At 38.4% G+C, this 72,089-nt stretch overlaps 1 protein-coding gene and 2 long non-coding RNA genes across 4 annotated transcripts in view; all 3 read left to right on the forward strand.

Moving 5' to 3' along the window:
- Positions 1-13,024: 13,024 nt before the first annotated feature.
- LOC129451028 (uncharacterized) lies at positions 13,025-19,094 on the forward strand. Its single transcript, XR_012357985.1, has 4 exons — positions 13,025-13,313; positions 17,258-17,319; positions 17,452-17,598; positions 18,775-19,094. It is a non-coding gene; the product is annotated as an uncharacterized lncRNA (long non-coding RNA).
- Positions 13,629-15,873, forward strand: LOC129446687 (uncharacterized). Its single transcript, XR_012357984.1, has 3 exons — positions 13,629-14,498; positions 14,894-14,942; positions 15,797-15,873. It is a non-coding gene; the product is annotated as an uncharacterized lncRNA (long non-coding RNA).
- Positions 19,095-70,035: 50,941 nt separating the features above from the next.
- pcdh18b (protocadherin 18b) overlaps positions 70,036-72,089 on the forward strand; it is a 5,855-nt gene continuing 3,801 nt past the window's right edge. For both annotated transcript variants that reach the window (XM_055178659.2, XM_055178660.2), the window contains exon 1: positions 70,036-72,089. This exon is cut by the window's right edge and continues 753 nt beyond it. In XM_055178659.2, coding sequence (XP_055034634.1) covers positions 70,356-72,089 — 1,734 coding nt within the window. In that variant the 5' untranslated portion in view covers positions 70,036-70,355.

Consider the following 72,089-nt stretch of genomic DNA (forward strand, 5'->3'; position numbering starts at 1 on the left):
TAGCACATTTATTTTTAAGAGTATATACAGTAGAAGCTCTAAATAATTTCTATTAAAACATTATTGAATTAGAAACAAATAAGAAGCAAAACCTTTTACATTTTCATTTGCAGCTTAATCTGAACTTTAAAAGTTCTCATAGAAAGAAGAAACTATTATAAATGTCATGCTGAGAATAAACTTGAAATGAAGTTAAGACCTCCTGTAGGTCATTTAAAAATCTTCATTAAAGTTCCCAGTCGGTGATTGCAATGTTCCACCCCTTTGCTATGCCAAGTCTCCCTTCAATGCAGAGTTTATAATTAGACTACCATTCTCAACTCGTGGTTATTTCAGAGCCAGCCGCTGGTCTCCGGACATAGTGCCTGCTTGGAGAATGTCAGTGTGGATAAAGATATGTGCGCATCAAAACACTTGTGTTGTAGCCTATGGATAATAGAGCGGGATTATCACTGACTGCTCCGCTGCCTCTGGACTTCCAAACAGACACACTTTTCTCCAGCTAATTCTGCCTTGGCACCAAGTGCCACCGCTAAAACATCTCCTGAGGAAGGATTGCAGTTTTCAACACAGTTGTGTCATTTCTCTCACTCACACATACACATTCTGGTAGAGTGTTTAGTTAGCAGTCCAAAAACCCATGGGTTTAAGCCCTGGGAACATTCACACAGTACTGAAAAATGTATGCATTGTAATGCACCATACGTCGCCAAATAAAATAAATAGTGCAAAGACCAGGAATATGCATTAAAAAGTATGAAGATATTTATCCAAGCACATACTGTATATACAAAGTTCCAGAGAAGCACCAGTCCATCCCATTGTGGTGGAAAGACCACAGATGTCTTTTTCTGGTCCATACTGAAGAGACAGCGCTCATCTCGGTCCCTGCTGGCACAGCTATGTGATTATAGCTGCTAATTATTCTCTGGAGAGAGCCGTTGTCGTATAGAGATGTGAGCAGATATCCCCAGGCTCCCTGCTAGATCTCCCCAGGAATGGATTTAAATAAAGATCACACTAAAAATTTAAATACATCACACACATTAGATCACATCAAGTATCACGGAACCCCTAGCACGGCTAACACATGTAGCATTACATCAAAACCAGACACATGAATGGAGTCCAAACCGATTGGCTTGGGGCTCGAAAGCCTTCGCTCATATCTATAGTATCTAAATTGACTCCATACTTGAAAGGAAACAGCAAAAAGTTCAAAAGCTAATGTGGCAGATGAATATTATCTAGTCATAACACATGCCTAAAAGTGTCGGTGGAGGTAAATCTGCTTAGATGCGTGACTATATTGACAACTAGTTGATGATCTTTCATCTTGAAGGTACTGTAGGCTTGATGCTGATTACACGAGAGCGACATGCTCATCTTCGTAGGTCTGATTCTCTTCAAATCAATAAGACCTGCTCAGGGCAAGGACACACTCACCCTGTCCTCAGATCAGCTTAATCAGCGCTGACCAACTACAAACGGCGCCATCACCGGGTCTGCCGGGAGTGAATTGTGTGTGCGCTCGAGAAAAGTGATAGAGAAGATTTCACACCTAACGCGTCACTGATGGGGGCTGAAGTGTCAGTTCTTTCATCTTTCTGAAGGACACAATGAAAATAGAACAGGCAATAATGATAACATTAATGACAGATCTTTCCCGAACATGCCATTATAATTGGAAAGACAGGGGGACTGAGACAAAGGAGAAAAAGGCAATGTAAAGTAGGTCTTCAGAGTGCGTTTTAGATGTTTAGAAGGCCTTGAAGATTCATACCATACATATCACCTAATGAGATTGTTAGCGCTAGTTTTGTAGCCAAAACATCAGGGAGTTTTGCTCCTCAACAAAGGAGAAAGTAAAGTGGTGTTCGAATGCCATCGCAGATGGATCCCAAAAGAACAGAAGCTTTTTTGAAGTGCAAGGAGAGAATATGATCAATTGCAAGGCCAGCTTATGAAGCAGACCATTTGAAGCAAAACAGAAATATGCATGTCTGAGTTTTATCTCTATTGTTGTCTAAATAAGGGAACACATGTCTATATATACAGTACATATAGATATTATATGTATATGAACCACAAAAGTGGCTTAAGGCCGGCAGTTAAAGAAGCTATAACTGAACCGAACGATAGCCATTTAAAATAATGAGGTAAAAGAAGTGCCATTTATATCATAAAGAGTGGTGCGAACAAATGGGGCAAGTTGTTTGTGTCACAAACGTAATTATGCACCCCACGGTCTAATGGTTTATTTTTCTTCTCCTGCGTGCCTCTGGAGTTCTCGCTGTATTAGACTATGCCCCGCTTTCAAGCACCAGCACAGATGTTACAGTCTAATTAAACAGAAGCTCACTGTTGCTGTATCCACTGTGAGCAACTAGGCAGAGATAGAGAGAGAGAACGAGAGAAAGAGAGAGAGAGGTTTTTGGACCGGTTTTGACCCTAGGTGGTGGTTATGAAATATTCATCTGACCAGGGCCTTTTGAGATTCTTTAAAGAATGAACTTTTAAGTATCAATTTAAGAACTGCTACATCTACTTTCCCCATTCTTTCAATAAATATCTGTCAAGATAGAGAGAAAGCATAAGATAAAGTAAGACGAGGTACACCACAAACAGAACCAGACATCTAAAGCGAGAGATCTGAGCAATGCAACAGAGAACAACTGAACACAAAACTACACGTAAACTTCTAAATGTAGGTTTGGGAGGAGCCTGATCATACGGTCCTGTCAATCATTTCACAGGCATATAAAAGCAGCCACCTACATTTCCATTCGGCATCTCTTCTCCACCCTGACTCCTCCAGTGATTAAATTTACTTCATAATGATTACATTTAGCAGCACCTCCTACGATAGCAAGCCAAATCAATGTAATATTATTGCTTTGTTAAGACTGTATGGGCAGGTTAACTCACTAAATAACATGCTTGAAATAACTTTCTCGATTCTAACTTTCCGGATGTTTCCAGACTGTAAATGAATTTAAACCCCTCTAAATCAGATCCTACAGTATGAAGGTTGTTTCTAGGTACTCAATCCCTGCATTCAAACTCAAAACTTTGTTATGTCTGAGAGGGACATGCTAAATACAACTTTTTAAGTGTGTGGGTTGGTATATGTTTAAGGGGACATGAATAGTGTATAATAACATGTTTATTATGCTATAAACATGGTTTACGGCAGTGGTTCTCAAACTTTTTCAGCGTGCGGCCCCCCTTGTGTACGGTGCATTCCTTGCCGGCCCCCCCAAAGACAATTATGACAATTTTGTTCTAAAACATAACATTTTAATTAGACAAAACATATTAAAGTATACAAAGTAGGGCTGTTGGTTAGTAGCCTTATTTTTTTAGGTTAAATTACACAGAATTTATGAAAAATGTATGTATTTTATAAAATGTCATAAAACTGGGGCCCCCCTGGCACCATCTCGCGTCCCTTGGGGGCCCCCAGTTTGAGAACCACTGGTTTACGGGACATAGGAAGTAGAGGTCTACACGGGTCCAAAAATTCCTACCCGAACCCGATCAGACCCGTAAATGTGCTACACTGAACCGACCCGGACCCGTCTGTTGTTTTGAAAGCAGGACCCGGAACCGACCCGGACCCGTCTATTATTTAAAAGCTGGACCCGGATCCGACGCAGACCCGTCTATTATTTAAAAGCTGGACCCGAACCCGTCCGGGAAGAAACAGACCCGACCGGCAAATATTCTTGATCTAAATGTTATTAATAAGTCAATAAACAAGTAGCGAAAATTAAACTTTTTGTCTTACCCATAACGTTAGAAGTTAGTCTTCTCCCTCCTTGTACCTGACTGTGTGTGATGCACAATCCTTATTTCCAAGAAAGTTCCATCCATGTTATTCCTCTCTTGACGATTGAAATGTTTAATGCTTATTCCAGCTTTAAAAAGTCCACTTTGTTGTGTATCGGGTCAACTTGCTTAATAATGTTTGCCCATTTGGATTATAATGACGATTGCTCGTTCGGTGTCATAGCTGCTTTCGTTAGCTTTACTTTGCTATCATCTCTGTGCTCTTTGAGCAGAGTCGCGAAAACTTTAGATATAACAGCAAGACGGTCAATTTATAATATTATTATAAAAATTATAGAAGTCACGTCAGTGCAAAATGCGCGGTACGGTGGAATAGGTCCCGCCTTCTAATTAAAATAGCCAATTGTCAAAGGTAAAGTCATTGCGTCTCACTGCAGAAGCTCCTGACTGGTAGCCAGAGAAACATTACAAGAGCGCATGCGCGTTAGCTGCCTGGTTGGAGCAACCAAATATAAACTTTTTAACGCAACTTTAGCGTCATAGAAAAAATGTATGCGACAGTTCATCTAAGTTTTTGTTGCTGGATAAATATTTTATTTAAATGTGAGTGTGTGTTCTCCGAGTCCGATCGACCTCGGGTATTACCCACAATGTTAAACAGACCCGGACCCGAAGTAATAGATTGAGACCCGACCCGGACCCGGCTGATCATTTAAAATATAGACCCGAACCCGTATGGGTCCCGGGTCGGGTCCCGGGTCTTCGGGTCTCGGGTCTTCCGTGTAGACCTCTAATAGGAAGTGTCCACATAAACTGAATGGCTTAAAAAAACTTAATAAATGGTACTTTTTCATAAATTAAAGATTATTTTGACCTTTTAACCTACCCCAGTCCCTATCCCCTCAACAGGTTTTGGTGATGGTTGGGGATAGGGACTGTGGTAGGTTAGGGGAATAAAATATACAGTTTGGACAGTATAAAATGCATGGCGTCTATGGAAATGTACCCGTAAACCACATATGCAAACAAGTGTGTGTGTGTGTGTGTAAGTGAGAGCGAGAGAGAGAGAAAGAGAGAGAGAGAGAGAGAGAGAGAGAGAGAGAGACCAGAGGTGGTGGAGGAGAATAAGCATGTTGAACTAAAAGATTTTGAAAGATGTAAAATGCATTAGAGATGTTACAAAACATCTCACATAAGCTTTAGTCATTGTGCAGTTTTAAAAATGGTTTCATTTATGTTTTACTGAAGCATTAAGTGCTGGATTTCGAAATTTTATGCATATTGCCCAAAGCTTTCGTAACTGCAGTGCCAACATGTTGTGTTTCTAATAAGGCTGGCACGCACAGCAGTTAATTGAACGACAGAAATTACAGACTGAAAAATTCTCCAAATATTTTCTGTTGTTTTTCCTCTCTAACAACATTTGCATGTGTATGTGCTTGCCTTTATAGTATATATATATATATATATAAATATATATATGTGTGTGTATGAAACTGTGGCCTTTGGGGTGGGCTATTTTTTCATTTTTCCTTTGAGAAGCATGACAGCAGACCTTTAAAAAGAGAGAGAGAGAGAGAGAGAGAGAGAGAGAGAGAGAGAGGGAGAGAGGAATATAAAGGACTTGAAATTGGAGAGGAGAGACATATAGAAGTTTACCTTCGTGGAAAAACAGAGGAGTGAAAGGGGGTGAGAGAGAATAAGTTGAGGATATGATAAAGGGAAAACTAAAGAAAAGGTGAGAGATAGAGAACGAAGGATGATAAAGGACATAGGGGAGGCGAGCGCTTTTGTTCACGCTTAGGCTCACCAGCTGCTGTGTACAGATCTGTAAGAAACCTGATCTTTCTCTCCCACTCTCGCCTCTCTCTCTCTCTCTCTCTCTTTCCCTCCTTTCCTACGTTCTCCTCTTGCTATTAAAATAAGAGATGAATTAACTCCACACTGACCCGGGAGAGAAGAGGAATGTGCGTGTGTGTGGATGGGGGTTGTAAAATTCGACAGTGTTTTTACAGGAAGCTGTATGGGAAGAGATACTGTATTTAACACAAGTCTGTTAAAATGCCATCTGTTTTAGGAATAGTTCATCCAAAAGTAAAAATTCATTTAATCACTCTCATATTATTTCACTTTTTAGATTATGTGAAGAATCCTGGTCCTTGTTTTTAAATAATGAAAGTGTGTGAAGACTTGGGCTACCATAGTCTAAAATTTATTTAGCACTTTTCACAATTGGTAATTGTTTCACATTGACATTAATAGAAGCAGGGGAAACACAGAAAAATCGACAGCCAATGTCGGCTGACTCCCCGGGGTTGAAAAACCCCCTAGGAGAAAAAACTCCCGACATGTTTAGCCTGGGAGGAACAAACAGTCCTAGGAGGTGAAAAACCCCTTGGGATATATATATATATATATATATATATATATATATATGTATATATATGTATATATATATATATATATATATATATATATATATATGGGATGTAAACAGTATGTAAACGGATAGGGAGATTAAACGGTTTCCGTCATTGGTCAGGCATCGGCTGGGGATCACGTTCAAGGACAGCCAGTAGGTCAGTGGTGTGTTGACCTCCATGGCAGCCCGAACTGGGTCTGTTTGTCTCAATGTCCTCAAGTTCAAGGACGAGACAGGGAGAGAGAAACAAAATCCTATTAGTGTAGGGGCCAATCGCATGTAATGCAATTGTCATACAGTGTTGTGTTTTAATATATGCTCGGTTCCAGACAGGCTAGCTATTGCAGCATTAGTATATTACCCAGACAAGTTATGTGAATGCTTTGTTAAAGAAAAAAGTCTTAAGTTTAGATTTAAAGTGATCGACTGAAAGACTGTTGATTTATACACTGTAAAAAAACTTTTTGCACTTACATTTTTAAGTTTAATCAACTAAGATGACGAAATGCTGTAACTTTTTGAATTTGCTTTAGTTATGCCAACTTAATTTTAAAAGTTACAGCAACTCAGTTAAAATGGCTTGTAAATCAAAGTTAATTAAACTTAAAAATTTAAGTGCATTTTTTCAGTGTATGTAAATCATGGTTACCAAAAAATAACAATGGTTGTGCTACAAAACCCATGGTTAAATCATTGTTGCTGTATTTGTAAACTATGCGCTTGCCAATAGTAATCAATAGTAATCAATAAGCCCCCCCACCCCAAAAAACATGGCTATTACAAAAAACCCTGATTATTTTGTAAGAGTTACATGCACATTTATAAATGGTCTGTTCCAAACACAAATGTATTGCATTAATTGAACTATAGTGCATAAATCAGTATAATCTCCATTTTTTTTAAATACATTTTTCTTTTGGGTTTCACATGAGAACCAAAAGTCATATGTATTTTAAACAACATAAATAATAACAGTACAATTTTAATTTCTCATTTAACTACAGTGTTGAGAGAACCTCAACAAGAAGACTGGAGGAGATAAATAGGAAATCAACTGCTATTTAGTGCACGTAGTACTATGGACTGCTATGTAGTACAAAAACTAGGCCAGGTCGAGCATGTGTAATAGAGTGGACCAAAAGTGTGTGTGTGAGAGAGATGAAGAGAGAAAGAGAATGTGAGGTTTTGTAGATATGAGTTTGGTTTTGTGGTCAGGGTGGGTGGTGAGCGGCCATATGGTAGTGTGCTCAGCCTGAGAAGAAAGCCCCAAAGGTGGGGGAGAGAAGTGGTCCATCACAGTGGTCATCTGGAGCTTATTCCTGAGAGAACACAAGACCTAAAATGGTCTTTCCTCTGTTGGCCTCCCTCCTGCTGCCGTAAGATCTTCCATTCTTTCTTCTGCTCCTTCCCTTTGGATCATCCTGAGCCCTTTAGCTTTCCTTCACTGTAGACACATATAACTACTGGAGTGTGAACATTAAAAAAAGAGAGAAAGTGAAGACATTAGTTCTTCTTATCTCTTTCGATGCGCTTTCAGAGGTGAAGAGGTTACTGGGAGGGAGGTTAAGCGTGCTGCAGGGATTGCGAGTGTGGTGGGGGTCTACTATGGCACGCATGATGGGTCATTTTTTTTAGTCTGGAAAATAAACACTTGAGACGAGAATATGAAGTCTCTGGTCGGGGAATGGAGGGGGGACAACAGCTGTGACCCAAATATTATCCTTTCTGTTGCTACAGTCATCCATTTACACCCTCACTCTGTCATCGCAATTACTTTACTCTTCTCTAATCTGCATGTTTTATCCCCGTTTCTTGTTTTGTATTGCATTATTATTATTGCTTATACTTAATCTTCTTATTATTCTTCTGCTAAAGAAATAACTTTTCATTTAGATTCTGCTACATGAATGTGGTCTACTTTTTGAAAGGTTTTCAGGAAAGCACCACAATATAATGCAACACCACATTATAATAGAGAGAAGGGGTCCTAGTCCATCTAGTTGGATGCTTAAGTTGTTTCTTCCTCGTAGTTTGTTCATCTTAGAAGTAGAAAAAGAAAAGCGATCTAGTTTAGTTAATTTTTAAAACCCAGTTCTAACTGAAAGCTCAGCTGTTATATATTATTTGCGAGTGCAGCAGTCACGTTTAGACTAAGCGCCCATTTCCTTTTATATTTTAAACATTCTGAAACCGCTTATTTACATTTTCCTCATTCTTCTGCGTCTAGTCACAAATACAGCTTTGGTTCTCTCCTTACATTCACTGAGTTCATCAACCAGTGGTCCAGCACAGTGTAACGGAATGAATAATAAATTATAAACTTTGCTTCACACAGTAATAACAGTCCCACAATCCACTTGAGTCACATCGAATCACAGAAGCCCAAGAGAAATCTACTCCAGAAATTTCTAGACACCTTCGTTCCAGCTACACAAATTATCCTCCTCGCACCGCCTTTATCTACAGATCTTTCCCTCGGTTATGAATTAATCTCTGTGCTCAATTTTTTCCTTGTTGAATTTTAGTCTTGCGAATTGTCGGATAAACTTGAAATCCTTCCTCTATTTTTCAATCTTTGCCTTCTTTTTCTCGGTTTCAAGTGTTCAGGGTCAGATCCACAGTTTGCAGTGACTTTCACACAAGCTGAAGTGAGGCTGGATCTCAGAGGGGCCGGGCTGAAAGGCTGTCTTTGTCTGGAAGAGAAGAACTGTTCACATCTGGCAGAGAGCTGGCCTGGCTTAGTTGATGGAGGGTGGCGGGGGGCTGCTTGGATTGCTGTCTGGCTTTGCTGAAACCATAACTGCAGCTTTAAATGAAGGAGATTCCCCCCCCCCAAATCCTGAAGGTTATGAGGATTTGGCAATACTTCTGAGCAGTGATGGGTTAATTGTTCACTCAGCTTTTTTATTTTCTTGATGTGCCCCTGGATTCCTGTGATCAGAGGGAGTGGAAATGTTTTTCATCGCTGTTCAATGTTTTTTGTGCCAGACGTATGCCAGATCAGAGGGTAAAAGCAAGTTCATCATTATTGAAGACCACGGCCTTGCCCAAGAATACACACGCACACATGCATACACACATAAAATGTGTTTTTTTTTTTTTTTTTTTGCCTCCAGGGCACTTTTCCCATAACAGCGTTAATGCATTGAATATTTTTTATTTTTCCTTTCTCCTCCCAAACACTTCTTACCCTCATGGGATGCAACAACACGATTGCCTGTCTCACATTTTCTCTGACCTTTAAAACGTCCTTGAGGCTCTGTAAATACTTTTTCCCTTTTTGTCCTTCCACCATAACACACAAAAAACTCCTTTTTGCTGCCTGGACTTGAATCTAAAAACTAGACCTAATTCTTACATTTGGCATGGAAAAGTTTACATTAGTGTGTCCCATTTCTCGTATGTACCCCCTCCTTGCACCACATACTGTATTATGGTTTGAGTACCCATTTTTTGCACACTAAACCAGAAATCTACATCTGTCCACCATATTTATTGACTAAATGTGTCTACGAATGGTATGCTTAAAGAAGTAGTGCACTTAAAAGTGAACAATTTTCGCATACTTTACTTACCCTCATGCCATGCCAAATATATGACTTCATTTCTTTAGTTGAACACATAAGAAATAATTGACGACGGGCCATTGAATTATAAGAAAATAATGCACACCCAAGGTACAATGCGGCACGACGCGGCACGGGTGTGCATTATTTTCAAATAATTCAAAGGACCTTAGTCAATTATTCCTCTTATACCACGGTTACCACAAACATTGCTCTGGTGCCTATTTTTAAGACATTTGACAAGTTAGGTGTGCGGTTATCAGAAATTAAGGCATACCCACGGAACATTTTTCAGCCAATAAGAATACAGCATTCAACAGACCCGTGGTATAAAAACAAATAATTATTTTTGTTTTAGGGTAAAGATGGCAAAGCACCAGAAAGCACATCCATCCATCATTAAAGAGCTACTATGGTCCGATTCACGATTTCACATTTCCTTTGGTGTGTAAGTGTGTATTATTACATGTTAACAATATGCAAAATGTACATACCCCAAAGTAAACGATGACGCAAGTTATCATCTCCAACGTAAATCTCTTTTCTTGGAATACAACAAACACACAGATTGTAGTCAATAGTTTACTTCCTAGGATTGGTGATGTAGACAAGACCGACATTATCATAATTCCTCCTGTTCGGACTTCCAGCCTGTAAGTTAACTCCTGTTAGCATTGGATTGTGATCGAATCTTTCAAACATAGTAGGGAGTGTCACATTTCAGGATGATGTCAGAGGATTCAGGCCAATCACAACATACAGATTAGCTGGCCAATCAGGGACATCAAATCTATGAGTTTTGTACAAAATCAATGAGTTTCAGGAAGACAGTATCTGGAGCTACAAAAATGTATAGAATGTGGTAAATAATGTGTTTTTTTAATCATAAACCACGTGAACACATTGTATTATACCAAATTCACAAAACAACGTTGTTTTTTAGAAATGAAATAGGTGCACTGTAAAGTAATCTAAATGTTTTCAGATTTGGATAAACAGTTTCTTTAAGTACATTATGGGTTTTGTGTACACCCATTTGTTTCACTGTACATTTGGTTACATTATAATAATAATTATACAACACATACGGTATCTAGGCTTAACATTTTCTTTTAATTAATAAAAGATTATTGTGAAACAAGATACTGTGATCCTAAAAAATTTCAGCAACAGAAATCCAGTCATACAGGGTTATGGCAGAGCGCAAAACTGAACAGCAGGAAAATCTTCCATCGGCAGCACTTTGTGGCTAGCATCACCCACGAACGTCTGTTCCTCAAATGCGCAATTATATCTTTCAGCAAAATCATTGAAGTATGCAAGATGAAGGAGGCCTTACATTAGAGGTTAATTGCCCATGCGAGAAGGCGAGGGTAGCTGAGCACGCGGGTATGTATTTTAATTGGAATTTAAAGTGACAGTTGCAGGGGAAATGCAAAGCCACCTCACCGAGTCCTGAAGTGGCTGAAGGTGCATCTTCCTATCTGCCTACTTAAAAGCAAAATGGAGAAAATAAAGAGTGACAGAGAGCCTAAAGCGAGAGAGCCTTTCATTAATTGGTGCATGAAATCAGTGCTTCACTCATGAAACGAAAAGAGTCGGATCATAACATAACACGACAGGTGGACAGGTCTGTCAGTGAATGACGCAAAGTTACTGTACTTCATTTTAATTTTGTTTTTATATTTATCTTTCTTACATTTTCATTTCTTTTTCATTTACATTCATTTATATCATTTTATTGATCAATTAACCCTTGTTATAAACCCAAAGATGCACAGCTGCAGAATCATGGTTCTTAAAGCAAAGCAGCTCTTAAAATCCTAGAAATTCAACCTAGAATTTATTCTCCATGTCTTTCTTTTCCCCTCACAATGGGGAATACTACATGTTTGTAATGCTAATTTGCTGAAAATAAATATGCAAGAAAAGTGTATAAAAGTCACAGATCTGCTGAAGCAGGGTGGAACGAATAAGCTTTGGAGATATTTGAAGAAAATCCCAACTTTAGTCACAGCATGAGTGCGGGATGGAAAATACACCAAGTGAACCACACAAAAAGCCGAGCCACCCATGCGGTCAAAAGCACAACAAGCAGAACGCAGCCTAGGTCAAAAATAAACCATTGACCAGACGGTTATTACACCGCCAAATCTAATGCCAGTGCTAAATCTGAAAGGCTGTGAATATATCGATTAGGCATATGATGAATCTTGCACGTTTGGCTGACGCATCCCTGTAGGGCTGGATGAGTGAACTGTAGAGAAATCCAATAAAAACTAAATAGTATTCCACTAACTTCAGTCGTCTTCCTCAGTTAATGGCTCTAAAGCGAAGCTACTCGTCTTTGACCCTCTGGAGGAACTCGAGAACAGATGACAAATGTGCTTCAACTCAAAAAGGCGGAAAAAAACAATGAGTCCGAAATCTAATAAGTAAGCCAGATCTGAGGAATGATGGAGTAGGTAGAGCCGTGGCGCTATCAGTCAGGAAAAGTGTGGGAAGAGAAAACGGAGCGGAGAAATGAGGAAGGAGGGGGGCAGGTTAAAGGATCTTCCAAAGAGTTGGCCCCATTAATGTTTAACAAAACGCAGTAATGAGGAGAGAGCAGACCTCAAAGGCACACGGAGACATGAAGATGAAATATTTACTGAAGCCAGTGCAGTGTTTTCACTGCGCTGAGAGTGATTGTCGGCCATGTTTTATTCATGTGCCATTGTTTATGTGGCTGTGACTGAAACTTCAGTCACCACTCACAAAAAAGACAGCTAATTATCCTCATCTCTCTCTCTCTCTCGTTCTCTTTCTCTGTCTGGTGCATGCTGGGATGTAGCGCTGTGTGCCCATGTATGTTGTGATTTGGAAATTTCTTTATTTTGACTTTTTTATCAACCTATTTGAATTAATTATATAATCTATCTATCTATCTATCTATCTATCTATCTATCTATCTATCTATCTATCTATCTATCTATCTATCTATCTATCTATCTATATATCTATCTATCTATCTATCTATCTATCTATCTATCTATCTATCTATCTATCTATCTCTATCCATCCATCCATTTATAGATACATCCATCCATTCATAGATCTATCCATCCATCCATAAATCCATCCCTCCTTAGATGCACAGATCCATCTATCTATCCATCCACCCAAAGATCCATCCATCCATCCATCCATCCATAGATCCATCCATCTATCATCCATTCATTCATAAATCCATCCACCCATATATACACTGTAACAAATTTCTGTAATTTCTACAGCAAAATTTTACAGTTACTTCTTGTTCTGTCATTTTACAAAGTTTAGCTGTACATTGCAATGCATTGTGGGTCAAAAAACTATTACAGAAGTTGACAGCTTTTCCCCCACAATAAATTACAGGTATATTTGCGCTTGCCTGTAAATGATGCAGTATTACAGTTATTCACTGTTGAATGTGTTGCACGAGGCAGCTTGACGCCATTTTATGTCGGATTGCAGAGGAGCAGGGACATTGCCACGCCACTCATGCACAAAATGTAAGTATACTATTATAAATAGCTATTATAATTGTTAATGTTGGTTGAAATATGTGTATCAGTCAAGCCCCACAATAAAGTTAATAAAGAAATTTTGAACAAGCAATCCCAGGTGAAGCAGTTTAGTGGTTAAAATAAAGTAAATGGTATAACTTTAATGTTAACCCTTTTCATATTTATATTGGACTTCAATGTATGTGCGTAAACGTCACTGCAAGCAGGGTGCGTGCATGCGCGTATGTGCACATCCACATTGATGCATAGGTCTTATACATGCATACCCTGGTGAAAAATAAATATACTTTATTGTATTTCAAGTATATTTAACTTTGCAATAGTACATTACAAATATACTTACAAAGGAATGTACTTTCTTTAAACATATTTAAAGTATGCTTACAACATATTTGCGCGTATTTTTTACAATTAAACTTTAAACATACTTCAAAATAATTATACTTTAGTATATTTTCTAAAAGTATACTTTAGAAAAATATACTTAAAGTTAAAGTTTTGTGCAATTTTTAAAGTATACTAAATTTAAACTTATTTTAAAATGTATTTTAGGTATACTTTATCGGTATGCTTAAAGTTATCATTATAATAATGCACTGACAGTATATTTCTAAAATACATTATTTAGTATTCTTTAGAAACAGTATATTTTAAGCACATTTTGAAAGTATATGGGGTGTACAAGTATATTATTTTATGGAAAAATAACGTGGGCTTAAAATTACGAGAGAGCAGTATGTTCTGTTACATTTTATATTGTAGATGTATACATTTGTAATATACTATTAACATAATAAGGTACACTTTAACTTCACTATAGTCAAGCATTGGATAAACCAATGAACTGTGTTTTACCACAAAATAACCATGGTTTTGCTAATAATAATCAATACACCAAAAAAAAAACATGGTTACTAAACTTTTAACACAAAAAAAAAAACATTCATTTTCGTAAGGGGAATATGAGTGTTTGTTTTTTTGTAGTTTTTGAGTCAATTGCATACCGCTTTTAGCTGTACACATTAATTAACTTAAACAGTTTTCGTAAATGCATTTCAGAGAAAAGTGAATTCTGAGATTTGAATAATGCATCTGACGTGTGGGATGACGTCACGACGCACGTATTTTGATTTTTAACAGTCGTTCAAGACAGACGGATTCAGTCCCAAGGTACGTTAAAATATCTTAAAATTAATATATTTGATTATCGTTTGACCATTCTGAAGTTTATCAGTAGACTATCATATTTTGAATGCGAAATGTTGTCAATAACGCGGTGTCTAACTCGCTATAGTGATAAGCTGCTGTGTAGCTTAGCTTATAGCTAATGTTAAAGGTTTGAAAGATAGCACTGTTAGCCTGTTATATCGAATTAGTACACCCGATTGTTTTGTTAAATATATGTATTGGTGTGTATGTATATGTTCATGAAAAAAGGTAGCGTCAGAAAATCTGTTTTTTTAATGTAGCGTGAAAGTTAACCCTTTATTGACTGTTTAGTGGTTGTAAGGCTTTTACCTAACTTAACTGTATTTAGTATTAATGATGCTGCATTCTTTCCTCAGAAGCTAAAGTTTTTCAAAGACATTTGTAGGGAGGACTTTGCAGCTAATGGTAAGTCATTTTAAACTCATAAGATATAATAATTCATTCGTAGTAGTAAATCAAGCTTCAGTTTAGATAATGTTATATACATATTGAGGAAGTTTCCCGGACAGGGATTACACTAGTCCTAGACTAAAATAAATGTAAGAGCTGTCCAAACTGAAAACAACTTGAAATGACATGTCTTGAAATACACCAGTGTCCTTTGTTTTGCCTCAGAATGCACACGAATGATGTTTTTATTAAGGCATGTTTTTTGAAACTAGTTATATTTCTTAATTAAACTAAGGCCTAGTCCTGTTTTAAGCTAATCCCTTTACCGGAAACCACCCAATTGTCTGCTTGTTGCATTTTCTTTCTGACAAGTTTTACATTTAAATTTAATACAATAAAATCTTTCTTTAGGAGCTGAAGTATTTTATGTATGGAGGATTTTGCAGCCCATATAGGCAAGTCATTATAATGAAAACTCTTTGGGGTGGTTTCCCAGACAGTGATTAGCTTTATCCAGGACTAGACCTTAGTTTAATTAGGATAGTTTTAACAAACATGCCTTACTAAAAACATTACTTATGTGCATTACGATGTAAAACAAAGGGCACTGATGTATTTTAAGATATGTCAGAAGTTGTTTTCAGTTTGGACAGCTCTTACATTTATTTTAGTCTAGGACTAGTCTAATTCCTGTCTGGGAAACCGCCCTTAATATATATGATGACATTTTAGTCAAGCTCTAGTTTAGGTAAAAATATATCTGCTATACAATCTCTGCCAGTAAACTATAGATTTAATACAGTAAGTCTTAAATGTAATGTTTTAATATTAAACACTGTTTAATTGAGCTTATTGTCTATCTTTTTCAGATTTCCTAAGCCTGAACCAAAACCTGCCAGACTAAAGTTGATTTGGGAGAGAAAGACGTTGTAAACTTAATCATTCAATGAGTAATTGTTCAATTTTTAGGCAAATACTGTACACTTTGAATGCTGTGAATAAAACTATATTTTAAATATATTTAAAATGACTTGTTTTTGACTGTATTAATCAGCTTTTATTTATTTGGAAAAAATTATTTTGGTTATGTTACCAGCAAGTAATCTATTCCCAAAATAGCACTCTTTAAGTTAACTAATTATTAACGCACTTGAAGTATACTCATTACTAATCTAGCTGCAGGTATGTAAAAGTATACAAAATGTAATGTACTTGGCATATTCATTTTTCACCAGGGCAGTTTTTAGAATTTTGGATTGGCCAAAAATATATAGAATGTATGCAAACAGTCTATTTAAGGTATACTGATTGTATGTTTGCAAGACACTCATAATACATTTGTAATGTACTCCTAACATAAATAAAACACACTCTAAATTCACTTATCAAGCATGAATTTAGCACAAAAACAGTCATGTACTTAAATTGTACTAAATACACTTAAAGTTGTTCCACTTTAGCACACAAAAGTACACTAAATACACTTAAAGTTGTACTTTGTTACAATTAATATACAACTAAAATATATTAAGTACAAAATTAGTTGTTCCAAAATAGCACTCTTTAAATAAACTAATTAATAGCACACTTTAAGTATACTGGTCATTAGTGTGACTGCAAGTATACTTAAGTATATCAAAATTAAATATATTTAGCATACTATTTTTTCACCAGGGTACATATATTTTGAAATATTAAAATATTGATAGGATCAGATCGAGAGTTTTTAACAAACGTGCGTGTTCATAGGCGCAAATTCTTTCTCCGCCGGTGGCAGCGTCAAGCAATGCTTAGCAACGAAAGAAGCTCTGAAGCGCCCACGCGATTTGAAGAGGAGAAAAGCGGCGCGGTAACGTTATCCGCGTGGTTTCAGACGCGACATGTAAAGTAAATGTAAAGCAACTGTGCGTATGTGTTGGCCATTTCGGTGGCTGCTCAAGCCGAGCCCCGGAGGACCCAGGGGATCAGGGCATATCTGCGTGTTTATTGTAGCACTTTCACTCATAAAACAACAAGTGAGAAACCTTTTTGGGGTTATAATGTTTCCACCTGCGCTGAAAACGCGTTCTGATGGTGTACTGGTAGTGCAGATTGATACTTTTTCGCAACTTTGAATGAGAGAGAACGGCCGTTTCTCAACCGAAGGCTTCAGTCTCCGGAGGTCGCATATGCAGGCTATATGTCATCAAGCCTGGTTTATTATTTTCATTGCAAGTCATAAGCATATTACAACAATGTATGATCAACAAAGAATAATAGTCAAGCTTTCAAAAATGATATTGCTATGAAAAATTACTGTACATTTGAATCTATTTTTCTTTGTCTTTTAGGTGTTGGCAACAGCAACAGACGTTGAAAAAAGACTACAGTTTCCTGACTCTAATTGTCTAAGGTAGTCTATTTTTTGTAATGAGTTGTAAGCATTGCAAAGACGGGCTATGAAGGACACAAATTAGTTTAACGTGGATATGTTCATGTGGAAAGCAACAGATTTTTTGCATGTAAACCATTTGTTTATGCTTAGGTGAATCAGCGTTTGGATGCTGAGCATCGGGTGGTTGTGCCTCCACATCCCAACTTCGTGGCTGGAATGGCAGCTTTGTTTTCTAGCTACTACAACTTCAATCTGGTGTACCAGGAGGAGCAAGTGCACACTGGAGTTCATTCAAAGGTAACTATGTGCTTGAAGTACAATGCGGTTTATCATTATTTTGTAAAGTGTGCTATTATGAGTAACAGAGATTTTATTTTGCTTTAAAGGTGCAGTGTGTAATTTTTAGAAGGATGTCTGGACAGAAATGCAATATAATATACAAAACTACATTATCATGGGTGTATAAAGACCTTTTCATAATAAATCGTTATGTTTTTATTACCTTAGAATAAGACGTTTTTATCTACATGCACGAGGGTCCCCTTATGTGGAGGTCGCCATTTTGTGCACCATGTTTCCACAGAAGCCCTTAACGGACAAAATTTTTTGTCTCCGACAATGACACGTTTTTCTGTTGGCGGCTACTGTAGCTTCTCTATGCGTTTCAAAAGCAAGGGATGAGCAGTGGGCTGAGCCGTTGGTTGCAATTCGCAATCTCTCCACTGGATGCTGCTAAATTTTACACACTGCACCTTTAAGTGTGCTTACAGGAAATCCCTTTAACATGATTTTTTAGTTGATAAATTGGGTTAAGTTAGCAGTTATTTACCCAAATGCTTTATATCATTGCAGAACCAATTAATTGTAACATTCAAACATTGACAATAAAGATTTATTTGATTATATATTTTGAAAAGTAGTTCTGCATTGGGGTAACTCAGCATTTAGGTAAATAAACTGCAAACTTGCTTATCTAGAATGTTTTTCAAGTCTGAAAGCACTATAAAGTTGCTTAATACACTTAATATGGTGTATTATGTTATGAATACTAAAATGTTATATTGTTGTGGTTTGTTTTATGTTTTGTTGTCCTTTGAAGCAGGGGATAGTCGGGAAATTTTCAACCAGAGGACCTGCTGCTTGAGGTTATGTTAATGCAAACTAACCTAACCATAACTCATGCAATTTTGTGACTAGAAATCCAAATCATCCCTTCAACTGTTATGACCCTATATTTCACTATTGTCATTGCATTGCAGAACCACTTCCTGGTTTAGCTTGCCTGGACAGCACAACTGAAATTAAATTAATAATAATTACCAGCTGAATTTTTCTGTTGCAGTTTTTCTGCACTTAAGCTGAAAAGGGCAAATCAGCTTGATTTGCACAGCCTGATGTATTTTTGCACTCTCATGTAGAGCAGTTAAGGCACTTTTTCATAAAGTTTATTTTCATGTGATTTTGTGATTTCAGATGCTTCATTGGACTGAACCCGTCCAGTGGGACCAAGACAGCAAAGGTGGTTAGCCAAAATAGAGGGAAGGTACAGGAGAAACTGCATTAACCCTCACGTCTCCTCTCTACTTAAGCGGCTGATAGATTTTGAATGGCTTCAATTGTAAGTCTCAAGCGACTTCATCACAATATGAATGGACAATGTTCTAAATGTTTTCTGAATTTCACTGAATGTTAAGAAAATGAATAGAATATGCTGTTAAGAAAAAGACATTCTGAAAATGTACAGTATTGTAACACTGTATTTTGTTTTAATAATAAAATTTCATGATTTTGCATCTTGGACTATGGTTTTATTTAACAGTTGAAGAGAACCTTATCCAATGATGTTTGGATTTAAAGCAAGCCTGGTCTTATTTAAAACACTTTACAATAGGCATCAGCAAAGATTAACTATTTATTTTTTACAACAACACAATGTATTGTAAAGTATTTACAGATTTTTGCTGGCACCTCGAGTTGGCAGCAGAAAGATGTAATTATTTCAAGACACATTATGTTGTTGTAAAAAAGATTCTACAATAACATATTGTATTGTGAGGAATTTACAGATATTACCTGGCAACTAGAGTTGCCAGGTAATATCTGTAATTTGAAAAGAAAACAAGATAATGTTGTAAACTAAATTACAATAAAGTAGTGTTTTAATATAAAAACCTAATACTTTGCTGTAATTTATGTACAACAATAACCTGTAAATGAAATCCAGTATTATACTGTAATTCATTTTTACAGTTATTAAAAGCAAATTCACAAAACTTTACAAGACTTTACTGGCAACTTTTTTGCCAGGTACTTACTGTAAAATCTACAGGCAAATTCGTTACAGTGTACATAGATCCATCTATTCATTCATAGATCCTTTCATCCATCCATCCATTCATAGATCCATCTATCCATCCATCCATAAATCCATCCCTGCTTCGATGCATAAATCAATCTATCTATCCATCCATCCATTCATTTTTAGATCCATCCATCCATTCATAGATCCATCCATCCATAAATCCATCCCTCCTTAGATGCATAGATCCATCAATCTATCCATCCATCCAAAGATCCATCCATCCATCCATCCAACCATCCATCCATAGATCCATCCATCATCTATTCATCCATAAATCCATCCACCCGTAGATCCATCCATCCATCCATCCATCCATTCATAGTTCCATCTATCCATCCATCCATCCATCCATAAATCCATCCCTCCTTAGATGCATTGATCCATCTATCTATCCATCTCTCCAAAGATCCATCTATCTATCCATCCATCCATCCATCCATCCATCCATCCATCCAAAGATCCATCCATCCATCCATAGATCCATCCATCATCCATAAATCCATCCACCCATAGATGCATAGATCCTTCCATCCATTCATAGATCCATCCATCCATCCATCTATCTATCACAAAACTCATCTTTACTTCTGTACATAACTTTAGTTAGAAAATGTAAGTAATGTTTGTGCTTTATCTATTGGCAACATCTGCTGTAATATTTTAAGCTACAGTGGGGAATCATTACTAGAAGATGCTTTAGCTGCTCAGCATTCAGGGGGCATGTAGTGAGACAGCGAGAATGAGGTGAGGAAATCAAAATGTTGCAAACTTTAATATGCGCCTCCTCAATCTTCGCTAACCACATGGACCTCAATGAAAATCGATCGCAATACCTCTAATAGGCTTTTAGAGACGCCTTATATATCCTTGTACATAAGCATTTACATGCTAAGACGCACTTGCGCTAGCGTACACACACATACACCTGACGGTACTCGTTCTTGCCTCTCGCTGCGCTGTCTAATGGGCCTTTAATTGATTGAATAAATCTGACTGGATAATAAATCACAGACATAAGGAGAGTGCTACATCCCTGTCATCCCTTAGTGCACTAAAATATTGCTTGAACATGGTTAGCATTGATTTGACCTGTTTTAAGTTGGCAGTAAAACTCATCACGACATTGCTTTAATACTCTCACGCTCGTATTCGCATCAGATGATTGCTCCTCTCGAAAAATGATTGTCTCTCAAATCAAATCAAGGAAGAGTTTTGTTCATAGCTTTACCGGAATGATTCGAGACACGGGAGTCTTCCACGCTTACACTCCGCTTTCATCAGCAATCACTTAAAGATGCCTGTGCATATGATTATGTGTTTGATGATGATGTTTCCCTGCTGAAAAAAATTTCCCTGCCGGTCCTGGATCTGCTGGTGAATAAGGTGTGTTTTGCAAGTCAAAAAAAGCAAATGAAAAGTAAAGTTGATGCCTGCGTCCCCACTTTTCCCCGAAATCCCGTCCAGCATGATTTGACCGAGCAGGTGACTTCAACAATCCTGATGGGTTTCTAATTTTGTGTTCCAAAGGTCTGTGACATCTGTAGCTGAGTACGGACCAGCATGCAATTCATGCTGGTCTTTATCAGCAGGGTTGATCCAGATAAAGCTTCTGCACTTTGCACTGTACCAATCCACGCAAAGCTCTCATAGTATCTGATCCACATTTTTAAGCATGTTTAATCAAAGGCCAGACAAGCTGCTTCCTTAATGCAGTGTAAAGACTAAAACACATACACATCCAGACGTAAGGTGCAAATATGGGGCGTGCAAGATAACGACAGCAGATTCCATAGACGTGTAACATTAGAGACAGCACATCAGAAATCTGCCGCTCAAAAGAAACATCAAAGGAGTGTAATTGAAAATGGCATAACACTCTCTTTTCCTCTCTCTTGCATTCTTCTAGGCCATTAAGGAAGATACTATACATGTATCTGTGTCTGTCAGGGCCCAGGGCCAGAAACTAAGCACGTCCACAGAGAGCTTTTAAAAGAGTGTGACTGAGTGTATGTGTGCACACCCTGCAGTGATGTGTGTGTGTGTGTGTGTGCGTGTTCCCAGCAGCGAGAGAGAGATGGATGGGCATTTCAATGCAGGTGTGTGTAATAACAGTTCCTTAGCTGCTACACCCTGTGTTTTTAAATGTGACCCTGGACCACAAAACAAGTGTTTTATATCAAGATTAATAAATCATAAATAAGCTTTCTATTGGTGTATGGTTTGTTAGGATAGGACAATATTTGGCAGAGATCCCAATTATTTGAAAATCGAATTATTGAGAAAATCACCTTTAAAGTATGTGATGTTTTCCACAGCCCCGGCATTACTGTAGAATGAAAAAACTTTCACCGGAACAGGTAGGCTAAATATGATTGTCTTTCTTCACAAAAACTTGTCAAACTAAATAAAGAAGATATTAATATGCCGACTGTGCAGTCTGTATGTAGCTTATGTTTTTCGTTCGCTCTGGACTCTAGCTTGGTGTTTCGAGTTTGTTTACATGGCGATAGTGTACTTTGTGTCCTTGGGTTGGTATAATATAATTTCTGTAAGATCAAACAGTACTGAATTCGTACTAAAGACTGACTTGTAACATATTTTCAGAACCCAGTCTCACGGAGTTGCGTATAAATAGCACGAAGTGTAAAAATCGTGCAATACATACCCCAAATTCCACTTTGGCGTGCATATGATACGCCAGTCCTTCCCATTCACTTAAACGGCACATCTTTTCTATCGTTTTATTTATTGGAAAAAAAGATTTTCTTTTCAACTTAAAAAAAATATATATGTATTTTTACAAAATATAAGCTTATTATAAGCCTTCTGGCAAAATAAAAAATACATAAAACTTCAAAAAAGTATGTCATAATTAAAGGCGGAGTCCATGATGTTTGAAAGCCAATGTTGATATTTGAAATCACCTAAACAAACACGCCCCTACCCCAATAGAATCAACCCGGCATTTGATTTGATTTTATTGGCTATAAGTGTGTTTTGGTAGTCGGCCCGTCTCCTTTTCCAACGCGTTTTTCAAACATCGTGGACTCCGCCTTTAACGTCATTTACATAAACAAATATTCAAATATTTTATTACTGAAAAAAGCTCATCCCTACTTTAAAGTTGTCCAAATGAAGTCCTTTGCAGCACATATTAAAGTGCAACTATTGTCCGATTCACAATTATACATTTCCTTTGGTATGTAAGTGTGTATTAGTACATGTTAACGATATGCAAAAGGTACCCCAGATAAATGCTGATGCGAGTTATTGTCTCCAACATAAATCGCTTTCTTGGAGTACAACAAACACACGGATTGTATGCCACAGTTTACTTCCTGGGCATGTTGATGTGGACATGACCGACATTATCATAATTCATCCCGCTTGGACTCACAGCCTGTAAGTTAACTACTGTTAGCATTGATGTGACCCAATCTTTCAAACATGGTAAGGAGCGTCACATTTCCGGCTGACGTCAGAGGTATTCAGGCCAATCACAACGTACAGATTAGCTGGCCAATCAGGGAAACAGTGCTTTTCAGATTGATGAGTTTTGTATAAAATCAGTGCTTTTCAGGAAGGAAGAATATCTGGAGCTACAAAAATGTATGGTATATGGAAAAAATTGTGTTTAACCATAAACCACATGAATGCATTGTATAATACCAGTAGCAGCTAGTGCTAAAAAATTGTGGGGGATGGACAAACTTAATGTCAAACTTTTACTGTAGTAATGCAGGACAGTAAATAGACAATTTTCAGGTGATGAATAATCATTACTGCTTAGCTAAAATGCTGAAAATGTTACTGTTGAAGTCAACTGTTAAAGCATGAAATAAATGTATATGAATCTGTAAATTTGTGTGTAATACTGGTTTATTATCAGTTACAAACTAATCAAGGTAATCATTCACACACACGCATGCACATGCATACACACAAAAACACACAGCAGAGGTTGGGTAGGACATTTTCACTTGTAAAAATTCTGCCATCAATTATTTTCCGTAATTTCATGTTTTAATGATAATAATTGTTTTCGTTCACATGTTTATTTCTAATCATGAACTTACAAGATGAGCATACAAGTTGAAAAAAAAAATATGTATTTGTTTGTTTTAAACGGAGTTTAAAGAAGAGATTGCACTGTCTCTTTCTCGTGTGCCACCGGCGCTGCCATTGTCAATTTGTCAAGAAAGACTGGCTCCGCCCGCCGAATCTCTCTGCCACGTGACCACACCAAATAGAGTAAAACTCCATGTTATTCTCCGATGTGCCCAGAGGCAAAGCGCCCATCAGAAAATTATTACTGCGCGTAATAAAAAACAACGTTATTTTGTGAATTTGGCAGGGGCGGTAACCATTGATTCATTGAATTGATCATATTTAGTGATGTTTTAATAGCATATCAGAGCTCCATTGGTTAGATAGCGAGGGCGCCTTTTTTTGGCGCCCGAGCATAAAATTGCACATTTATGATGATATGCGGCACACGATAAAGTTGGCAGACAAAAAACCCCCTCCTACTAGGGTGTAAAACACGTACACCTGTACAGAAGAAAGTCATGTCTTTTTGTCAAACTTAATTTTGGTAGGAAGGGCGGTGTCTAAGCGCCCATAACAGACCAGTCGCCCCTGCCAAATACACAAAATAACGTTGTTTTATCGCAATGAAATAGGTGCACTTTATAATGATAAATTTCTTATATATGTACAGAAAATTTACAAAATATCTTCATGGGACATTTACTTAATATCCTTAAGATTTTTTTGCATAACAAATCTATAATTTTGACCCAATTTTTTTGTTATTGCTACAAATATACCCATGCTATGACCATGTTAGTAGACCACAGACTCACACAAATAAGTTGACCCTTAAAAGTCTACACTTGAGGTTTACTTTAAAATTTGTGAATCACAACATATCAAACCAAAAGGTGTCAAAAAACAATGATACTAAAATTTTAGTAAATTTTCTGAGCTATTTTAGAATTGCTTTTAAACAACTGATTTCAAGGTTTAGTTTAGGAATTTTTTTTATATAACAAACTACATTTTTATGTTTCTTGAATAAGTCTATACTGCTATTTGTATTAAATAAATGCCACTTTAATGACATCATGACAATGACATTCATACATTCTTACAGTATGTGTGGAAACATAACACGGAGTAACTCTTTTCCATTTCTCTTCACTTTTAACTTTTTTTCACCCAATGTCTTCATTTTTCCACCAGTGACCCCAATTATTGGCGGTGGAAAAACCGAGTTTGGAGGTCTTTGAAGCAACCCCTCTGCTCATTGAAGGCAAACAGCACAATGCACTGAGAATGATGAGATGGCATTGCTGTAGTTAAAAGCAGCCGGGAGCAGCCCGCTCAGAATATCCCAGCATAACATGAGCATTACAATAGCTTGGAGACACCGAAGCTTTGCATTATTCAACAGTACAGGAAATACGCTTCAGGTCTACAGCCACGGCAAGAGACAACGATGATATAAAAACAGTACACACACATCCGCACCCATGAAGATCTCTACAACAATGAGGTCTGATGGCCAGACATTATGTCTGGAGGTTTGGATTGTAATGGATGGTAAAACACTCAGTCCTTCAGAAGAAACCTTGTACATGTACAAGTCCTCAGGCTGAGAGTGCTTGTGTAGATCTCCACCCATTCCTCGAGCCCCCTCCCACCCTTGATGTAATTTTGTTTCGAAGGGACCGCATACATTTTGAAATCTGACCTCAGTGCCTTTCTTTCAGATCAACAGAGAGAACGAACAATAGACCTGTGGGCGCCGATGTGATCTCTTTATAAAGCCTTTAATTCATATTTTAACCCCGTGCTGGAGCACTCAAGGTAAAAGAGAGGGGTCATATCACTAAAGACAACAACTTTCAAGTAACCCTTGTGATCATTTCGGTAATGAAAGAGTTCCTCCTTTAAGCGACCTTTCATTTGTTCATCGTACACACATCCCCTCGAAACAGATACAATAATGATGATCAAACCGAAGACAGGAAAACCGAAAACAGTCCTCTAAAATGCGTTTCAACATGTGTTATAAATAAATACATGTAAAAGTAAAATCACTGCATACAGTGGACTTCAGTAAGTTTAGGAAATGCCAATAACAGCACCATGATAAAAACACAGATGTTAGTAATTTTTTAAATAATTATTATCAGAATAAACATTTCTGTAAAGTTAAACGAGAGGCGTCTTATGCCGAGTTCAGACTGCACGATTTTAGCCCTGATTTTGACTCATCGACAGGTTTTGAGAAATCGCAGACAAATGCCGAAATCACAGGCAAATCAATGCTCGTGCACGTGAATCACACATTGTGATTTATCAAAGACGCGTTCTGAGAGAATCGCCGACGAGTCGCCTACACCTGTGAGATATGTGTCATGCTAGATATCTGAACCTGTCGGCGATTCAAAATTCATGCCATGTGAAATATGTTTTGACTGAAAAAAACATTGGCGATGACCTACAGCCAATGAGAGAGTAACACACAGGACAGCTGGAAGTTCGGGGACATTTCCTCCTTCATAATCTTTTTTTCTTCTTCTTTCTGCTGCAAATGAGCGCACATGCAATTTGTATGGTAAGCTTCTTGCGAGATACCATTTTTTTATATTAATTCCAGTCTCACACGAGAACTCGGGTTTCCTTTGCGGCACTTCTCGCTTGCGTTTGGTTTTGAGACGTAGTTTGCGGACCGGGACATAGTTGTTGGCGATTCTTCCTACGGTAAAGTCATGCAGTATGAAAACCCCTGTCGCCAATCCATCATGCACTCTGAAGTAGCAGCGACTGAACACTACCCCAGATAATCACGCAGTGTGCAAACATCTGTGACCCGACTAGTTTGAAAATCATGCAGTCTGAACTTGGCATTATTGCGCTGGCTGCATCCTCCAGAGGTCGCATTTAGTGCCCACATGTTTAATTTAGGTTCTCACATTTTAGCAAGACAACATTAGAAAACTTTACATTTACTCTTCGTGAGGTATTATCACTGTAATTTCTTTCTTACTTTGAAATGTAAAGCCTTGTTTATACCTGATGCATCCACATGTGCGTGTTGATGCCCGCAGTGAAAATGACGTCATGAAAATGACAAGTAGGTGGTTGTGCGTGCCAACCTCCAGGTGATTCTGGCTAAGAAGGTTCATCTGTGCCATATCGCTTCCATCTGAAACAATGCATAGACTCTTTATCCGACACTTTTAAAGTATGGAAAGTTTACTACTTAAAGCAAGAATTTATTTATATAGGATTCAGAATTAATGGATTATATTTGTATTAATTGTGCCACTGGATGACGAATAAAAAAAGATGTCAAGTATAAATGCATTGTAAAAATGCATGAATTTAAAACAACTTGGTTCAGCAAGTCAATTCAATCTACTATTTTAAGTTTTGACCTAACCTATTTTAAGTTTTGACCTATAAGTTGACATAACTTAGAAAAACAAGTTGAAGTTGTTTTACTTAATTTGTTAAGTTAAAGTAACATAAAATATATATGTTGATTTGACAAAAATGCTGATTTTTTTTACAGTGTGCCTCGTCTGCGCTTACAGTCAGCGAAGTAGGGCGTGAGTATAAAGCATATGTAACAGTTGCTTTTCTGAAATATAATAAGACAACCTTGCTGGCAAGTGCGTACAAAAAATGGGACCTTCCGGAAGACGCAGCCTGTGAAACGAGAAACAGCAATTGTTTATAACTTTAACTGTAAGCTTTTTGTGGTTGAAAAATAGTAACTTGGAATTTCTTAGCATTTTAGAAGGACATAGTTCATCAAATCAGAAATTGGAGTCTAAACTATAAGGGGAACGACATCGGAACAAAGAGGTACTTGAGCCTTATTGTTAATGCGTTTGGTGTTTATATAAGATGAGGTATATAGATAGAGTTGGACATCATGCTCAGAACTGTACCAAACTTTACTAAATGACATCAGTGCCATCAGGGAGCACAATGATAAATATATACATTAAGGGAACTGTTGATTGCTGTATATAAAAGCATCTGCCAAAGTAGCAAATGTAAACTCAAAAACGCATGATTACACCAATCTTCCCCCTGGCCCCAATAATACAGTATATGGGCCAGTCTGAGCAGTCTGAACCTGGAACTTACTGTGATACTAGCATTACAGTTGCAATGGCTCAGCTTTCGGAAGTTTCACCACTTTAGTGTTGAGGCATTATGTTCGCTGTAACTGTGGAAACGTATTAAGAGATAATTTAATGTGAGCGATACAAGCCAACAGACCACGGAAATAGAAAACAGATGAACGCTCGTCGTGAGCAAAATTCCTGTATGCATACATCATACGAACTTGCACTCTGACACATTTAGCACACATATATATATATCAACTTAGCATTAAGGCGATTTTAATGTTGTATATACAAAGATAAATGTATTAAATTACTTACAGTAAAAGTTACATTCTTCATTAACTGTTAAGCTTTCTTAGTAAAAACATGTCTGGGTTATACATTTCCAGTAACAGCTGGAAAGTAGCATATAACTCAATGACAGCTAAACATTCACAACTATACTTGGCGGGTAAAGTTGTCAACTATGTAAGATAGATAATGTTACCCTGGTGACATTTAAATTGACAGTATTCACAACGGTGTTCAATTCATCACGGGAAAATAAATGCTTAAGTTTGCAATTTATAAAACACATATGCACATAAACAACAAATGAGAGTGGATTATACACTAAAATATGTGACTCGGAGGAAACTCTGAGAAAAGTTTGGATACATATTGCATGTTCAGATCATCTTGCATGTTGTCTTAGGCTAGATTCCCATCATTTTTTTTTTTCCCTATAACTCTACCTCTCATGAGGTTATTGTCTGCCTGGAATACAGTAACCATTTTGAATTATGAATGGTCTCTCACTTTTAGTGACAGTGACAAAAACAACTATTCCACTCGGCTTTTACATCTCCAACAAGCGTACAAAACCTCTTTGAGGTGGTTTAATGCTGTCCCACTTTCATTCTCTCTCTCTTTCTGTGTATCTCTCTCATGCACACATCTTACCTTGTCTACCTGGCTCAGTCTAAATTCACAATGATTTATGAAATGAAACACCAAACATGACCTTAAAAAAATGGTTCACCCATCTTTTCATTTTCTGTCAAATCATTTACTCACCCTCATGTTGTCATGTCAAACTCCTTTGACTATGACACACCATAAAAGCTTTATAAATTTACCTATTGACTTTGACAGCCCACATTTATTTTTTATTTAACTTTCTTATTTTGTGTCCAGAAGAAATTTGGTTTGTAGCTAAATGAAATGACACAAGGAAGAATATTTTTTTGGCTGAGCAATTCCTTAAATAAACCCTAACCTTTAATGGGAGCAAATTTCATTATACTGCACATTGTATTTAATGTCGCCCCAAATATTTCTTGATTTTTAGATTGATATTTATAAATACAATAGCACACTTCTCACATTAACTCTAGGTTCTAGGCTTTCCCTGGTTAACAACAAGCTGCTGTTATTGTGCGACTGTTTTTGTGGCAGATATTATCCCCACAATGATGCTTTACACTCTCTTTTGTTTCTTCTGTAACTTCAGTCTGCCAACAGACGGTTTATGCACTGCAACCTGTTTTCTTTTTGTTTGTCATTCCTCTTGTCTTTCTTTTTCAGTGCGCAAAATGGGAAACTTGGACACACGTGCACAAACACAATGTGGGCACATTTGTGGGTAATTAAGCATTGCTTTGTTTCTGTGAAAGTTTCGAGACTGATTAGGCTTTTGTCTCCTGCACTGTCCAGGCAAACGGCAATGAGGACAAACTCTCTTTTGTCGTGCACTGATATTCAGTTGGGAAGAGTGAAGGAAACAAAGAAAACACTGAGTGGGCTGAGCCCCTCCTTCACGTTGCACACACATGCACACATGTAAGAAACAAAGTGCATGAAAAGAAATGTGTGATTCATATGACCCTGGACCACAAATCCAGTCTTGAGTCGCACGGGTGTATTTGTAACAATAGCCAACAATACATTAAATGGGTCAAAATTATAGATTTTTCTTTTATGTCAAAAATCATTATGATATTATGTAAAGATCATGTTCCATGAAGACATTTTGTAAATGTCCTACCGTAAATATATAAAAACTGTGAGTGGATGCCGTTGCGAAGGACTTTAAAGCTGATTTCTCAATATTTCGATTTCTCAGATTCCAGATTTTCAAAAATTTGTATAACAGCCAAATATTGTATTATCATTATAAACAATGTAAGGCTTATTTATTGATAAATAAACCTCAGTTTAAAAAACACTTATGACAGGTTTTTGTGGTCCAGGGTCAAATATGTTAAACTATAGCAATCGGCATTAGTAATGGGCAATGCACTGCCTCAGTATAAATGACTAAAGAAACAACACACTTTTTTATATCAATTCTTCATCATTGTCTTTTTGTATTTGTGGAAAACCATAACATCACACAGTCAAATAAAAGTTGAATTGAATTAAGGAAAACTTTTCCACAAAATTAGTTTAGGCTTGTAAAACAAGAATAGAATAGTTTATTTAAACAAATAATCTTTTGTTGCAACAACTTAATAAAGAATTTTATTTTTCAAAAGTATCTTGTTCAATAAACTTCAATTAAGGAAAACTTTTCCATGCAATAAGTCCTGGTCTTTTCAACTAGGACAAAACAAGTTAAATCGAACAAAAAAGTAAACCAACTGTCGGTTTTTATATCATACTAATTAGCATAAGCACATGTTAGCATGCTAATGACACATTGGATGAACATGTGAGAAGAGACTGATCTCCAGACAGGCATTAACACAGTTAGTGCTCATTGAGAGAAGTACGTTACATCTACAATTTAACCACAAGCGCCACTCTTCTGCAGGATGGTAACCAAACAATTCAAAAAATATAGCGTAAACTTTTCTAAATCAATAAGATAAACAAACATTAAACAGTATAAAGTCTTTCTCTTTACCTAAAAATGCATAAAATAACACTTCATTTTAAAAATGATTTTCCAAATGCAGTTGCATGCTGGGAAATACAGATCCACGACCCAGTTAGTAATAGCAACAAAAATCTTTCATGTGGTCCCAACATAAAATGATTAAGTTAAAGGCAGGGTATCACATTTAATCCTGAAACATTTTTAGTTATGCTGGTTAAAAGTCTCCTCACATCCTGATAGCAATCACTACAGTATGTTAAGTTGTTTAAATGTATTTGTAGAAATTTATGTCAACTGTGAAAGGCGTAGGACCTAAAAATTTTCAACCAATCATAGATCTCGGTCCGAACGGACGTTGCCTTTTTGTCCCTCATCCGTATGCGTAATTTGAATGCCACCCCTCAGCCTGTTCACACAGACACCATACGTCACACCACCAGCATTTTTTTAAAAAGTTGCCAGCCAGCGCCTGCGTTTTTCATGATTTTCACCAAAGTTTAATGCCTTCCAGAAAATGTTCTTCTTCAGATATATAAACATACAATATACCAAATGAAAGAACAGACCCTCTGCTATCAAACAAAAAAAAAAACGTTTCATCCTACCTTGAGTAGTTCTTTTGTAATCAGCTTTTGAATATGGGTAGGTTTCTGCAAAAACGCCACATTTTGAGCAAAAAGCAGAGATAATTCAATTTTTGTGACGGACTTTTCATAGAGATCCCATTCAGAGCGATCTTTAAAACAGACACGGACATGCAGCAGCATGCCAGAGGGCAATACTTCCGGGTTTAAAAAGTTGCGGAAGGGTGCCACCTGGTGGATAATAGCGGTATTGCGGAAAGACGGAAAATCTCGTTATTGGCGGGGAAGCGTTTTCTCTTAATTGACGAGATATCTCGTCAATGGCGGGGAAAGAGTTAACGTTCACGTGCCCTCACCTTCCGTCTGTAAACAGGCAAAGGGTCTGAAAGGGTCATTGCACTGTTTATTTTGGTAAGGTAGGTACGCGATATGTTTGTATTGAGATGGATTCAGATATTCTATGATGAAACATTGTGTTGGTTATGGAATTTGTGTTCGTTTACGGATTAGCGTAACGATATAGTTACTACGTCTACACAACCGAAAGTGTGCTTTAACCAATTCTTGTTCTTGTTGTTTATGTTGGTTATTTTGGTAATGTTATTCACTTTGTACTGCAAAGTTTTCTCACTGGTAAATGAGACATGAGATGTGGACGTCTGATCTGTGCATGTTCATGTGTTTTAAAAGAGGCGTGACTTTGGATGGCGATTTAAATGGAGGGTGGGATCGTGATTTCATTGCTAGTTGGCTACCATTAGCATTTTTCAAAATTTGATACCCTAACTTTAATGTATTTTTATTTAAGTGGATTAAACATGATTAAATTAGGTTGAGACAAAAAAATGTGTTGTATTTCATTTAAGTAAATTAGACAAGGTGGAAAAATATGTTTTTGAGTGCACAGACTTACATTTTGAACTGGGTCTGGCTGGGTAAATATAGAAACAATTTCCATAAGCTATATTGAACTGTTCCTTTAACATAAGCTGCATTCTGGAAACTCAATAAATTCTCATGACAAACCCATAATGTAATGAAACGCCTTTTGTAAGTTACTCTGCGTAAAAGCATCTGCTAAAAGCCTTAAATACAAATGCAATAAATTAAACCACATTTCACAGTCACCATTTTGTAATGAATAACTCCAAAGAACAAAAATATAACTGGGCATCTGAGCAAATATGATATACGGTATGTCTTGTGTGACCCTGCTGGTAAAAACCCAGCTAAAGTCATGCTTTTTGTGATTTAATGTTTCTAAACAAAATTATCACATAATGTAAAGGAAATTTGAAATCATGACTGAAATATTTTATATAATTATAAGACTTTAGCCTGGATTTAACAGACATAGTCACATATAACGGCACTATTGGGTATACATAGGACTGGTCAACACACGAGCTGTTGTTAAATAAGAGCAGTTTCAGTCAAGTGTTTGCCCATTGCATTAAATTCATGTCATGAAAACATGTGCAGCATTGCCTGGTCATTTAAAGTACTTGCTCTTTGCGTCTGTCTCTGTGTGAATTCATGAGTACAGGCACTCAAGCGGGCGCACTTGCTTGTGTTTGCGTGTGTGTGTTTGTGTGAATGTCAGGCCTGCGAGGTTGAGTGTGACAGAGTTGTCAAGTAACAGAAGAGAGGGTGGCAAAGCCGCTCTCAGTGGCGCTAGAAGAGCAAAGAACAGCATGACATTCTTCTTATTTTAACTCTTTCTTTCATTTCAACCCCTGTTTTTCTCTGCCTGTGTGGTTGTTAGGCAGCAATTCTCAGAAAAGCGGGCCAGTGAAGCCTCTGGGAAACATTTTTGCACACAGTGGGTTGGCGTGGATGTATATGTATATGAGAAACGAAACGAAATATTTGCCTGGAGTTTTCACTAATCATCTTTGCACCATTAACACTTCCATTACCATAAAGGAAAACCAAATATCTGGCCCCTGGTATGGGCAACATCGGCTCATTGTTTACCATGCTTCTTATTTTTGGACTTTATTGCTCGTCACCCTTTGTAGCATTTTGATAAAGTCTTTCCCATAGGAAATATCATATGAGATCTTTATTGTTGTTTCTCCTAGATAGCAATAATGTGAAATGGAGAGCAATTGTGGTGAAAAAGTCCCTGGTAGTCTGACGTGTCTCCTCTAGAGGTTCAGCACAGATCTCAACATTAAGATAGAGCTGAGATTTAGCAAGATACTAAAGTTTACAATCAAAGAGTTTCGCCAGTTTTATATAAAAAAGTAAAATACGTTAATTCATCATGAATTATGTGCAATTAGAGCTCATGAAAAAGGCTACTGACCAACAACACTACATTGTATAACTTAATATGTTTTGTTTAAAGACAGGGTGCATGATTTTTGAAAAACACTTTGGAAAAGGGAGTCGGGCCAAGTATCAAAACACACTTGTAGCCAGTCGGCAGTAAGGGGCGTGTCTACTAACCAATATCGTTGCCTGGGTTGCATATGGGTGGGGCGGGTTTATCAAAAGAAGGTCCAGGTAGGGTCGTGTTTGTTTAGGTGATTTCAAATATCAACATTGGCTTTCAGAGATCATGCACCCCATATTTAAAGGTGGAATATGTAGAATTTGCGCCAAAACAACAATAGTAACAAATGACGTTGAGTAATGACGCTCTGAAGCAGCGTGGAATTATGGGATTTGTAGTCTCAACCGCTGATGGCCATCAATCAGACGCGAACGAGAAATCACGTTGACGGATAAGGTAATCAAGTCTTATAAATGTTGCGTTTGATGACATTGTTTATTTCATTATGTAAGTTTATATGTGAAGTTCAAAACGAAATTGTTAGTCATAGATGTTACAGTATTAGTCCAAATTCGATGGTTACCACAGCACGGAATTAAGTTTTCAACTTACAATCTACAATGATTTTTCACATAATGTATTGACAGTACAAATCTTATTGTGAAGTGTCTTAAAATGACCATTTATATTGCTATACAATACCTATTGATGTGCATATCGTCCGCGGGAAGACGCGCTGATTACAGTCTAAACACTAATGTTGTGATCAATATAATAGCATACGTTTTTTGAAGGGTTACGAATCAAAACAACTCACCCATCGCGTAAAACACAAGCAGGATCAGAATCTCTGTCTAGTTAAATGTTGTCGCGAAGCTCTCTCCTACAGATAATGCAACACCGATATTGATCCTCATTCTTACTCTCGTTTTGTTCCAAACTCTTCTTGGGTCGTTTGGTTGGCCCGTCCGTTTACGGGAGCTGTCTTTGCTGACACAACCAGTGGCAGACGGTAAAGAGTAACCTTAGTCCATAAACAAACACTTAGCCCGACAGGCGCTATCGCATAGTTCCGCATTTGTCCACGATACTGGCTGCGGCCGAAAACTCAAGGCAGCTGCCTCATGAGGCAATGACGTCGGAGGCATGAAGGCAGCTCAGAGAAAGGCTTTTGGACACACTTCAAAGGCAGCGTGTTTGAAATATAAACAGAGAGCGCCTTTGTGATAACTAACCACATATTTGAAAACTACAATACTAATTTCTCGCTAGAAATGCAATTAAAATGTGTAAAAATTGAAAATATACATTTATTTAAACTAAATTTGTGCTCCAGTCGCTTCCTTGGCCGCCATTTTTTTTTCCGAACTCGACCACTGATGTCATGTGGTTTTTACGTCTGTAAAGGCGGGACTAAAGGGTCACATGGATATTAACGTCATTGACTGGAGACTGCACTGCCCCGTGTCAATGTTTTGAATGGCAATTTTCTCACGATTTATAAGTAGTTGAAAACATTAGTGATATTGATTGTAATCAGCTGGACAAAATATATAACACTGGCCTAGTGTTTTTTTTATATTTTGCTGCAAATATCTTATAAATTCCACCTTTAATTCAAATTCTAAGTTTGAGATTGTCAACAATTTTCTTTTATTGGGGGTGCAAGAGGATACACTTCACACAAGGTGGGTGGTTGAGAACCACTGCTTTTAAGTAACATGGGAACTCCATTAGGTCTCATGCTATGAAAGAGCATCATCTGGATTCCTCTGGGTCTAATGTGCTAATACAACAAACATGAGATAACCCCTCTCGCTTTGGAGAGATAAGCATTGTCTAGCCAGGAGAGAAATGCAGCATCTCTGTTTAGTTTCTTGTCTTGTTCTCATTCAAATGAGCTGTTCTATCATAATGCAGATATGGGCCGACAAAGACAAACGGAGCTTGTGGTACACTGAACAAAACAAAAGGGAGTAAGGAAATGTAGGGCAGGCCACTGTCGGGCCAGACCACGCCGGTTCTGACCCTGGACTCCTAGGGTCTTTTCTGCCAGCAAATCTTACACAGTCCAATCAACCCTTTAGCTTTGGAATACATTAGCATTTCAATGAGGCCGCTCTGTCCTTCCCTTCTTCAAGAAAGTGACTAACCTCTACACTCTTCATTAAGATGAAGCCCTGCGTTTCAATTTCTTTATGTTCATTATGTACTTTATAATTTCTTTATTTAGCAAACAATACACTTTGCAATGCAAATATATGTAAAATTTTAGCATACGTTTCTTTTTTTTATTTAACAGTGGTATTATATTATATGTCCCCTTTTGTGTGAATAATGCATGGGGAGACCTGGGCTTGTTGGGCTATATCTCTGGTGTATATCTCTATGCAATTTTATAGTTTGCTTACAAATGTAAGTTTTCTGTAGTTCTTCTTCTGTATGTTGCTTTCAACCAGAAACACCGTAAGTATTAAACTTTCAAGGTAAAAAAATTACCTCATAAATAATTAGTCCTTGTCTCCCCCATATATTAATGGCTAAAACACACAGAACATGATGCAATGGTGTTTATTAACATTTTAAATGTTGCATGTGGCAGATTTATAAAGCATGCAAAACTGACAACAGCTTTTGTCAGTTCCTAGTATATTTACTACACCGGCAAGGAAAATGCACACAGTAAATCCGTGAAAGATTTCCCTAAAGTATAATAACACTCACCATAGTGATATACAGATTTACTTAACTATATGCATCAGCATCACATACAAAAACAGCAACTATTCACATAGTATCTACTCTGAGCTAAATGCTAAATGACACAAATGATATATAATGACATGAATAATATATCTAATAATAGTCTAGTAGAAAATAAAAGCAAAGTAAATACTAACTTCTTGAGATCCATAACTCAGCAAGATTGATTAATGTGTCGTGCTAGGCAAATTTCCAGCCAACCCATTCGGCCAAAGACAACACAGTCTAGGACTGACCCACACGCTCATGGCTTCACATTAAGTTTACCTTACATGCTCTATATACACTGGGTCACACACACATTACTACGCTGGATTTGAAAACTCAGTCGGCCAAGCACAACAAATTCAGCTCCAGACTGACCCCAAAAACCCAAACCCTCATGTGTGTGGCTCCAGAAAACATATACTTGTCTCTGAAAGCCAAGAATAACAGTATTTAAGCTACTACATTCATTAGGGGTTACCACAAGTTTACCTTTATATCAACACATACATTGTAATATTCTTTAAGGTGCAAAGCAAACATCACACACAGAGGTAGAAAATCATATAGCGGCACACCAGCTCAGTGTTCAGTTTTGAGTATATACTGTAGATTTTACATATTTGATGGTATATCTGAAAACTATTAATGTACAACTAATAAATGCATTACAGTTTATGCTAAAACCAGTGATCATCTTACTGACAAGGGGCCCTATTTTAACCATCTGAAACGCAAGTGCGAAGCGCAAAGCGCAAGTGACTTTGTGGGCGGATCTTGGGCGCTGTTGCTATTTTCTTGGCGGGAGAAATAACTCTTGTGCCAGGCGCAAATCAATAAGGGGTTGGTCTGAAGTAGGTTCACTATTCATAGGTGTGGTTTGGGCGTAACGTCAAATAAACCAATCAGAACACTATCCAACATTCCCTTTAAACGCAAGGGCGCAAGTTCCATGGCGGGTTGCTATTATTATGACGGATTTACCAGGCGCACGCCAGGCGCGGTTCACAGCCGAGGAGACCGACGTTCTTGTAAGAGCAGTCAAAGACAGAGAAGTTGTTTTGTATGGGGATGGAAGAAACTCGCCCAAATCAGCGTAGGTTAAACAGGCGTGAGAGGAAATAGCCACAATTGTCTTATCAGCTGGCATCCCCATCATTGCGCCAAGCGCTACAATGATGTCAGGAGACGGGGGAATCCCAAGCTTGCCAGCATAAATCGGGCACGCCGTGTAACCGGTGGTGGATCTGCCTCTACACAGGACCTGATGCCAGCAGAGGACATCGCTGCGTCCACCCTCACCGCTGAAAGGGTTTGGGGGCTTTGAAATCGGACCCAAGAAACGCAAGCAAGGTCCAAACCCAAAGTACACTTACAAATCAAGTTCACATACATGAAGGTTTCTTATGAAAACATTTTAATTATTATTTACATAAAATAAACGTTATACAGCCACACAACAAACTTATGAAAATATTTTAATCGTTATTTGCATGAGAAATAAAAACTCACCACAATGCTCACCACAATGATTTCCCTTATCTCATGTGTTAATATTTTTTATTGTAACAATTTATGATTTGCAAAAATAACTGTTGCATCTGTGTAGATTAGATAAGCAAAGTGTGTGCGCGTTATGCACGATACATTATGGTCAAGCATGCGCCCTTAAAATAGCATAATGAACCACGCGCAATGCGGCACTGACTTTAGACTAGTTATTTTTGGTCAGTGGCGCATTTGTTTTTTGAAACTGCAAAATAGCATCATGGATGGTTTGCACCGGAACACGCCTCCCTTTTTGCGCTGAACCGCCCAGGGAGCGCAAGTTCATTCCCTAGTTTGCCGACGTGGGTCTGTGGAGGGAAAAACCCGATGTGCGCCAGTGCAAAATACGAATGATAAATGCGTCACTGACAAAGTCAATTGCGCTGGGTGCAAGATAGGGCCCAAGGAGTCCACAGGCAGTTATTTCACATGTATTCAATCCTCTAGATGTATTTACTGTACCTACAATGTGACACATTGATCACTAAATACACTCAAAATATGAACTCACAAATAAATCGTTTTGCAGAAAATTAATGTTAACCCACAAGAGGATATGGATAACTTTTTGGTGATAGGCTTGAAAAAAACTGACACTATTCAATGCATTACAAAGCTATGAAGAGGATATTATTCAACCCAATCTCAAGTCATGTTATAGTCATGAAATTTTGAAAAAAAAGATTTTCCGCGTCATTGAGCACGAATGTCTTTTTCTTGTCACTCAGCATGAATTTCTATAAATAGTTTTCATTTCTGTGGCACGACTTTCTCTTTGCATGTCATTTTATATATTGTATTTCAAAGTTTTTTCCTATTTTTTATCATTGTCGCTTGGTGTTGGGCTTAGATCGACTTTCTGTTACATTTTAGACATCCTAAACCAAACCCCAAATCTAACCCCAACCCAAAGCAAAATTGTTTTAAAATTTGAAGAAAAACATGTAGAAACCAATACGTAAAATTACATCGTAACCCAAACCCCAAATCTAACTCCAACCCCAAGCAACAATGATTTAAGAATAGGAATAAAACGAGAAAACAGAATATAAAATGACACGAATATGAAAGTCGTGCCACGGACACGAAAAACTATTTATAGAAACACATTATAGAAACACATAAATTTCACATAAAAATGGGGTTAGATCTGCTGTTTGCGTTACGGTGTCACTTAAAGTATTGGTTTTTACAATTTTTTCGTATGCTTTTTAAACCATTGTCGTTTGACGTTAGGGTTAGAGTTGGGTTTGGGTGAGGATGTAATTTTATGTAACAGAAAGTTGTTCTTACCCCAAACCGAAGCGACAATTGTATGGAAATAGGAAAAACAGTTGAGGAACCAATCTGTGAAACTGTCACGGAAAAGAAAGTCGTGGCAGGGGTACGTAAAATGGAAATACGTGACAATGTCACGCAAAACTGAGCAAATTTGTGAGATCAGGCTGATTATTTAATATTACTCGAATTGTGTTTGGCTAAGGAAAGGAAGTCAATTACACCAAGGATGGCATTAAGATGAGTAAATTAAGGGCTAATTTTAAATTTTTTATAAACTTTTCCCCTAAGGGTTTATGCAAAATTAGGAAAAGCAAAAAACTCGTTATTATTATGTTTTCTTTCATTTTGTAGTGATGTATCGTTTATTGCATGCTAGGGTTTGGATTCAAATAAAATAAATAATTAATAAATAAAAGCTCCAAGCAAAACAATCCAAAATGTCTGCTACAGAACCAATATCAGAAAATTAAAGCCAAAACTCACTCCCAATCGTGTCTTACTGCCTCTCAGCACTTATACTCTAGGGTTTATTACTAAGAAGCAAGACCAAAAAAAATCCCCTAAAGTTTATCTACTGGGAGAAAGTGATTACAAACATTCTCAGCTCGCTTGAAGCCTTTGTGCAATTTCTTAATTTCCTTAAAATAAGAAATACTGATGCAATTAGAAGTAAGCTTCTTGTCCACTGTGTGCAATGCTGGACCAATCGACAAACACAACACTGAATGAAAAGGATGCTGGGATGTTAGCCTGTGGTTGTTAGGCAGAATTCTCCTCGACAGAGTCTAAATCTCTATTTATCATCCATTATTTATGGATCGAGATATTTCAAAGAGCCGGTGACTTATTATTATAGTCTATTGTTTGCGTGGCCCGCGCTGAAATATGTGGCATTCAAATTCTTACATGCTCATTTTGCTCCTGTCTCTTTCTCCTGAGCGGGTGATAAAATTCTGTTTGTTTATTTTGCTCCGTTGAGGAATTGCCTATGTTCAAAGACTCTAGGCATGTTTAATCAGCCCACACACTTCTTGGATTAAGATATACATAATTATTCAGATCATACATATGCATGAGGCAGTGCTGCTGCATTCAAACAGAAGCTCTGAATGCACGGTGTCTGTAAAGTTATTGTGGTTCATTAACAACAGGGAGCGAGACAGACAGAGAGAAATGGAGAGGGAAAGTGAGCAAAATGAAAAGGCAATAAAAAATCGGATGGAGAAAGCAATATAAAATAAGACTTGAGATACAGGGCTGTGACCCTTCCCCGAGGCTTTGCTTCCTTTCCAGTAATCCAACAGGCAGATAATTAGGGAAAGAAACTGGTTAAAAGAGCTGAGGGAACACACACATACGGACACACACTTGTTCATCATCACCAGCCCAACCAGCTGTCTGTTCCTCTGTCTTCCAGGACTGGAGGGCAAGCCATCTGGGACAAAAAGGGCCATCCGTGTTTATGTGAAGATAATGTGTGAGAGAAAAAGGGCTATATTGAGAGAATGCTAAATGTTAAAGGAGCACCTCTGTGGATTTTTAACAGACACTGAATTACACACAATGCCAAAACTCTGCCATAGAAAGATACAGTGGAACTGCTGAGAATGGTTTATACGAAGATAAAGAGAAATAACACATCATTTATTCTCACCTTATACCACGGGTCTGTTAAATGCTGCATTCTGATTGGCTGAGAAATGTTCTATGGGTGTTGATTATTTTTCTGTAAACCGCACACCTAACTTGTCAAATGGCTTAAAAATAGGCACCAGAGCAATGTTTGTGGTAACCGTGGTATAAGCGGAATAATTGACTCCGGTCCTCTGAATTATTTGAAAATAATGCACACCTGCGGTGTAACGGCACTCCGCTTCGCGTCGTGCCGCATTACCACCTTGGTGTGCATTATTTTCTTATAATTCAATGGCCCGTCGTCAATTATTCCTTACAAAACACATAATAAAATGGTCAGCATAAGGAAAACACTGATTTATATTAGAAGCTTATGAAATGCTGTTACACTTTAAGTTTCATATTAAAGGGACACTCGTTAACATAGCTTAGCACAATCTATTGAATCTGTATAGACCATTAGCATCGAGCTAAAAAATAACCAAATAGTTTAGTGATAGTGATATTACGCAGTGCCCGAAAATAGTCCTCTGCTATTGAAAGTTACCAAAGGGACTATTTTCGGGTATTGCGTAATATCACTACGCTTGCTGCAGCCATGTTACAGCAGCAAAATCCTTGATTATTACAGCAGTTTGAGAGTATAGTTCCTAGCCATATCTGCCTAGAAAATCACAACTTTTAATTTTCCGTCGATCTTAGTACACGATGTAACTACAGAAGGGTCAAGTTTTAAATAGGAAAAATATTGAAACTCTTTGGTTATTTTTTAGCGTGATGCTAATGGACTAAACAGATTCAATGGATTGTGCAAAGCTATGCTAAAAGTGCTAGCGCCAGACCCGGAGATCAGCTGAATGGATTTCAAAACGGTAAGAATCAAATGTTTAACTCTAGGGGACCAGGAAAATGAGCATATTTTCAAAAAAAGTGGAGTGTCTCTTTAAACTGTGCAGAATGATTGACAGGCAAAAGCCTCTCAAAGTCTTACAGATTTTGTCCATGTATTAAGGTTATATTTCATTGATAACACTTTATCGTACACTAGATGTCGCCTTGGGGTACTAAGCATGCTTCAAAACTACCGCCATCTTGGAACAGGGGTCTTGTTGTAGGAAGTAGCTAAGTAACGCTGCTGTTTCCACCTGTACTTCGAATTCATGGGCGATGTCGGACTTTTTCTGCATATGGATTATTGGATAGCCTACTAGCACTTTGCATTATATTTCGAAAAAGTAGATTTTTCTAATATCGAAACTTTATATTTACTCTGGACTGAAAAAAAAAATAGATAATCACATTCATGATGAGTTTTCAAAGTTAATTCCACTGTTCTTATGCTGGGGGCGCCTACAACGATCGGGCGTGTATGTAGATGGAATGAGCGCATCATGTCCATAGATAAGAGTCGGTCCTCTTTTGCCGCGATGAATATAACGTGGATGACGAGTAATACTGAGCGAGCTTTCTTCAAAACCCATCTCAAGACATTTCTGTTTAATGATCACTTCTCTTCACACAATTTATAGTCCATTTACTAAATGTTTGTTGTTTTGTGACTTGTATTCAAATTGCTTATGTTTCATGTGTAATGTTTATCTGACTGTGTGTTTCTATTTCAATGTAAAGTGACCTTGGGTTTGAGAAAGGCGCTATATAAAATAAACGTATTATTATTATTATGGTGATTTTATTTCCGTTACACCTTTGCCTTCATTAAAGGCTCTTTTGTTTCAAGATGGCCGCTGTATTTGACACAATCGTTACAATGAACTGCCGTAGCCAAGGCGACATCTAGTGTATATATCTATGACACTTTACAATAAGGTTGTATTTGTTAACAATTCGTTAATGCATTATAACATAAACTATATGAACCACTACAGCATTTATTAATCTTAGTTTATTTTAATTTCAGTATTTACATTGAAACTGTTAATGCGCCATGAACTAAGATGAATAACTGCATTGGCATTAACTAACATTAACAAGAAATAATACATACTAAAAAAAACTTTATTGTTCATTGTTTGTTCGTTTTAGTTAAGGCACTTAGTAATGTTTACTAATACATTCTTATTGTTGTGTAACCACTTTATTTCTTTCCATCAGAGACGTGCACTGCAAATCAGTTTATAAATAAGCATTTTTGTCTTGTTCCGGAAAACTAAATAAACAGATTTAATAAGCAAAATTGCTCACTGAAAAAATTTTATAATATAGGTTTTCCTTAACTCATTGGCAAATAGTTTATTTATTTTGAATATAAATCTAATTAAGGTTTATTAGCGTTTTCTCTAAAACAAACCATTTCCAATGAAAACAAATCTTAATATGTTATGCAGTTTTGCTCTTCAAGTTAATTCTCTTAGCAATGTCTTTATTGGAAAACAAGAAAAAAAATGAGTAACAAAATTTTACAAATTTATTGATATCATTTAGGTTATATGGATATATTTTGGGTACTGTTCTATATAAAAGTCATCCTCCAAAGGACTATATAAAAACCCTCCTCCAGAGATAGACCCACTTGTGTAAATACCAACCACATGGCCTTGTTTTTGCCCTTGTACAGGTGCAAAAATATGAAGGAAAACAATTCCCAAAAAATCAGTAACTTTTCACAGTGTCATAAAACTTCACGATAACCTTCACAATATTTCTGAGTTCAGCTGAATTGCACATATATCTGACTTTAACGAGAGTCTTACACAGAGCACGAGCCATGGCAGGAAATGACACATCATTAACCCAGTGCCTGAGCTTAGGGTTGAGGGGGGCAGAGATGTGGATTGGGGGGGGGGGGGTTCTGGTTAGAATAGTCTGGCTGGAGAGGTAATAAAAACACGGCAACCATGGCTAATGTGATTCCTCTTGTGTGACTCAGTATGGTATAAATATCTAGCAAGTCCCCCTCTATCTCTCTGTCTCAATCTTTTGGGTATCACGGATTCACCAGATTCAACAAATCACCAAAAGCGACTGGCGTACCCAGTTTTATGGCTATTTATTTGATGCTTTCATTTTTCCAGCTTTGCTGAGGAAGATATGGAAAGTGAGCGCGTGATGTACTCCGGGCAAATTCCTCAACGGCTTTATTGAGCCCAAATAAATTGTGTGAGTGCATTTCCCAAAGCACTACATTTTCAAAGGGGCTCCCCAGGGGCTATGCAGAGTTGTTGATAGCCCGCAGATCTCCGAGTGTTAACAGCCCTCTCTCGCTCACCAGCGCACATATTGTGCATCCAAGCACACAAACTACTACTGAGGGTGTTTGCTAAAGATGCAGCAATATGATCGTGCTTTGTTTTCGAATGGTCCTTTCTCTTCTGCTGCTGCAGCATTTCGCTCTCATGCCAAGCCATTCTTTCTCCATTCCCTTGTGTGTTACTGACCTTCAGACCGACTCACCACAGCCCCCTCCCTAAAGCCCCTGATCAGACAGCTGCCCGCCTTCAAATATCTGAGACGGAGTACATTCATGTATATGTGTATGCTAAAGATGATTTATGGATTTGTTATGTAAAAATTCTTAACTATAAGTCAGCCATCTGACCCATCTAATCTGATCCCCTCATAGTGTGGCAATATCAAAACATTGCACCCCAAACCATCCAAGACAGCAAGATTGTCTCATCGAAAGGCAATGAGATTAACGTTTGGGAAACTTGTTTGAAACGTTTGCAGTTGTAGTGCTGCATCCTCTTTAAGCACGTTTAAGTCTTCCCCCTGAAATGTGAATAAGCTTGCCCTGCCTGTTTCTTTCCAGGACACACATGTCTTTGGCAGGGTTCTGTCTCTCAGTTGTGTGGACAGGCGGATTGAATTTAGGCCAGCTGAAGGAACCTCAAGTCTTTCTTATTCCACACAGAGCTCCCAGCACCCCTAAACGCACACACACTCCTTCATCCTCCATCACCACATCAAACAAAGAGCTGCCTCATCACATTCTGCTGCTTTGAAACCACACACACTCTCTGCTAACCACACAAGCGCACACAGTAGTGGCGTGACTCCAAAGAAAGATGGAAAGCAAGAGGTGGAGCAACGAAGGAAAGCCAGAGGTTAAAAAAAGAGCGTGTTTTCCTTTTAAGTCATGCGTTTATGAAAACTTGGATCGGCATTCTTTATGATTCTCTTTCTGTTTTCTTTTGCTTCACCAATCCATCTGCTCTGGCTTGGAGGCTGGATCTGGCTTTGGTGTCTTGTACTATTGCATGTGTGCACATTTTCCTTTTGCAAGCAAATCTTTAGGGGGAAATTTGCTTCAGTACCAAATTTTTTAAGTAAGAAAATGGTGACTACAGTAAATAGTTTGCCATACCATGACTGTATGTCATTACTTTATTGACTCTTTAAAATGTCAAACTGTGCGTGCACATGTCCCAAACATGTCCTGTTATAATGCTCCTCTCCACATGGCTTTTTCATTTCTATGTATGTGTTTTTGTACGCCTGTGCATACAGCTGACAGACAAAAGCTTTTACCGACATTGCATTCGGAGAGGCTTGTCAGTCCCTGACATTGCTTCTAGGGGATAAACATGACAAGAGCAGATGTACATTCATGAACCGGCTTTTGCGCTTTATCTCTTCCTTGTTCTCCATTTCCCTCTCCCCTCCTTCCCTCCCACACTATTTTTGTGCTCGTACTTTTGCAGTTTCTCTTTAAAAATATTTTCAGACATATTTGAAGATGAGGAGGAAATTCCAGTTGGCATGCAGGTCTCTGTACAGTCCATGTCAGACATTGTTAAGACTCTCGGCTCTGGATCACTCTGACTGACTGTCTTGTTTGCCTCTCTACCTGTCCGTCTCTTTGTCTCTTTCTCTCTTGGGTGATTGGCCATGCTGACTCTGTCCAGTCTAGGCATTTGAAACACAGTCTAACAGCTGCTTTCAATCATTTTTCTCCCCCCTGTTTGGGCGGCATTGGACGACTTTCCTCTCCTCCACATTCACTCACAGCTAATCTAATCACAGCTGGACAACAGCACTCATCTCCTTCTCTCTTTACTCATCTCTCAGACTTTTGCTGTAAAACAAGAATTGTGAACCAAATTGTGAACACCAAGAGGTGGTTTCCCAGACAGGGATTAGTTTAAACCAGGATTAGGCCTTAGTTTAATTAGGAAACACTAGTTTTTATCAAACATGTCTTGATAAAAACATTACTTGTGTGCATTTTGAGGCAAAACAAAGGGCACTGGTGTATTTTAAGACATGTCAGTGCAAGTTGTTTTTAGTTTGGAGATCTCTTACATTTATTTTATAGAGCTTTTACATTGCATAGAGACAGAGCGCCGTTATGCAAATTTGAAAACCACGCCCACCGGGGGGACGCAATCCAACCGTCTCCATTGACTTTGTATTGCGAGAAGCCGCCTCCTTGTCATTTCTGGCTTATAACAAAAAACTGAATAATGCCTAAAAGCTGCTGTGTGACAAGATGTACAGCTAACAAGCCAAAGAACCCAGAAATAAGTTTTTATAAGCTGTCGATCCGTAAAACCCAGTCTTTAAGGAGAATAAAGTGGATCGCCGACTACGTTTCCCCCTATTGGACGCAGTTCTACTAATAGAAGTACTATGACAGTTGCCTGTATCCTTTTTTGTGTCTTTAAATGCTCGTTTTTTGGGGTCTGTCTCTATAGTACCCCACGGTTTCGTTTAGTTTGGATCGGGTCAGCTTACTTTTGGGAGCTTTTCCATTGGGTGCAGTACGTAGTACCTGATACTTTTTTCGTACCACCTTGGTTGGGGTTCCAAGCGACCCGAGCTGATACCAAACGTGACGCGTAACACAGTAGATCACTGATTGGTCTGACACTAACAGCGTCATCGCTATAATGTAAAAGATTAGCTTTACCTTTAGTGCTAGCTTGCGCTGTCTCAAGCAAACATGTTGTCATCTGCACTCTGCTATAAGTTCCCGAACTCTCTTTTAGTGATGAAAAACATCCACATGTTGAGAATCAGGGACACCAGCTTTTTCCAAACTTGCAGTTTGTGGCGGAACATTCGCGACAAGCACGTCAGCATTATATGCTTAAATGCAACTTCAATAAGGCTCAGCGGAGCGCGTCTACTGACGCCACGGGTGTTTGAACAGAAACTGTCATGTGAGACAGAGGTAGTGATAAACACGATGTGCAAACATCTGTTTGTGGTGGCCAATTTTAATTTTGTGGCGGACTGAGAAATAATACATTTATGGGAATGTACAACGACGCTCTCACTTGTATGATGTCACAGCAGTAGGCAGCGCAAATATAACGACACACCTATAATCCCTCCCACTGCGAAGTGATACTAAACTTGATGGAAAAGCTAACCACCCCAAAGTGAGGTGAGCTGACCCAAACTAAACTTAATTGTGGCGTACTATGCAATGGAAAAGCGCCATTAGTCTAGGACTAGTCTAATCCCTGTCCGGGAAACCGCCCCTTTATGAACCATCAAAAACCTTAAACAATACATATTAAATTACTATAAAATTACTAGGGGTGTAAATCAGACAGTTCATTATGATCCGATACATAATCCCAGCAATGCGATTTTTGAACACTTCTTCAATGCGATTACAATTCGATTCGATTAATTTATCGATATTTTTATATTTCGTGCCTAGTTAAGCAGGTAAATGTTTACTTACAAATGCAACCACTATATATAACATGAACATTTAAGTAAACCATTTGAAAATGGCACAATCTCTGTCCCAATTGGGACACTTACAACAACAAACTAACTAAACAATAATAAAGAAAATAAAGAAAAATAAATAATGAGACAAAAAATGTCACATAAAATCAAACTTATGATGGCAACAGTCAAAACTCTTTCAGTATTGTACCAAAATGTGCAATATTGACAATCACTGAGGTGGTGAAAAATAAATTAATATAAAAATAAAGTTGTTAAACTTAAGCATTTGATCTGTCACACAACTTCAGATCTAACAGTCGAACAAGTGCTGCAGTGGTCTCTTTTCAGGAGATTTCTCTAAAAAATCAAATGATCAACATGTTCAGGAAAAAGGACACTACGTTTTGAAGACGTGCTCGTCTTTTGTCTTTCTCGTTGGGTTCCCGCCGGTACTACCGCTTGTTTCTGCATCGCATTCACTTGCAGATGAAAGTAAACAGAATTGCACGCTTTGGCAGAAATGCGTAGATGAACGTTACCTCAAGTAATGAGGACATGGAAAGTGTCAAAATAAAGGTACCTCATTGTACAGGGCACAAACCTATGGTAATTTTTAAGGGTTTAACAATACACTGACATATGTCAATACATCGATGTATTGATCCATATTGATGTATTGTTACACCCCTAAAAATTACCATAGATAAATAAAATACCTGCTGTTTTGTTCTTATTGCATTGAAATATTTATATATTTCAATTTCACTATGATTTTCTGTCAATACTTTACAACTTAATTTTGTTTAATGTTTTCGGTCCATCCAACGCTAATCTTTATATTACATAGCTTTTTGTAGTGATACATTATTAATTTGAAAAATAATAAAGCTTGGTTGCTCCAGTGTGATTTTACAGAAGACTTTCTTGATGACTTGGAAAACAGAGTGCACCACAGTAAACCACAGTGGTTTGGCAAATGAACTGAGAAAATTCCTTAATAATTCAATGTTGTGGATGGCATCAGTGATTTTACAGATGCATCGAAATCAAAAGCTATTCTTTATGTTATCCATATATTCACTTAAGCCTGGAATACACTGCAAGATTTTTGCCCTCCTATATCACACTGTGCAACATAAATCGTTTAAAGGCGGAGTCCATGATGTTTGAAAGCCAATGTTGATATTTGAAATCACCTAAACAAACACGCCCAAACCCCAATAGAATCTGGACCTTCTGTTGATAGACCCACCCACACATACGCAACCCGGCATTTGATTTCATTTGATTGGCAATAAGTGTGTTTTGGTAGTCGGCCCGTCTCCTTTTCCAAACCGTTTTTCAAACATCGTGGACTCCGCCTTTAAACTCGGGTACAACAAGCATGTAGACTGTACGATGATGACACAGAAGCTTTGGCGGCTGTGTCATACGTTAGCGCAATGTCACCAGCATGCACTCGTGGTAAACAAATACCAGTACGCAGGTCGTAGCAGCAAACACACTGTGCTGAATTTCTGACACTGTCAGAAAACTATCGTAGGCTATCTTTGGACGCAAGACCGGGAAAACGGACGTCTTTGAACCTCTCTTACTGTACGACATAGGGCCACCGATGAAGAGCCAAGATCACAGAAATTGCGAGGATTGTTTCACGATGGCAATCTTTCATCTGGGACAGCCAATAATCGTACAGTATATCCCGGGCATTAGGTAGGTATGGTCTTAAGTCTGTGCCCAGTCTGCCAGTATATGAATCGTTCCAGCTTGTATAATTTAAGATGGTAAATAGCTGAATCTAAACATAAAAATATTATGACAATTTTTATTTATTATTGAACTAAACACATAATCCAGTATTACATTAAAATTTTATTTAGTATTACCCAACAATGTAAAAATATTGAGTGCAAATGGATTGTCGACTTGGGGAATGGGGAGTCTTTATAAAATTGTGGACACGAAAGCGTCTGTTTAACCTTGTGCAATCCACACATTTCTACATTTGAGTTTTATGATTTTTTAGGATGTGGAGATCATACACGGGGTCTTCCATCTACAAAGTGATTTGGTGCACATACCCCCCCCCAAACCCCTTGTCGCTTTATCTGACCATCGTATCCGCTTCATTTGGCCTCCTTTCATTTCAGCCCCACATTATCTTCAGGTCATTAAAAAGCAGCTATCAATTATTAAGATTCTGCCTCTTAAACATGAAGAAATATCAAACATTTTCTCAGGATGTTATTTTGGCTAGCTAAAGGCATTTGAATATTTTAGTACAGGGGAGTTTTTAATATCTATATTTTAGCGTGTGCCAAAACACTACCTCTGTGAAGAAACTTTGTATAAACTCCTGCAAGCTTTCACTTGGAAGCACAACATAACTTCTAATACTTCTGGAGGCAAAATGGGGTTTTAAACTCTTTAAGCTTGAATCTGTTTTTACCTCAAAAACACACCTCATTATTTCTCCTCATTTAATGACTGTAGTGTGGCGAGTCTGCATCGTACATAAATTGTGTGAGTACTTTATGATAAAAGAAAAAAATTGAAATGCCAAACCCCAGTACTTCACAAGAAAATGTGGTGGAAAATAGATTAACTTCCAGGGGAAACTAAATCGACTTTCCATTTTTAAAAAGAAAGAGTGTTTTGTTCCACGATTTGGGAAGAATTCTAGCTGACTTGCAAAAGTTACTTTTTCAACCATGAAAATGTGCACACACGCACGCACGCACACACATGCATTGAATGACACTTCTTAATCGCAGTGGTGTAGAAATGTGCTATGTAACTGTGTACAGATGTGTTTGGAGACATATAGCATGCCTTTAGTTCGATGTGATCGGTCCCCTGGCTGTGCTTTTAATGTATGCATGGATGCATAGAAGTGTGTGCGTGTTTTTGTGTATGTGTGTGTGTGCTTGCGAGCATGCGTGTAGACTTTAAATTTTGCTCTGTTTCTAATAAAATACTTCTCTGCAGTCTCTGCCATGGTAATTAGACACATTATCTATACTTGCGGTATTAATATTCCATCCTCTCTCTCTCTCTCTCTCTCTCTCTCTCTCTCTCTCTCTCTCTCTCTCTCTCTCTCTCTCTCTCATTCATGCTCAAAGCAGTTTCTCATCTTTCCAAGATCAATTAAGCAAAAGCTATGTCTCACGTTATTAATCAAATGGGCAAAATTGTTTCATTTTGCTTGCCTGCATAGATGTGTCACGTACTGAAACAGGAACTTTTGGGCAAAACATATCAAAGGGCTCATTATGACCATGATTTGCTACTTGCTTGTTGGTGGTATTAAGAGGAGAGTAACCTAAATAAAAAATTCTGCATTTGAAATGTGCATTATTTTGCTTTATGATAACTGCTTCTTGTGTGTTGATCTCTTGTAACAGGAGAAAAACAAAGGTACTGTATGGAAAGACCATCAGTGTGCATGTGTTGTTGGGGAAAAGAGGGAAAGCGATAACACATGTTCCTCTGCCAGGTTTCCCGTGGTGGTTGAATGAAAACCAGGCATGTAAATAGCCCCAGTTGAATTACTGTGCGTATAAGCGAGTGATTCGATACAGCACATTAACAGTTAATTCTATATTGAACTTTCCCATGAGGATCTCTAATGTAAGTAAATGAACCAATCAATCAGCAATTATTCATCCGATTGATTATCTATCTGTCTGTCTGACTGTCAGTCTGTCTATATACCAGACAGACTTACACAAACAGATCTGCTGATCACAGCCATACTGATCTTCATGATACTACAAACATGTTACCAGTATTCCTAAAATGATTTATTGCTGTTATACACATTGTTTGAAAAACCATCATCTCCACTAATTCATGCAAAGTATTTTAAAGCGAATCGAATGTAGATTATGAGTAGCATGCAGCAGCTAGCTTGTTTGACTACGCTGGTAGATTATCATGAGCTACGAGTCATGGCCGTTCCTCTGAGAAATTTCTATTTGCTGGAATGCATGTCCTAATTAAACAATTGAATCAGATGCTTAATGCTGAGCTCTGTTTTCCTTGTTTGTTTGCAACCCTCAAGCCAATTATGCTTCGGCTGTGTTACTTGAACATGATGTTAGCCAGGCAGACTAATTAAATTGGTGAGCTGGTGTCCCTAAGAGCACTGTGGTGTGATGCAAGCTCATAAACATTTTTTGCATTCAGCTGGTGTATGAACTTCAGCGACAGAATGCTAGATTTTTTCTCAGGGTTGGGGGTTTGTCCATATTTTACCCAACTATGAAAAACAATCCAGCATTTCTTAACTCCTTTGGGTTAAATTAACCTAAAAAGTCTGCAACTATTGATTAAATTAAGGTTTAAACAACACAGCATAGGTTAAATGATACCCAACAACTGGGTTTGTCCATTTTTAACCCAACCATAAGTTGAAACAACCCAACGATTTTAAAAGAGTGTGTGCATTTAGTGTGTTACTAAGTTACTTTAGTGTGCAAACAATTTTGTGTAAAAAATCTTTAAGGTGTTTAAACGAAAAAATCATTATATTAACATATGCTCTACACATTTATTTATTATTCTTTGAAAACCACACATAAAACGTCTCATTAAATCATATCTGAGAAATCGCACCTGTCTCTGTGGTGAAGGAATGAGTGGTTGGCGTTGGCAAACGCTCGAAAACGCTTTCAGCACCTTTAATAGAGACCATTTTAGGAATGCATAACTAAATTACTGTGAATGCCCATACTGAGTGCAAGCGATTCTATTTCTAAGCATTCTAGCTCATAATAATTGAGTCATCTAAAGTGTTAACAAACAAGATATGTGCGAAAATTCTTAATTATTAATTAGCAAGTCATGTTGCTGTGGAACAGTGCTGTTCAGAAGTTTAATTGCTATCTGTGACATCTGAGCTTTATGTGTCACTGCACGCAAACCAAACGAAAGGTCACTGGAATGGATCTAAAATAGTTTACACATGAAATTGAATCCCTGTTTCTTTTTTTTCATGAAACCTATTAGAAAAACTTTTGATTGAAAGCATTTTGTCTTTGCTAGTTCTTCTAAACCCCCATTCACAGAGCACTTTAAAATTGGCAGAGAGCCTTCAGTACGAACACAAACACGTCCCGTAAATGTTCTGGGCTTGCTCCCGTAAAGGAGACCTAGTAACATTGACGTAACATTTACGGAACGCTCTCCTGGCAGAAACAATTCCGCAAGGGGCGTGCCAAAGTGAGGTTGGGCGAGTCATCTCAACAAGCTATCGTTTAGCTCTTTGACACAGCGGTTTTAAATGCAGATTAACATTCATAAAGAGGAATGTCTGCAAACTTGAATGTAGCATAGATCAAAAAGCTCCTCACTATCTGCGCTAAAGATGAGATCATTCACCAGCATATCAGTACAGCACGTCACATGGATCTTCATGATCTTATCATAAACAAATATGCACATTTGTGGTTTCTCGAGAGAGAAATCACGGATAATTAGCAAACTTTAGACACTGCGGAAAAAAGCTACCAAGTGCAGAACTTTAAATATATCATGTATCCTTAAAGGATTAGTCCATTTTCTTTAAAAAAAAATCCAGATAATTTACTCACCACCATGTCATCCAAAATGTTGAAAACATTCCAGGATTTTTCATTTCAATGGACTTTAATGGACACCAACACGTAACAGTTTTAATGCAGTTTAAAATTGCAGTTTCAACAGAGTTTCAAAGGACTCTAAACGATCCCAAACGAGGCATAAGGGTCTTAGCTAGTGAAAACGATTGTCATTTTTGACAAGAAAAATATGCACTTTTAATCCACAACTTCTCGTCCATCTTCGGCTGTGTGACGCGCCAATGCCAAAATCTTATCAAAAATTACAATAATTTCGCTTGATAAGACTGATATGCCTCGTTTGGGACCGTTTAGAGTCCTTTGAAGCTGCGTTGAAACTGCAATTTTAAACTGCATTAAAACTGTTTCATGTTGGGGTCTATTAAAGTCCATTAAAATTAGAAAAATCCTGGAATGTTTTCCTCAAAAAACATAATTTATTTTTAACTGAACAAAGAAAGACATTATCGTTTTGGATGACATGGTAGTGAATATATTATCAGGATTTTTTTTTAAAGAAAATTTACTATCTTTAAGAGATCTAAGTGGGATGTGTGTTAATGCAGGCACAGATTTCGGAAAATCATTGCCAGTGTAAATGAACCAAAATCAAACCATCCCCGTACAAATCCCGGCCGCATTACCCATGTATGTTCCGTAATCTGGCTCTAGTTTGATTCAAATTTGATCTAACTTTGTAAAAAAAATGTTTAGTGTTTTAAAGGGGACATATCATAAAATCAGACTTTTTTCATGATAAAGTGCTATAATTGGATCCCCAGTGTTTCTATCAACCCAGAAAATGTGAAAAAGAACAACCCAGTAACTTAGTTCTGGTAAACAATTCTGTGCAAGCATGTGAAAAGTAGATAATTGAAATTTGGCTCCCACTGTGATGTCAGAAGGGGATAATACTGCCCCTTAAGCTGCACTATTTAACCACGGCACTGCCATTTAGTACAGAGATCAGCTCATTTGCATTTAAAAGGACACACCCAAAAACGGTTCATTTTAGCTCACACATACAAAGTGACAATTTTTACATGCTATAATAAATTATCTTTATAATATTTTGAGCTAGAACTTCACATACGTACTCTGGGGACACCAAAGTTTAATTTGACATCTTGAAAAAGTCTTGTGAAATGTCCCTTTAAAATACCCAAAACATACTACCATGTCATTCTTACTATTTCTGCAGTATTGTATGTTGGTAAGACTGGGAGTACTTTTTACTTTTTACTCTAGTGAAGGTTTGTTTTTGAATGTCAGAGTCAGACACAAGCCTTAAAAAAGTCCACCTTTATGTCTCAGGAGATAAAGATACAGTTTACTGAACATGCATTGGCCTTCTGTGACAACATGCCCCCATTTGTAACAATGAATCCTACCATTAAATGAAAACAACAACCAAAAAAAGCATTTATGCAATTGTACTTGTGACTTGGAAAATTGGATTAATAATGCAAATCAAGCAATTTTGTTCCTACCTGTATATGAAAAATGAAGGACCTCACTGAATTCAACATGTAACGTAATAAGGAAATGTGACAGCAATGTAGCCTAAAGCAAATGTACTTAAAAACAAAACTAGCCAGTGCACCGTGTATAATACACTGTATGCAATAATAACAGTAGTGTCCTTTCCATGCCTTTGTATTTCTTTCAAATGTTCAACTCATTGTCCATCTACCTATTTTTCTTCCACCCTTTACTCTCATGTCTATTTCCCTCTTGCAGATGTCCTGCAGTGTGACACTCTTTGAACAGACTTTCATAAATCAGGGCAAGATATTGTGAGGAAAAGTGAGAGACATACGGTGACACACTGCAAGACTCCACTCACAGGAGCCCGAAAAGAGTACACGCACATTTGACAGCAGGTTTTCTCATTCCTTTTACCTCATTTCGTTCTTCACAGCAAGACAGAGGAGAGAGAGAGCGAAGCAGAGGGAAGCAGAAATGACTTGTTGACAGAACTGGAATATTACACCACAGACATGTTATAGCCCTCACCATTCCACAAACAAACACATATATAAAAGTAGCTGTTAGGCATTAACTTGCTACAGAGTGTTCAGACTGTGGTAACGAGGTTGGCGATGTAAACTTTACCATTCATTGCGGACAGGCAAACAGCTTGTCACTACAGAATTACTGCATCTGTTTACGACATGATGTAACAGTTTTCACATTACGTCTTGGGAACCATGCCGCTTAATGTCTGTGTGGTGCATAGAGGATCTCCAATTCTGAAAATGTATCCACAGAGGAGCAGTAGGTGTGTTTTGCGCTCAAATAGGCAAAGCCAATGACAGAGAGGGTATATTTTTAGATGGCATGTTATAATAGGCACTACTGGTAAAAATGACATTTATTGACCACTCCTTTGCCATGGTACACAGTGTTCCACACACATCCACACTGCCAACAGACACTTAAAACTAATAATTTACTGCTTCTACTTGCAAAGCATGTGAAAAGCCAACAACATGATTACTTATAATTGAAAAAAGCCCTCTTTTCTAGCAATCTTCATGTTAGAAGCATGCCTCCATAGCCAACTCACTAGATTTTGGAGCACAGCCATTGTGTTTTTCACACACACTCGACATTTAAAATTCCAGCGTCTTATTTTAGTCATGAGATGACTGCATTAATCACCAAATGCAGCCAAAGGCCGCCAGTGGACCCGAAAGACGCAAATCAGATTCAGATTACTGATAAATGCTTCCTTAACTCCACTCCATAAACAGATCAGTGATTGGTTATCTTTCACTTACCCATACTGATCCAGTGATGTCCCAGAGCTGGAGGCCTCCCCCTCTGCGTCCACTTGGCAGGCGCCACCAATCATCATGTTGCTTCGGATGCCTAACCCATCCATGAAAGACAAGAGGGAAAAGAGACAAATTAGGAGATTCATATATGCATTCATATGCATCTGCTGTTAGTTTTTTTTTACTATAGTATCAGCTCTAGCTTTTTTATGAGACACATAAAGATTAGAAGTTTTATCTCGCGGCTAGAATTTTTCCACTGTCATATGTTATGGTCTTATACCGTTAAATAGTCATGGTTATATTAGATTCAACCCAAACTTCATTAACCGCTCGGTCCTCAAGTGGAACTAATCAAATTTCATTGAAGCCTGGGGAATGCATTCCACTCCCAATCCAAAACAGAAACCAAGCACTGCAACGAAGCCACAAAAACGGTCCTGAAACCCCCTACAATCGTTATTTAAGGAGATAAGTGGTGGTAAAATGTCAGTACAAAAATATAACTCTAAAACGAAGTAAATCCCAACAGCTGGCTTTGTTTAGACATATGCTCTCCGGTGCTCCAATGGAAAATGCGAATGTGGTGGCATTGCTGGTTGTCAGAAATACATCTCCCAGATGGATAGATGAATGGTATCGCCATTCAGAATCCACAGTGGAGTAATCAATTACTTTGGTTTGCTATTTCTTTCATTGTACACACACCAACACATGGCCACACATGCACACTAGTAACCTTTTTTGTTGAGTTAAGCAGAAACACCACAATGTCCTTGTGGGCCCCTAACACAGGTCATTAAAAATCAAAGTCGAAGAGAGAAAGAGAGAGAAACAAAAAGGGGTGACACATAGATGCGGCTGATTTTGTTTACAGATCATAAAGTTTGAGCTATTTTACTCCATTTAGTCATCAGCAATAATTCAGCCTTGAGCATATTGTTAAAACCCTGTTAACTACTAACAGACCTCTTTAGAAAAACAGCCATTCGGTTTTATGTTATGTGTGTGTGTGTGCGAAAAACATAAATAAACAACTCTGCTTGATTACAACGGTCATATCTTAGCCACATCGGCAAAAACAAAGAACAGAAACAAATAAATGTAATACAGAAAGTCACTGATGCAACAAGAAAAATTGATGAGTGGCTTCTGTGATTTCGCTTTTTAACTCTGCAGAAACAGATGTTTATAAGAACAAAGGCAGTGTATATTTAGTTGGGTCCAGAAACCTTATCTGGATTCTTTATTATTTAACATGGAAAAAGTTTAAGGAATCTGAAAAATTTTATAATAAAATGGGAGTCTTTCTCTAGGACGCTAAACAAATGTAATGAAATATCTGACTTGACCTTGTTAACTCATTTGTATAAAATGTCGGATTTTATTTTTTCCATTGAAGCTCATGAGATGCATTTTGGATCATTTTCAAATCAACATGGATCTTCAGGTTTTGCACATAGGCAGAGTTTATGGGGGGGACTGCCCCCCCCACACACCAGAGCCAATTATGATTTTGTCTGAGCTTTTAATTAAACAGCAATATGAGAGTTGTCTAATCTTAATATTTTAATGGGTAGAGTGAGTGACTTTATGCTAAAAAAGTTTTAATTCATTTAAACCATATTTAAAAGCCATACTTCCTTGGTAATCTCAAACAATTGCAGTACCCTTGTTTGATAGTGGGTGCCCCCCAAGCAAAAACACAAATCTCCTCCTATAGTAGTTTTGCACAAATTTTGCAAAGTCTGTTCCAACTTGACAGCAATTTTTCGTTTAAAATATGTCTACTATGTTTACAGTTTAATTGTAATTTTTATGCATATCACAACTGTTCATGTCCGATTTGTCCTGTAGCGCTTTGTCGTTTCCAGAATAGCTGCTTTGCATTGTGTAAAGGTGTGTGAAATAGGTCTGCTTGAATTTATGTGGGGCTGTGCAGTTTGATCGGCATGTGACATCAAAATACCACAAGAGTGAAATGCTTTCGAATAACTTTAACAGTGCTTTGACGTTATACGAGTCTCTGTCTGCTCAGTGTCACTTGAATTCAAATACTAATGGCGCTTTTCCATTGCACAGTACCCCACGGTTTGGTTTGGTTTAGTTGGGGTCGGGTCAGCTGACTTTTGGGACCTTTTCCATTGGGTGCAGTACATAGTACCACCTCGGTTGGGGTTCCAAGCGACCCGAGCTGATACCAAATGTGACGCGAAAACACTGTAGATCAATGATTGGTCTGAGAGAATCGTCACTATCAGCGTCATCGCTATAATGTAAAAGATTAGCTTTACCAAATGCTGTCTTACAATATGACAATGTCTAGTCGCTTCTGGACTACTGCGTCTGATGAAGCAGTGGCACGAACATAGGAAGCAGGCATGCGTGGTTTAATTCCTTTCTGCCGTCTCCACTCGCACATCGACAACAACACAACAACCTTGCTTATGATGCAACAATGTCTGCCGTGCTTACATTTTACGCGGTGTGAGAATAAGTCTATAAAAAAGTCTATAAAAAAGCTATACCAGATTCCATCAGAGTGTTCAGAACTAAAAAGATTTCCAGAAATTTAAACATTATTTCAAACCACATAAGAATTTTGGATTTGTAAAATCAGATTTCATGTGTTTATTTGCAAAATGTAATTGGATTCCAATCAGATATATAAAAAAATCGGATTGGTACTGACAGTGTGAACAAGCCGTCCAAACATAGCCAAGATGTCAAGACAAATTTTGGACTGTCAATATAAAATGAAATAAAATATCATAAATAAATAAATGAAACCAAACACCTTGTATTCACTGTTGACTTTGCTTACATGATGCAATATCATACATCACACATCAAGTTATTTTGCCGAAATCAACATGTAACCAAATTCAAGATTATATTGCTGGCACTGTCATTTGGAAAAACGGGGCAAAATCAGCCCTTCTATGAAAACATGTTATACTAATAACAAAAATAATTATGTGTATTAAAACCTAAAAAATATATTTTACCCTTTTGAACCCAACTGTACAATGGAAGAGAGCAAAAGATGGAAAAGAAGTGAAAGAGTTCATTGTTCTCTATTAGATGGAGGAGGCTGGGTTTGTTTAGAATAGAGTGAAATGGTCTGCTCTTAGTTTAAGGGGGTGGGGAAGAAAAGATGAGATACAGCTTCCAGACAACGTTCATCTTCGACCCCTTCCTTCCATGACAATCTCCAGTCATTTATGCATGTCGTTTATGTTTTTCAACCAAACCAAGATCTGCTGTTGCTTTCTACACAACTATAAAAATAGCTTTTCTATAAAAAATTTCCCTTGTAACCCATCCGCGACTTTTACTGCCCAACTACAACTCCAGATAGAGAAAGAACAAAGAAAAACAGGATAACCACAAAGGCAGTTTCTCAATAGGTTGCCTATGCAGGCTGCATACGTCATCAAGCTTGGTTATTAAAGTTAACTGAGCATTACATTCGCAAGTCATAAGCATATTACAACAATTTACCATTAATTAAGATTAATTGTCAACTTTATAATTGTTAATATTCTGAAATAATTCTATGCAGCCTACAAATGCGACCTCCGGAGGCTGCGGCCTTCGAATTGAGAAACGGCCAAAGAGTTGAGATGCCGAACGAAGAGATTTTGGTTTGCAGTTTCCAGCAAAGACTTCTCTGAATGTTCCTTATATGTGCACAGTGAGAACTTACTATGGATGCCCTGAGACTGGAATAAGGAGAGCAGAGAGTTGTAATTATGCCTCCCCCTTAACAGCTTGTAGGCTGTGAGCCAGAATGCCTTCTGTGAACTACAATTGTGTGTGAGACAGTCTATGGCAGTGAGTCCGCCAGCTGGACAGATGATTCAAGGGTCTTTAATATCCTGTGGAGACCCTGTTAACACACAAGCACGTGTTTTCACATTTAGACATATGCGAGTATACACAAACAAAAACATTTATAAAAACAATTCTAGGGTTAAACTTTGTGGATGATGAAATGACTTCAGGAAACATTTGAGATAACTTAAGCGTAAACTAAGGAATGCTAAACCGTGATTTATCTAATGTTAACAGGTCACAACATAGCAAAAGATGCAATGTAAACTTTAAAATAGCACCTCTGAGATTGCTGTGATCCAGATTGTTGTGCATTTGTTGGCCAGTTTTTACGAGCCTGTGGGTTTGTACGTACATATATATTCATAGACCTACTTTGTTAGAGACGGAAATCTGGTGCTGTGCTACACTCTCTCAGTTCTCCACCATATGGCAAGCATGAGACTTGGCGCATTGCAAGGGCCACCAGAGACAAGAAGAGGGAGACAGAGAGAGATTGGTAGAGTTTACTTTGTGCGGTGTGTGTGTGTGTCTGTGTGAAATTGTGTGTCTGAGGGAGTGATTGAGTAAGCTGGAGACAAGGAGGGCGTTCTGGAATTGATTTATCACCATTTGGAACGGGAAGGGGTGTGTGTGTGCGTAAATGTGTGAAGTGATCTGGGTTTTCTAAACTTTAAGAGTGTCAGACTGACAGGATGCTTACTATGCTGTACCCTAGAGAGAGATTGAGAGATATAAATAAAAGAACAAGCTTTAAGATATCAACACAATGGAAGAATGCAAGTTGTGCAAAGATGCAACTTAGATCGCTACTTGTGTACCTCAATGTAAATGAAGAATGATTACTAGATTTTTTCTTTTTTCTGAAGAAAATGTAATGGGTGCATTTAAAAAAAAAAATTACCACCATGATTAGGAGGTTAGGGGTGGTTGCCAGTAGCCTGGCTCCGCCCTCCTACGTGCTTCCGCTTAATTTTCATTTCGCTTCAGTACAACGTCTGGGACTGCTGTGTAGAGTTTCGTTTTCTCCGGCAAAAATCTGCAGGTCCGATCAGCGAACAGAGGGGGGTGGCTAAGAACGATGACGTTGAGGTCGTGCGTCAGTTTGAGTTGTAGTTAAGTAATGGCAGCGGGGAAAGACGTGAGAAAAGCTATTCGGTCCGTTGTTGCAAAACTGCCGAATATACAGAAGTTAAAGCTGGAGCAAGAACAATGTTTGCTTAGTTTTGTTGGTACGATCATTCGGACTTGTTGTTTCCGGACGGTTTCGGCGCATGATATACGTCACGAACACACGTTAGCGATTGCCTATGGCAGATCCTGAGTAACTCTGGGCAGATCCAATAGTTTTAAACTTCAACAGAGGACCCTCCTTAACGAAAGTAACGCTTTGCAATGGAGCGTGGCCAGACTCTCTGTACAAATGAAATGAAGGTATGAGTCTGGTTGGACCAGGCTAGGTTGCCAGGGCATTGCTCGAGAATTTTTTTTGGTGTTGTTGGGTGGCTGCTAAGTGATTGCTTAATGGCTCATGTTCAAAAGAACCAATCACCAAGTCTCCTAGGTCCCTAAATATGGCTAAAATCCCTCTTGCAATGGAAGTCTAATGGGTTTTACCAATTTGTAATTCACCAGGTGAAAACTGTAAGTCACATATTAGCTCAGCTCTCCTTAATGAGAGATCATTCATTCATTCATGTCCACAACATTGACAGTTTTAGGTAAGTTACAGGCCAAAGTACAATATAACTAATAGAAATAATGCTTACTACAGTAACAACTACAACAAAGAGTTAGTAAATAGTTTACTGTTCCAGACACTTTAAGTCTCAAACCGCGTGTCCAACATTGCGCTTCAAGTGTTATGAAAAGGATCTTTATATCACGCGCAATCTTCTATCTCTTCATCCTCAAGGGAGAGTACAAAGAGCTTCCCAGTGCTCTCCTCTCACATCATTACTGCTCTTTGAAAACAGAGAATCTAGAAAAAGCGTTTAATTCAGACAAACTGATACATCATTGCACTTCGGTAGGCCACAAGGGCTCCATTGATCCGCTTGTTTTCAGGGCAGAGAGGAAAGAGTGAAAACTGAGACACTTTGGGTTTTTTTCTGATTCAGAATTCCTTTCATCTTTTTTAGGCAACGCACACACAGTCTTTGATTTTGCTGAGCAATAAATGGAAATATTTATATGTTTTCTGTTATATTTCTTGTGCAATAGCAAGTTTGTACATTTTCACAGTTATTCTAATAATGCCCTTCTGACTTTGGAAGTTTATACATTTTCCCAACAAATTTTAATATGTCATATTTACATATTTTATCCATATAGTTCCATTATATCAAGTCAAGTTCATGATGCTAAATGATATGCACTAATTAATTATTAAAAATTATGAAAAGTATTTTTGCAACATGAGTAATGATCAGTTCACTATTGATTTTTAAAGATTATGTTTCAGCACTGTGCGTGCCTTGAGACGGCCAATTACAATCACTCTCAATCACAGAAGAAAAGCAAAAACATTTAGATACAAAAGCAAAGAATCTCAAGGGTTTCTTTAGGAACCGTTGTTCAAATTTAACTGTACTCTTTGTTTTTTCCATCACTCTCACTAAGGAGAATAACAAGGATAACAAGCTTCTTCACAATCTCCCCTTAAAGGAACATTTAACTTTTTTAACAATATGCTAATTTTCCAGCTCCCCTAGAGTTAAACATTTGATTTTTAACGTTTTGGAATCCATTCAGCTGATCTCTGGGTCTGGCGCTACCACTTTAAGCATAACTTGGCACAATCCATTGAATCTGATTAGACCATTAGCATCGCGCTAAAAAATAACCAAAGAGTTTCGATATTTTTCCTATTTAAAACTTGACTCTTCTGTAGTAACATCGTATACTAAGACCGACAGAAAATGAAAAGTTGTGATTTTCTTGGCAGATATGGCTAGGTACTATACTCTCATTCTGGCGTAATAATCAAGGACTTTGCTGCCGTAACATGGCTGCAGGAGGCGCAATGATATTACACAGCAGTTGAAAATAGTCCCCTTAGTAACTTTCAATGGTAGGGGACTATTTTCGGGCATTGCGTAATATCACTACGCCTGCTGCAGCCATGTTACAGGAGCAGAGTCCTTGGTTATATCCTAGAATGAGAGTATTGTTCCTAGCCATATCTGCCTAGAAAATCGCAACTTTTAATTTTCTGTCGGTCTTAGTATATGACGTTACTACAGAAGAATCAAGTTTTAAATAGAAAAAATATCCAAAGTCTTTGGTTATTTTTTAGCGCAATGCTAATGGTCTAATCAGATTCAATGGATTATGCTAAGCTATGCTAAAAGTGGTATCGCCAGACCCAGAGATCAGCTGAATGGAGTGTCCCTTTAATGTTAACCACTAGAATTTCACTGCAACAACAACAAAAGCTGCTTGACAAAAGAGACGGCAACTAAGATGATGAAAATTCAGAGTTGTGGAGTGCACGTGTGATAAAGTGATTCAGCAGCTTTTGTTCGCCGTTCTCTCAGCCTGCTGTCCCTCTATCTCAGGGTGTCTGATTGGTGGCTGAGTGGGAAGTCAAAGGTCATGTGAAGTCTCACAAAGGGTCCAGGCCAATACAAAAGTTACTAAGTGTGTCAGATTGGGAGGGGGTGCTGAAGCAGACCTCCTGCTCGGTGTCCTAACAAAGAAGCATCAGCATGTGAACAGCCAAGAGTGTCAGCACTCCAGTCCCACGTTTCATCCCCCATGAAGGGCCTCTCTAATGGTATGCCCTCTGTCACCGCGGGGGGAGATTGCTGGATATGCGCTAAATCAGTGGCTGGCATAAGGGGCCATGTGTGTGTTTTTGGGTGAGGGGTTGCTAAACGTGATGGGTGCTTTGCGACGAAGAAAGAACCAACGTGTGCCTCTTGTTTTCTTTTAAATATATAAAAGAATGGAGGATGGGGAACAGCAAGAAATGTTAAAGAGCACAAAGGAAATGTGAGTCAGTCAATTTGGAAACTGGATGGGAATCTCAACAGGAATTCGTATCCTCAACCGTCAATAAAAGTGGAAAGTTTCCATCCAGTTACAAATGAGGCTGCATAGTTGTGTTTCTTACTGCAAAAATGGCTTGAACTGTGACACAATGTGAAACAATGCCGGTCATTGGTGGGTTCGAGTCACTTAGGTTGACTGGGGACAGTATAAGTAAATGATTGACCTGGGGCCATTTGGCTTTAATTTAGCCTCTTAACAAATTTAGCGCTTGAACAATGCTATCCCAGTCCCATCCATCTTGGCATTTGTCTTAAACTCGGCATGCCGAATTAACAACCTCTCCCTAATGGCTGATGGCCAGGGCTCACACAGTGCACTTATTAGCCCCACTGTTCACTTAAGCTATTCAAACAAAGAGACTTAACTTCTTTCTCTATTCTCCTTTGTGTTTTCCCTTCTTCTTTTAGTTACAGTGATGAGTCTCGGGTTTTGTTTGGGTTTGAGTACATTGTCAACAAAGCTTAAGCTAAAGAAGCTGGATCTCATTAGTGTTCCTTTCTGGAGCAGTTCTTAATTATCAAACCCACACTCTCATTCAAGCTAATTGCTCATTAGCCAAACAATTAGCTAACATGCTAACATCGACTAACTCTAAATAACCCCAAAACTCATCGGTGAGGCAATGTTTAGTGCATTTGACAGAAAATAAAGCAACGTTTGTGTTTACGGAAGAGGCTCTTAGATCAGATGTTGGAAATAAAATGATTATTAAAATAGTCTTTTAATATTGACCTGTACTTTGGTTTTGCTTGACTAGTAGAGAGAAATGCTGAACCAGATGGAACTGTATAGTGCTTTATACTTCATGGTCAATTCGTTACACTTCATATACGTGCTTGACTGTGAAATGATTTACAGGAACAAATGGTGAATCAAACTAAGTACATCTCAGAATGTTCAAGATGAAAAAATATGTTTGGCCGATGCAAATCCATTTCACAGTGCTGCACTGAATAACAAAGAAAGAATTTAATGGAAAATGGTCATTGGGTTGGATCTATATGGTATTTGATGATGCATATTTTCTTGGATTTTCAAGCCTTAAAGGGACATTCCACTTTTTTGAAAATATGCACATTTTCCAGCTCCCCTAGAGTTAAACATTTGATATTTACAGTTTTGGAATCAATTCAGCTGATCTCCGGGTCTGGCGCTATCACTTTTAGCATAGCTTAGCACAATCATTGAATCTGATTAGACCATTAGCATCGCGCTAAAAAATAAACAAAGAGTTTCGATATTACTTTCAATAGCAGGGGATTATTTTCGTGCAGTGCGTAATATCACTACGCCTGCTGCAGCCATGTTACATCAGCAAAGTCCTTGATTATTACGCCAGTTTGAGAGTATAGTTCCTAGCAGAACCAGCCTAGAAAATCGCAGCTTTTAATTTTCCGTCGATCTTAGTACACAATGTAACTAAAGAAGAGTTACATCAAGTTTTAAATAGGAAACTCTTTGGTTATTTTTTGTGCGATGCCAATGGTCCAATCAGATTCAATGGATTATGCTAAGCTATGCTAAAAGTGCTAGTGGCAGACCCGTAGATCAGTTGAATGGATTCCAAATAGGTAAGAATCAAATGTTTAACTCTAGTGGAGCTGGAAAATGAGCATATTTTCAAAAAGTGGAATGTCCCTTTAAAGCAACAGAGGCTTATTTATTACTTAATCCAAAGAATATGTAGATAGATTGTATAATGCATGAATGTTACAAACAGAAAGACACTTAATAAAGGTGGCCGAGAGGTTGTGAATGTAGAGGTTGGCACTCCTGAACTAAGCCACAAGTCAAAAGTGTTTGGCTTAGACAGAATGAGGAGACGATTGTTTCCTCTAGCTATAAAATTATCCTCTTTACCCTCCATTGGAACCAGAAAGATAAACACGCTCCCTGTTTTTATAGGTGTGTATGTGTGTGTCTGGAGATTTAATTGAACCCATTAGAAGGAGAGATAGAGTTACTAGGCTTAACTCAAAGGGGGTTCTCTCACTCGCTGGGTCTTAACATAAAGAACTTTAATACAGGAAACTGTCACAGGCTATAAAAAGTTTTCTGATTTACAAGGCATCGTTTAAGAATACTTCCATTCATGCCCTGGTTTTGAAATTGAAATTTCAAATTGAAATTATAGCACTTCTTTATCAGTGTATATTTCTCATCCAATCTGTTCAGAGGATATAAAATAATATTTTCCCTTTCCCCTGTAAATCAAATATAAATGCTCAGCTCAAAAGACGTTTATTTGAAACAATCTGGGGGGGGTGCAGATCTGCAGGCGAGAGTCTTAAACTGCAGAAAATCCAAAAATAACAAAAAGGAAGTGTGAGAAAGAAAAAGTTAGGAAAGTGAGTCAAAGAGTATTGGAAATAGAAAGTGGCTCTGTTTCTTTGTGTAAGGTGATCCTTCGCTCATAAGAGTTTCCACGGAAATCAGGCTGACATTGTGAACACGTGGCGCGCTGGCGTCCCAGACTCCCCCAAAAAAGACCCCCACACATCTGCCAAGCCAAGCAGACTGAGCAAAAGCCGCAACAGAGGGAAGCAGGGAGAGAAAGAGAGAGGGAGGCTTTGAATCTATAGCATACTGAATGCACCCCCATCTTAAATATGTCACCTTTGAGCTCCCACATGCGCCAAAGTCACCATTGCCCCTAGAAGTGTGCACGTCTTTGTGCGCTCTGAGAAAAGAAGTGTGTCGAGAACAGTGAACAATAGGGTGTTTTTCCCCCATCTCCGGCAATGTCGTATTTTGTTGGGCCTTTCCCAAGAAATAAAGAAAAAAAAAACTCTTTGAACTAAAAAGATGAGTTGTGCCTCCATGCTGAACAAAAACATGAAGCAAAAAAAGTCCATTTGTCAATACACAAAGAAGAAAAAGAAATCTGATGCTAACCAGTTCATGCTAACCGAGCTATAATGTCAAAAACAGAGTTATGGTGTTGTGTGAACTCTAAAATGAAAAAGAAAGGAGAGTGAAAACAGAAGAAGACCAGCATTTGAAAATGGTATCAGATAAGCGTTGGCTAGCGTCACGCAGACTGAAGCAAGGTATCGGCCGCCTACAAAAACAAGCGATCAGGTGACAGAGCAACAGCTGCAAGATGGACAGGAATCAGCCTTTGTTGTGCAGGCACACACTTGCTCTGTCATATTAAGACAAAAATCAAAGAACCAAACATTCATGATCTGTCTTTATGGCATAGCTAGTGAATGGTGAGTTGGGTTACTGAACATCAAAGTCTGATTATCTGGTTACCCCTTTGAAATATACTTGTTTTTGAGCTACCAGTCACAGAATGAGTCTTGAAATATCTTTCAAGTTCACTGTGGGCATAAATGGGCTTATATGTGTGCAGAGATTCAATGCACACCTGTGAAAGTAAAGGCTTTTGCCTATAGGCTGCATAGCAGTAAAAAATTGTCTGATGTCTGTCATGTGTTAGGTATTTGACCCCCAAACATTTAACTTTAGACCAAAGTGCATGATGAGAGACAGAAGACAAATGAAATAATATATACGTGGTATCTTATGATCAGTAACAAGCTTATTAATTACAAATGCTGACAATTGTTGACATGAGCTGATAAAATAAATTCACAAATTAGGATTTATTGATAAAGAGATGCATTTTCGGGACACATAACAAGAGCAAGATACTTCTAAATAAAGTTTTTAAACTCCTTCAGCTGGTAATAGTTAAGCAAGATGAACAAAACGTTTAGGTAAATAAATAACCTCAGCCAGAATAGAGGTTGAGGGAGGGCACATTTTTCTCCATGACTCATATGGAAGAAATAAATCTGCCTCTAGTATAAACAGAAAGTGCACATTATTGAGAACAGTAAACCATCTCTAAAGAAACACACATGTGCGCACCTAACGACTCGAAAAAGTTCGTCTGGTTGAGCGCACGATATTTGCGCACTCGCACGCGTGTAAACCCCAAACCTTACTTTGAAAGTAACCCCCCTAAATTTAAGACATGTAATATAGGTTTCATGAGGGACGCACGCCGAATGTCTGTGATCTGGCTGCCACGAGCCAAAAAGCAAAGAAAACGAGATATGGGAAACAAGGGGGAGGGGGATGAGTTGCCACACAGGCGGCAGATGCTCGCGTGCCTTTACAAACAGCCACGGTGCCCTCTCGACCCCCGGTGCCGGGGCATTCCGCCGTGAACCCCTCCTCCCTCCGTCGCAATACGCAGGGGGGCCGTGGAAACGGGCGGGGAAGCAGAGCGCGCATCCCTTCCCAAGTGATGCGCTCTCTGCTTCCCCGCCGGTTTCCACGGCCCCTCTGCGTATTGTGACGTCCCACCTGCCATGCTTCATTGTGTGCGTGATCCCTTTTCATTTCAATGACAAAGTTAATTCCCCCCACGACCCCTCCCTCTCTCCCTTCCTCCATCCGAGCCCGGGGTGACTTTACGACCACAGCTTGAAAATGCGGCGCAAATCCGCCCGGCAACAAAAAAAGCCATCTGATGCGAACATATGAGGCCGCCAGATTTCAACACCCGCTCATAATGTAGACCATGTATTCTTAATTGAGCTAATGCAATAAAACGATTTACTTGATTAGACCCTAACTGCAGTCCAATATTGATCATTTTACAAACAAAGGAATACCAGGTCTTTTAATTTTAAATGGCATACAGTTTGATGGTTGTTATTTATTTATTTATTTGATAACACCTCCTGAGATTTAATATTGCGTCAATAAGCACTACGGTGCAAATATGCATATGCAAGTAAACAAGGTTCACATGCGCATCTGCTCGAGCACATGCTGTAATTTTCCCTTATGGCATGTGTTTAAAAGCACTGACTGGAACCTCTGTGGGCATGAAATCTGATTTGCCGTAATGAAATTACATTTCAGGGTAGTCTCCAACACTTAAAATTTGCTTGACGGATAGAAAATAACCTGTCTAAATGGGAAGCATGTAACTTTGAATGGCAAACATTTTTACAGTTTCGATCAAAAATCTGGGTTTTTGATAACTGATGACATAACGAAGCACAAAATGAAACAAATTGATGCTCGGTCGTCTGATCACGCCCAAAAAGCCCAGCCCGGTTGGTCAACGACAGATGGATAGCCACAGGTCACAGGACTGAATTTCAATGCAGTCTCACGGTCCATACACTCACATTATGTCGAGTATGCAAAGTAAAAAATCTTACTGCAATATTTAGTATTATTTTAAAACTTTGTTTGTTTGCTTTGCAGTGTTCAGACTGTGTTGAGATGTAAATATAAATTTAAAGAAAAAAAAGTAAATATGGAAAATGCGCGTATATCGTTCAGATTCCTAGACAGAAGTGTTTGTATGAGATTAATAATAAAATACCGTGCTGCGCTGTGTCGCAAAAATTGTGTTGTTTCTCGCAGGACTTGTATAATTACTGGTTTGGGTTATCAGGACGTTCCAGCCAGATGGTCGTGAAATATCCAGAAGCTCATGTTTGCTTTTGTGTAGGGGTGACTGAGTATAATGATGCTAATGACGCACAATCAGAGACGGTGAGTTGTAAAGTGGCATTGTGCAATGGGGACCGAGTGTGACCTCTGTGAGAAATCACATTGACTGTGGGCACAGAGGCTGGGGGAATCCGCCACGCGCGCACACGCCTCAAGTGAGACACAATAACGCGCACATATGCGCTCAGATACCATCCGGTATAGCCTTCATATTAAAAACGACTTTTTAGACTTTCAATAATAAACTATAAACTAGTACATGCTGCTATACTTCTTGAAATTATCCAGTGTTTCCATTATTTTGTCCACTTTTATAAACACAGTTTATAGTTGCAATACAATTAAAATGGCAGACGCCAAATCAAACGCAACACAATGTCTTTTTCCAATTAAAATATTTGTTTTTCTGTTTTAGGTTGTTTTAATGATAAGCGCAGTGCTGGAATTATGATCAAATAAAAATAACAATTTTAGTTTTAGATTATATTATTAATTTGCACATTATGTAAGGTTATTATGGAGCTGCTGCACTTCTTTGTTTAAAAGTTTAAGAGATAAAAATCCACTCAAACTGCAGTGCTGTATCAACCCAAAGTGTGCCGGGGTGACACAAGAAACTTTGGTCTTGAATACATGTGTCTTTTTTCATTGTTATGGCACACTTCTGAAACTCTTTCCTTCCCATGATGGCATCTGCTTGCCAGCTCCACCTCAATCACATCCCTTATTTCCTTCATTCAGTCTCCTATTCTTTTCTCCTTTCTTTTCTGGGATGTACAGCCGTGGGGCGAGGAGGGGGAGTTGGATGAATTTTGGAGAGGGTGGGGGCCACAGTCTGAGGTGGGCTGTAAGGGGCCAGTACTGTTCTCAGATTCATAGACGGAGCGCGCGCGCACACACACGCGAGGAGCTGCGCCTCCCACACACACACGCACCAACTCACACACAGTCAGGCGAACAAGAGGAAAGTGGATGTGTGCAGCAGATCGGTCCACGGCTGCAATACCGCATCGGAGTCCTGATGCTTTCTCCGAGGCGCTGAAAACACAGAGGAGTGCCTTTTGCGCAAGTTGCTTTGAATTTATTAACATCAAGACGGGAGCCGAGTGCATTTGAGGATTTAACATGCTCTAAGTGTAACTAAACAACTCACCAGGCAGTTTTCTCTCTGTGTGGAATAAATACTTTTCAAAGATGGGAACCACTAAACACTTCAGGACTGTGTTGTTTTACAAAACGCTCCTGCAACTTATACTTTTGGCGGCCGTGGCAAACACCGTCTCGGGTAAGACTCTAAAATACAAAGTTTTAGAGGAGCAAAGAGTTGGTACGGTGATCGCCAGACTGAAAGAGGATGTGGCCAGCGTTTTATCCAAACTACCGAGCTCCGTGTCCCCGCGGTTCCGCGCGATGCAGAGGGACAGCACCCCATTGCTTTCCGTGCGCGAGGAGAACGGCGAGATCAGCATCGCAACCAAAATCGACCGGGAGAAGCTTTGCGAGAAAAACTTAAATTGCACTATCGAGTTCGACGTGATCACTATTCCGACGGAATACCTCCAATTGTTTCACATTCAAGTGGAAGTTTTGGACATCAATGACAATGCCCCGCAGTTCTCGCGCGCCATCATCCCCATAGAGATATCCGAGAGCGCATCGGTGGGAACGCGCTTTCCTTTGGATAGCGCGCTGGACCCGGACGTCGGGGAAAACGCGCTGCACACGTATGCGCTCACGCGGAATAACTTTTTCAAAATCGACATTAGGACGCGGACGGATGGCGCCAAATACGCAGACCTCGTGGTGATGAGAGAACTGGATAGGGAAACGCAGTCCAGCTACCAACTGCAGCTCACTGCCTCAGACTCTGGCGTGCCGCCGAAATCTGGTTCAACACTGCTGAAAATCAGCATTTCTGACTCCAATGATAACAGCCCAGTGTTTGATGAGCAGGCTTATGTGATCAACCTGCTGGAAAATTCACCACTGGGAACGCTACTGGTGGATTTGAACGCCACAGACCCAGATGAAGGCAATAATGGCAAAATTGTGTACTCTTTCAGCAGTCACGTGCCTCCAAAAATCTTAGAGACCTTTAAAATTAACCCAGATAATGGCCACATCACACTGATTAAGAAAGTTGACTACGAAGCCACTCCCTCGTATGAAATCGATGTCCAGGCTCAGGACATGGGGCCGAACTCCATTCCAGGCCACTGTAAGATAATCATCAAAGTGGTTGATGTAAATGACAACAAGCCAAAAATCAACATCAACCTTATGACTCAGGGCAAAGAGGAGGTGGCCTACGTTTCAGAGGCATCCCCTGTCGATACTTTTATTGCATTAGTGCGTGTGGATGACGACGACTCGGGTATAAACGGCGAAGTTGTGTGCCGCCTTCATGGCCACGGCCATTTTCGCTTGCAGAAGAGCTACGAAAACAACTACATGATTCTTACTAATGTGTCCCTGGACCGTGAGAAACGCTCTGAATATAGTTTGACGGTAATCGCTGAAGACCGTGGCTCACCCAGTCTATCCACAGTCAAGCACTTTACAGTGCAGGTCCAGGACGAAAATGACAACCCTCCACGCTTTGAAAAGAGTCGGTATGAAATCTTTAAGTCTGAAAACAATTCACCCGGAGCGTATCTGACCTCAGTCGTGGCCACTGATCCAGATTTGGGCTCGAACGGCCAGGTGACATACTCCATTGTGGAAAGCCAGGTTCAAGGCAGCTCCATTTCAACATATGTGACCATTGACCCATCCAATGGGGCTGTGTATGCACTGCGAAGCTTTGATAGAGAAGAAGTGGGCCGGCTCTCGTTTACTGTGCAGGCACGAGATGGTGGAGACCCAACTTCTTTGAGCAGCAATGCCACGGTTCTGCTCACGGTACTGGATGAAAATGACAACCGGCCC

This window comes from Misgurnus anguillicaudatus, chromosome 16 (assembly GCF_027580225.2).
Source record: "Misgurnus anguillicaudatus chromosome 16, ASM2758022v2, whole genome shotgun sequence".
NCBI classification, from domain to species: domain Eukaryota; kingdom Metazoa; phylum Chordata; class Actinopteri; order Cypriniformes; family Cobitidae; genus Misgurnus; species Misgurnus anguillicaudatus.